General features: G+C 31.9%; 7 protein-coding genes across 12 annotated transcripts in view; 2 read left to right on the top strand and 5 right to left on the bottom strand.

The window, feature by feature from the left end:
* Nucleotides 1-5,066: 5,066 nt before the first annotated feature.
* LOC107427206 (AP2-like ethylene-responsive transcription factor AIL5) lies at nt 5,067-9,210 on the bottom strand. 4 transcript variants are annotated; one of them, XM_060814691.1, is made up of 9 exons: nt 8,580-9,207; nt 8,078-8,477; nt 7,883-7,965; nt 7,329-7,337; nt 6,875-6,963; nt 6,694-6,767; nt 6,528-6,578; nt 6,323-6,399; nt 5,067-6,192 (listed from the first exon to the last, which is right to left on the bottom strand). In XM_060814691.1, exons 1-9 carry the CDS (start codon nt 8,707-8,709, stop codon nt 5,453-5,455), a joined length of 1,653 nt encoding a protein of 550 aa, XP_060670674.1. In that variant the 5' UTR covers nt 8,710-9,207; the 3' UTR covers nt 5,067-5,452. The 4 variants fall into 4 exon arrangements, with proteins under 4 accessions (XP_060670674.1, XP_048324375.2, XP_048324403.2 ...); XM_048468418.2 differs by having other exon boundaries at nt 8,078-8,495; nt 8,580-9,204; XM_048468446.2 differs by lacking the exon at nt 7,329-7,337 and having other exon boundaries at nt 6,519-6,578; nt 8,078-8,495; nt 8,580-9,210.
* A 7,098-nt stretch (nt 9,211-16,308) lies between these two features.
* LOC107412239 (replication protein A 32 kDa subunit A) lies at nt 16,309-20,642 on the bottom strand. Of its 2 annotated transcripts, XM_016020306.4 has the most exons (10): nt 20,383-20,639; nt 19,748-19,858; nt 19,560-19,657; nt 19,413-19,454; nt 18,754-18,831; nt 17,867-17,945; nt 17,711-17,764; nt 17,556-17,635; nt 16,709-16,777; nt 16,309-16,579 (listed from the first exon to the last, which is right to left on the bottom strand). In XM_016020306.4, exons 1-10 carry the CDS (start codon nt 20,482-20,484, stop codon nt 16,495-16,497), a joined length of 798 nt encoding a protein of 265 aa, XP_015875792.2. In that variant the 5' UTR covers nt 20,485-20,639; the 3' UTR covers nt 16,309-16,494. The 2 variants fall into 2 exon arrangements, with proteins under 2 accessions (XP_015875792.2, XP_015876480.2); XM_016020994.4 differs by lacking the exon at nt 18,754-18,831 and having other exon boundaries at nt 20,383-20,642.
* A 5,600-nt stretch (nt 20,643-26,242) lies between these two features.
* On the bottom strand, nt 26,243-27,214 carry LOC125419156 (uncharacterized). Its single transcript, XM_048464528.2, has one exon. It carries the CDS (start codon nt 26,987-26,989, stop codon nt 26,387-26,389), a length of 603 nt encoding a protein of 200 aa, XP_048320485.1. The 5' UTR covers nt 26,990-27,214; the 3' UTR covers nt 26,243-26,386.
* Nucleotides 27,215-28,198: 984 nt separating this feature from the next.
* LOC107421988 (uncharacterized) lies at nt 28,199-29,386 on the bottom strand. Its single transcript, XM_016031698.4, has one exon. It carries the CDS (start codon nt 29,144-29,146, stop codon nt 28,526-28,528), a length of 621 nt encoding a protein of 206 aa, XP_015887184.3. The 5' UTR covers nt 29,147-29,386; the 3' UTR covers nt 28,199-28,525.
* Nucleotides 29,387-31,814: 2,428 nt separating this feature from the next.
* On the bottom strand, nt 31,815-37,450 carry LOC107418512 (uncharacterized). 2 transcript variants are annotated; one of them, XM_048467369.2, is made up of 16 exons: nt 37,260-37,450; nt 37,080-37,108; nt 36,784-36,895; nt 36,580-36,677; nt 36,140-36,236; nt 35,965-36,054; nt 35,771-35,833; nt 35,544-35,618; nt 35,374-35,439; nt 35,212-35,289; nt 33,748-33,858; nt 33,585-33,662; nt 33,378-33,497; nt 32,884-32,942; nt 32,758-32,785; nt 31,815-32,131 (listed from the first exon to the last, which is right to left on the bottom strand). In XM_048467369.2, exons 1-16 carry the CDS (start codon nt 37,290-37,292, stop codon nt 32,117-32,119), a joined length of 1,152 nt encoding a protein of 383 aa, XP_048323326.2. In that variant the 5' UTR covers nt 37,293-37,450; the 3' UTR covers nt 31,815-32,116. The 2 variants fall into 2 exon arrangements, with proteins under 2 accessions (XP_048323326.2, XP_048323325.2); XM_048467368.2 differs by having other exon boundaries at nt 32,758-32,815; nt 37,260-37,448.
* Nucleotides 37,451-40,907: 3,457 nt separating this feature from the next.
* On the top strand, nt 40,908-47,248 carry LOC107430792 (NADPH--cytochrome P450 reductase 2). The gene is made up of 19 exons (XM_016042659.4): nt 40,908-41,230; nt 41,333-41,619; nt 41,748-41,807; nt 41,947-42,023; nt 42,154-42,211; nt 42,327-42,410; nt 42,548-42,584; nt 43,666-43,735; nt 43,843-44,037; nt 44,132-44,224; nt 44,526-44,748; nt 44,854-44,937; nt 45,021-45,172; nt 45,412-45,508; nt 45,821-45,970; nt 46,072-46,149; nt 46,278-46,400; nt 46,507-46,620; nt 46,821-47,248. Exons 2-19 carry the CDS (start codon nt 41,350-41,352, stop codon nt 46,899-46,901), a joined length of 2,046 nt encoding a protein of 681 aa, XP_015898145.3. The 5' UTR covers nt 40,908-41,230; nt 41,333-41,349; the 3' UTR covers nt 46,902-47,248.
* Nucleotides 47,249-57,315: 10,067 nt separating this feature from the next.
* The window catches only part of LOC107422864 (NADPH--cytochrome P450 reductase 1), a 6,129-nt gene continuing 2,408 nt past the window's right edge, over nt 57,316-61,036 (top strand). Inside the window, exons 1-11 of the mRNA XM_016032707.4 lie at nt 57,316-57,934; nt 58,059-58,118; nt 58,271-58,347; nt 58,455-58,512; nt 58,643-58,726; nt 58,830-58,866; nt 59,823-59,892; nt 60,003-60,197; nt 60,293-60,385; nt 60,613-60,838; nt 60,943-61,026. Coding sequence (XP_015888193.3) covers nt 57,581-57,934; nt 58,059-58,118; nt 58,271-58,347; nt 58,455-58,512; nt 58,643-58,726; nt 58,830-58,866; nt 59,823-59,892; nt 60,003-60,197; nt 60,293-60,385; nt 60,613-60,838; nt 60,943-61,026 — 1,338 coding nt within the window. The 5' untranslated portion in view covers nt 57,316-57,580. The remainder of the gene's footprint in view (nt 57,935-58,058; nt 58,119-58,270; nt 58,348-58,454; nt 58,513-58,642; nt 58,727-58,829; nt 58,867-59,822; nt 59,893-60,002; nt 60,198-60,292; nt 60,386-60,612; nt 60,839-60,942; nt 61,027-61,036) is intronic.

Below are 61,036 nucleotides of genomic sequence, written 5' to 3'. Positions count from 1 at the left end.
GTTGGAGAAGTGGCTTGGGGTGTGGCCGACATAACTGGTTTGTACCCAAAAACAAAAGGGAAACAAGGATTGAGACTCTTCTTTAAAAGATGCATCAAAAGGGTCCCCCACAATAACCCTCCATAAGTTTAAAGAAAAAGTTATATGTATATAAAATAAAAAAAATTTAAGAAAAAAACAAAGGGATTGATGATCTTCTGCAGTGCTACCATATTTGACTAATTAATATGTTAACATTTTATAACGTAGCCTTTTCAGCAAATGCCATGTGATCTCTCACCAAAAGTAATCGTTTTAGTACTACATAAAAGCACTACTTCTACTGCTACTATAAAAGTGCTTTAAAAAATCAATTTATTCGTCTGGCCCTCTCACTTATTTTATGCAACTTAATTTTCAATATACTAGATTTGACTAAATGCCTCTTGCATTTTAAACCTATTTCTTTCTTAGAAGATATTGTTCCATCATGTGGTGGTGAACAAGTAGCTAGTTAGTTATAGGAATTATTTATTCTAGTGCTAGCTATATAGCACAATACTCTTTTTGGTGTTGGACTTATCCCTTTACATAATTCTGTTGACATCAAATAATTTAAAGCACTGTTGAAATATGTCTTTTTTATTAGTACAATCATCGCTAATTAGCAATTGGTATTTGGTTTCAATTGATAAATGGTTTCATTTAATTATGGATTAATTTTTTAACTTAAAAAAATAATTTAAAAAATTAACTATTTTGAGCAGGCGTTTTCAAAAATTGTTAAACGAGATATGAATTTTAAAACCAATAATGATCATCAATAATAATAAATAATAATTTTTAAATTAATTACAAAATATATATATATATATATATCTAATTACGTATTATTACAAGAATATTTGATAAAAGTGAGGGAGCCTCGTGTGTTGAATATACAATTTTATGGATATATGAAAATCATATCAACTGAATCAACCTCGACCTCATTTGATTCAAATTAATTACAATATTGGTTGATAATATATAAATTCTTTAAATTTGGTAAGTTGTGTTGAAGTATGATAACATTGTAAATAGGTATATATAATAACTTTTATTAGCTAAAAAAACGAGGTATATATAATAACTTTGCTACAATGGCGATCGGCCGTCTTGTATACTTTATGTTCGACCTGCCTCTGATGCCCGATTACATATATAGTCAAATAATATATCTTATAAATTACATTTAACTAGATCTCTTTTTTTTTGCTAGAAACATTTAACTAGATCTCATTCCCACCATCATGTATATAGATATGACAGGTAGATGCATGCAGTACATTTTCCAAAGCGACACTAACTGAGACTGAGGGCTTCATGCATTGGTCATTCGAATTCCAAATATTGATTTAACCTGTCATACGTATCCCTCCCCATCTTTTTTTCTCTGTCTTCTTCTATATAATTATACCTAGCCATTTCATTTTTCATAGAGGTTTTTTTTTTTTTTTCCTTTTTCTTTTACTTTATCCAGACTTTTTTTTTCTTTTTTTCCACCTTTTCTAGATAGCCTTTTGAATTTGCTGCTAAGAGCTTGGCGAGCAAAGACCAAAACTGTTCTTTCATCGCCATTTATAAATTCGGTTTTAGATTCTCTCCTGTCTTTCGTTACAACAGATAAATATATAAATAAAATGGAAGTTAAGATTTTATCAGCGTAGGTTTTTTGAAACAATGATAATTTAATATAGTATCAGAATTTTAAAATTTATCAATTTTATCCAAAAAAAACATTTAAAAATATATATAAAAACACAAATAAAAATTTAAAAAAAAAATTCAAAAAAAATATAAATATAATGGAAAACTCATTTTCTATCGACTTATATGCTTTTGGAATCCATAACAGTTGTTTATATCTTATAAAATATCATCTGAACTCATTTAATTTCTTACATTTCAATTTCACATCTTGTGGGATTTTTAAAAAAGTAAGAGTTTGTTGGTCCCCTGATAAGCTGATTAGTTTATATTAATTTATTATAAACCAAGTTAAATAAAGTAAATAAAATCCAACTATATGTAATTAATTTCATTCTTGTTTAGTTTACTTATATGTCATATATATTAATTTTTCAACCATGCAAAATATACACATGTTATTTTACCACATTTTTTAAAAATAATTTTCGATGTTACAAACCCCTAATTTTTCAATCGTAAATAATTTTTTTACCTTGTTTGGTTAACAAAATTTGGTGTTTTCTTCTTAATTGTTACTTGACAAACATTTTAAACGGTATCATACTAAAGAAAATTCTAATCAAATCAAATTTGAAAAGGCAAATCAATTAGGCCAGTACGCTTAATGAGTTTAATTAGAGGAAATAGAAGTGAAAAATCATTTAGCACAAGTACAGGGGGAAAAAAAAGAAGAAGAAGAAAAGGAAACATAGTTAATTTGAGACTGCTCTTGAATCAATTAATCATAAAATGCAATAGAACATTTTGTCCCAAGCGCAGAGATCCCAATGAAAAAGCTTACCCAATCGACGGCTTGAAAGAAGAGTTAGTGAGAGGGGTTTCACATGACAGCCATGGCTCCAAAAAAATGAAATTAGAGGAGATAAAGGAAGAAAGGGTCAAAACAGTGGTCAAAGAAGAAGGCATACATAATATAATTTATTTGTCTATAAAACTATACAGTGATGGTGGTGGGGCGAGGATCTAATAGGCGCCGAAAGGTACAAAGGACAGCCATCATCTATAAAGAGGGATATAAGAGACAAGAAAAGACAGTTTTTTTTTTTTTTTTGGGGTTATATGAAAAAAAAAAATTTGAATCTCACTTCAAAAAGCAATACATTTCGCATTTATAAGATAGATGGGTTTTGATGTTTGTCCTATTGTATATTATTGTCTTGTGTTAAAGTTTGTTATCTCACTTTTCGTTTTTCTTTGTACTTTTTTGGGTCAAGCCACGGACCCCCTCTTAATCAAGAGCTTAGAATGCCTTTTTTGCTTTGAATACGAGCCTAAACAATTTCAGCAAAACTTTTTATGCTACACCCTCAAATCAAGCTTGCATTTATACAGATGTAAATGTGGTTTTTTTCTTTTCTTTTTTTTTTTTTTTCGATGAAAAGATGTGTATGTGTTTTATGTTATATATATGTTAGATAATTAATATTAAAAGGCACATACATCATATCATCATTGAACAGATAAATTAATAACCTAATCCTACTATCGATATGGTTTTGTCACTTAATTTTCATGTTGAATAAGCATTTATTATTGTGTATATATAAATATTATTATAAATGAACACTACTATAAATCATATATTGGACTCTATTGAGCAAATTATAAATGGATGAATGTCGATGATAAAACATTAAGCACTTAATATAAATTTTACAGTGAAACCCAATAAGTAATTTATATGCACATTATATATACATAACGTCTGCCAAAATATTGATATTTGCTATGGACAAACTGAGAAGTAATTAAACCCTGCCAACTTGGTAGCTACAAGTTTCTTTTGTAATAAAAAAGGGTTTTTTTTTTTTTTTATTGTTCATACGACACCTAAAAGAAGATCACAATGAGATTTAGCATTGGCGTGGTGTTTGTCAAGTTTCTCTAACGTCTAAATCAGCAGTAACACAAGTCAAGCATTAGACTTGCTAGTCTCAAACAAATCCCAAAGTAAAAAATGTAGGATCACAAATCTAAAAGGAGAGAGAAACTTGATTTTGATTTGAAACTATAACTTTAAAAAATGTTGATTCAAAGGGCATACCATTAGAGCCACTTCACTCATCCTATTAAGCCTAACTAGCCAAGTACAAGAGAGACAACGAGCTGATGTATTTGGAGGTCTTTTGACTTTCAAATCAGCCAATTGGAGATTGTTGCATGTCCCTTAGATATTTTTCTGAGTCGGTGAGTGAGAGATGTAATCTGATTTCTAATACACGGTAGAGTTCAGGTAATGTCCCCAAACCATAAGACCACTAGGCTGCGCCACATGAGGAAGTTAGCTCACTTTCTGTCACTTCCTTCCTGTCAAAAACCCCATCACTAGGCAAGCTTCCTACAACTATATAGGTCAAATTACCTCATGGATATGTACTCACATATAACCTTGCATATTTTATTTGTACCAAATAAAATATGAACATCGATTATACTTGACTAAATGTTGGACTTAACGCTCTCCAAGATTTTCTGCTGCTTTTTCTTTAATGTATTAATTTGTGCAAAGACTTTCTAATACTTGGAAGCAAAAAAAAAAAAAATATATATATATATATATGTAATACTTTCAATTACTTTTAGAAATCAATTTCCTGAATTCCAAAATCCTCATTCAAACAAAATGAGTTTATATCTATGTGAAATATTAAAAATTAAAATTAAACAAACACATTAAGGAGTTTAATATTCTGCGGACGTTACTAATCAAACTCATTAGCACTGATGTATGATATTTGATAGATAGTACGTTCCACAGAAGCATAAAGTCAAAGTATTGCTTTCAAATTAGCAATTACAGATTCCAGCCCACCTATAATGAAGTTGTGCAAGTTTTTATTTTTTTTATTTTTCCCTCTTTAAGTCCTTAATTTTAACAGGGCATAGAAATTAAACAAACACAAAATAATTAATACATTTATTATTTTTTTAGGTTTAAATAATGGATGCCCGTACAAGACATGTAAGCCAGGAACAATATTCAAAAAGCACATAATAATTTCCCGTGGCCCACATTATTTTGATAATGTAACAATCTATAAACGCACTCTAATTTCATGAAGGTACATTTGCGATCTTCGATCCTCATGTTTTACATCTCTTAATTATCATTATTTTCAATTAAAAACAAAAACTATATAATTCTCCATTATTTTTATATTTAGAATATTCACGAAATCTAAAAGATTGACCAGTATTAGCTCATATACAAAATACAAATACATAACACAAATAATCAAAGAAAAAAAAAATACTACTAAATATTATTATTTACATATATAATATACTGAACCAATTCCAAACCCAAAAAAAAAAAAAAAAAAAGGAGAGAGAAATAAACATGGAACATTTTTTTCACATTGATAATTTGATACTAACAAGATGAAAGGATTACAAAAGGATTTCTTTCCCATTATAAATCATGTCAGTAAAAAAAGAAAAAGTGAAAAGTGAAAAAGAAAATAAAAAAAGAAAGGGAAAAAAAAAATAGAAGATAAAGATAAAGAACCATGTTCTTAACCAAAAAAAAAAAAAAAAACTTAAGTTAGTAAGGGTGTCAGCTCTCTGGTCCTGTGAATTATGATTTCTGTCAGTCTCCATTCAACAAAAAAGTTGACCCTTCCCTGCATGCAAAACCTCCAAAACAATTGTGCTTCACTTTTCTTTTCGCATTTTGCACAGATTCCCATCCTCTTTTTTCTTTGCTTTAGCTCTCTCTCTCTTATTCCATTCCAAAAATTGGTGTCTGAAACAAGTTGGGCTTAGCATGAGTTTGGAATGTATGAAGGGTTGGTCCAATCCAGCTTCCATATCCAGAAGAAGTTTCATAACCATTGTTACTATTCAAGGCAATCTGTGTTGAAAATGCTGCTACTGTACTACCACCACTACTACCACTAACGCTAACACTGCTTTGTTGTTGTTGTTGTTGATGTTGATGTTGATGTTGCTGAGTAGTAGTAGTACTAGTAGTAGTAGCATACCCAGTAGTACCACTAGTGTTGAAAAAACCATTGTTGCTTTCTGCTGAGAAATCCATGTTGAAAGGGACTGATGATGATGAGGTATTAACATTATGGAACAAGGTTGGTGCAATACTAGGGTTGCTTTTGGCACTGTTGTGGAAACCAAAGATGTTTGACCAGTAATCTGAAGGGTCTTGTTTAATTGGTATGGCAAAGCTTAAAGTTGATGACGTTGGTTGGGTAGCGAAAGTCACCGACGAGGCCGACGAGAGGCCGTCGCGGTCGTCGGTTACCGACCGGCTTCCGTCAATGCTTTTGCTATCGGAGATGGATTCCGATGAGTTCTTGGATTTTCCGGACATTCCTCCGATGGGAAGGTTGCTGCTGGCAATGCTCTTCACGTCGTAACGGCTCATGTCGAAGTTTGTCACTGCATTTAGTCCTCTGAACTTGATGGCTGCAATGTCGTAGGCCTCAGCTGCTTCTTCTTGAGTGCCTTTATTTTTTTTTTTTTAATTAACAAAAGTTATGTCCTCGTTAGCAAAACTTGAAAAAAAAAATAATAATAAAGGAAGAGAAAAAATTGTAAAAATTTTTTAGAAAAAAAAAAAAAGAAAAAAACTCACTGAAAGTGCCAAGATAGAGATCTTTGTTTCCTGCAACCCTTCCTATTCTTGCCTGCCATCGGCCATGTTGATGGTGCCTGAAATGTTAGACAAACCCACCAAAGGAAAAAATTTTCAACATAAAGTTTTGCTTTTTAATTAACTTTAATATATACCGAAGAAAAGCTTAGTTATATTAAAAAAGAAAATAATTAACCTTGCATACCTTGTGACCCCTCTGTATATTGAAGCTCCCCTAGAAAACCCACTACTTTTCCTGTATAAGATCAAGAACGAAATAAATAAATAAATGTCAATATCCACTAAGAAAATGGTTTTTTTTTTTTTTCCCTCTAAAAAAATAAAATTTTAAATACTAAAATGGTTCTTACCTTCGAAGTGACGCAACAAACTCCTGCCTAGTCATGTTCTTCATCTCTTCCAGTTCTTTCTCATAGTTGGAAACCTTCACAAGTTATTTTCATCGTCAGATCCAAAAAATATATATATTATATACATAAAAACAAAAACCCTACCACAAAACATATATTAATAATAATAAAAATATGATACCGGAAAATTTGTAGTGGTGGTCGGACCCCAGTACTTCAGAGCTGCAAGATCATAAGCTCTCGCTGCTTTCTCTTCTTTATCATACCCACCTAATAATTTGCCCAAGAAAAATATAAAAATATAAATATATATGTATATATATATATATAAATTAATTTTCCGGACTTAAGAATCTAAAAATAGAATCTTGGAAGCAGGAATGATGATGCATTCATGCGTAGAATAATATTCAGAGAGACAGTAAACAAAATCTATACAGTAATCAATCTAAAATTGATGTTGCAGTACTACAACTACTTATGATGAAAGAAGATTCTTAAACATTGCGCTACAGTCAAAGCAAATGATGATTTTTAATTAGTATGTTTCAGAGGAAATGGGTTTATGGAAGAGACAACCAAAAAACAAAATAATAATAATAATAATAAATAATTAAATAGAAATAAAAACTCACCTAAATAAACTGATGATTATGAATGAATCCCATCCATGGCGGCAAATGATTAAGATCCATGTACATGCCACATTAAAGAAAGCAATCCATCAGAATCTCTCTATTTCATTCAACATATTTTCGCATGTTTATATGGATGCGCACGTTAGCATAGTCAAATATTCCAAATCTAACGCGCGCCTACTGCTTTAAAAAACCCCTCAAATGATGATCAAATCTGAGCCCTTGGATACGTATGTATATATATATATATGTATAAAATCCATTGTTCTTAACTTATTGGGATTTGCACCCGGAAAAATACATTATTTTTAATATATATATATATATATATATATTTTTAACTCCCATTTATTCCGGTCACAGAGACTCTCACTGCCTCTTCTCACAGTGAGAGGACCATATCATTCACAGTCGTTTCAGAAATAGATCTACTGGACCCGGTTAAAGCACTATACACCAGAGGCGCACGTTAGAATCACTTCGCTTCCAAGTTATAAAAATAAAATAAAAACAAAATTTTAATGGAAATTAATTAGAAGAAAAAATCACACCTTGTCTTCCTTTCCTACTTTGACCTTCTCTTCTGCAGCTGTTATCCCACAAGTGAGCTTCGTATCTACCCGTCCATCTATGCCTACAAAATCATAAACAATAAAAAATATATATAAACCATTTGAAACCAATTTTATCTTAACTTTGAAAACGTTAATAAATAATTAAAAAATAGAGGGAATTTAGCCCTTTACCGTGTAACGCCGCGGTAAATAGAAGTGCGTTGGCCGAAGGTGTCGACGGTCTTCTTGGAGGTGGGTTCGACAGGGACAACCGGAAGCTGATTCCGGCCGGTTTCAGTGTGTTCATTGGAGGAGGAGGAGGAGTAACCGCGAAGGAAGCTAGCGGCAATCGTTTTAAGCTCCGAGTCGTAAATCTCCGATGAGTCTGGCAAAGCAGCTATGGCGGTGGTTTCAGTTGAAAATTGAGTCAGTGTCGGTGTGGCGGCGCTGGTGGTGGTGGCAGTAGTTGTAGAACCACCACCACCGCAACCGCCGAGAAAGTCTTCGAGCTTCGGACCACCGCCGCCGCCAGCAGCGGTGAATATGACCATGTCGGTTGCACCACCAGCTGATGCATCTCCTTCACGAGAACCTGTATCAACCACACTAGCTACAATACCAACACCAAATATTCAAAAAAAATATTCAAAAATAAAAAGAGAGAAAAAAGAGAGAGAATAAGAGAGAGAGAAACCTGGGTTGGAAGAAGTAAAGGCCTCGAAGAGAGAGAGATGGTGGTGTTGAGGATGAGAGTGCAAGTGGGGGTGGTTGGAAAGAGAGAAAGCCAGCCAGTTCTGAGGAGATGATGAAGAAGAAGAATCCATTTTCTTTTCTTTTTTTTTCTCTGTATTTGTGTCGTCGGTGAGCGTGAAAGAGATGTGGGTCTTTGGAAATAGCGAAACCAAGGATAATATTATTTCCGATGATTAAAAAAAAAAAAAAAGTTTAAGAACTAACTGAGTAGTAGAGAGATAAGAAGTGAACGTGAAAGAGAAATGGGTAAGGAGGTAAAATAAGGAAGAGAGTGTGGATGAAGAGGTAAGGGAGTTTTCAGAGGATGACACAGATATAGAGGTAGAGATGGGAAGAAGAGGGCAAGAGAAAAAGAGATTATATCAAACCGCCAGAGGAGAGAGGGAGAGATAGAGAGAAAGAAAGAGGGTTTGCACGATGACCGAGGTACTTTCACTGAGATAGAAATTTTGGTTATTAATTTTTTTTTATTTTATCTTTTACAAAACAAATAAAATTAATATGAATAATGGAGAGAGAGAAGAAGGAAAGCAAAGTGGAAGCTTTTTATGGGATGACCAAGCGGTGTGCTTTTGTGTATTTGTGTGTCTCTCTCTCTTATCTCATCTCTTGACCGAAGAAAGATAGAAATAATAAATCATTATTAAGAGCAAGCTGGCTAGGTGTGTGCGTGTGTATAAATTTGTAAATTGATTTCAAAAAAAAAAAAAAAAAAGAGAGAAGGAAGAGTATGATGTGTATGAAAGTGGGGAAGCAAGAAGGAGAGAGAGGAGACACGGTGACCCATAAGTAGGAGTTTCTTTTAAATGATTTCAATTGGTCCCTACGCCTGCCGCGTGTCTTCTCCTTTTGTCCCTTTTTTACTTTTTTTTTTTTTTTTTTTTCACACCCCTTCTCTCCACTACAATACAATTCCCATCTCTCCATCTTCTCCTACCCTTTCTTCGTCTATTTTTTATCCAACAAAAATAAAACAAGTATAATTGAATACAGAAATACATGCCTCTGAATTATGCAGCTTATGTACAAGCCAACTCGTACCTATGTGTTTCTGCCTTTAAACCTTCAAGACTTGGTAATTTAAGGTGAAACATAAATTGCATACACGCACATATATACTTTTTTTTTTATTTTTTATATTGCATATATAGATTACAAACTTCGTAAATAAATAATTAATTATCATCCCATTAATTCGTTCAAAGAGACAGGCATGGTTATACATGTAGTAGTCAAAGCTATTTCCTCACTTTCAACAAGCTATGGTCCCGGCAATTAACCCCATTCATATAAGTCAATTAAATCTATGGAAAACTATATTAACATATGCAACACGAATGCTATCTTTCAAATTTACGACCCTTTGGATGGAAAATTTCTAACAACATTGATATACATAGTTGATATGATAACGATTTCTAAGGAATTTATGAAATACAATTTCTATGTAGTTCATATGTGTCCACACATATAATTATTTTTTTTTTAAAAAATAAAACTTATATACTCCACACATATCACATCTAATATATGCAACCCATAAAATTTATATGGGATCTAATATTAATTATTATTATTAAAGGTTAATTCAATTGTAAGAAGTAATTGATTGAATTTTTTTTTTATGTGACAACTAATATGATATATGGTATTTACATTTATGAATAGTGGGACAACTTCAACCATAAAAGGATATAAATATAAATACGAAGTACCTAGACAAGTATTGAACCATCTTCGGTTACATCTAATAAACGTAGTCATCCCACATCAATATACATTCATTTCTTCCATAGTTTTTTTTTTTGGTAATTTTACATATTAGTTTAAATACTGTATATATATTTTATTGGAACAATCAAATGACAAAATGGTTGTTATTCAAATAATAATTTTAAATTTCAATTCTCATATTGAAGTGATCAAAAAAAAAAAAAATATATATATATATATATAAATATATTTATTTTTACAATATATATAAATTCATATATTTCTTTTGCATACCATTTTCTATGATCAAATAAAGCTGCCTTGGCCGACGTAGGTATGATTCATGATAAACTTTCGCTTTTATTTTGTAGCATAAGCAACCCGATCTGGTCTTGATCGGAGGCCAATATTATGTAAAAATCTCTCACCATGATCTATTTGATGATGACCAAATCAGTCTTGTGGTAGAGAAATAAAAAATATATATGACTATCCATTCAAAAACTATATTTCAATGTATAATAGACTGATATGATCACATTACAGTTTGGTCTAATATATGGATTGTTATGCAAAAAATCAATACTCGCACAAGTACTCAAATTTAATTAGGTATAAATCAATATTACTAAATTCATACATATTTTGACACATATGTATATATATATATATATATCTATATATGTATGTCGAGAGAGAGAGAATTGACGAGTAGAGCAAGTAGGAGCGTTGGAGGAAGTAGAAATGGAAAAGCGAGGGGTCAATGGTTAATGGCAATTGGGTATAAGACCTGAACAGCATCCAAGGCTTCGCAGAGAGACTATAGACGATAGATTTGCTAATGGCGTTCACATGCATGCATGTCACTCTCCCGACACGTGTGCTTTCTTATATTTATTACTTTTTCATATATTTGTACACGTATCAGCTCGACATGAAAGATGCCAACATCCTCTTGCATGCATGTCATACATAGGTTTGTCATTAATGTCATTATTATATATTTGTATATATTCGTGGCAGGATTGTGTACATGTATGTAGCACCCAGATTATGCCACAGCTATGAGCTATCCATAGCTCCATAGCTGCGCATGATGATATATATATTTTTTGTTCCTAGCTTTTTATGTAACTCTTATATTTCGTCTATCTGATATTTAAAAATGCATATATAAAAGCATAAATTAATCCAATTGGAAATCTCTTTGTTTGTTGGTGCAAGATTTGAAATACTTTTATTCTATGAGACAAATAACTTAACTATTACATATGATTAAAACTATAATAGAGCAATTATTTTCTTAAAACAATTATATATAATTGGAGATATATATTCATGTGAAAGAAAACTCTAACGATTGTCTCATTATTAAAATTTGAAAACAGAATAAATCCCATGTCCCACGTACGTGAACTTCAGTTTTCATTTCCAAAAATAGACACAACATATTCAATATATATTGACGCAATATAATACGAATTATATTGTGCGAGTTCCAATATCTATTCGTTTGTATATATAAAGGACATATATACAATTTCAAGTGGTTATATAAAAAGATAAATATTAAAATATTTTTAAATTATTTACCAAATTTTGTAAAATCGGGTTTATTAAAATTATTGAAAATACATTTTCATATCTTGGATTTGACTATGTTTAATGAAGTTTCTTTCTTTTTAATTTTAAATATATTCTAATCCTATATAAAAGGAAAAAGAAAAGTAAAAGTTGTTTTCAATTTTGCAAATAAATGGTAACAAAAATTTATACTCTGTCACTCTGAAGGGAAGGGCGTGTTAAGTATTTTATTTTTCTACAATTAACAATTACCACCTCATTTACAATTTCGTCAATTACTTTCATGGCCAAAAAATCATGCAAAATCTTGCATAAATCATTAGGATTTTGCACAATTAATTAGTTTGTCTTTTCGCTAAACTACCAAACCAAACCATAATTAGAACATTCTGAAACTACGTGGCAAAACCAAATTATAAGTGGTTGATTAAGACGGATAGTTACCACAAATGGATATATATACGTCTATGTCATTATTGTTCAATCATTGTTACGTATATCAATTTTATACGTAATAGCCCCACAGAATGGACATATAGTGGAATAAAAAAGGAATTTAAGATTTGCCAAAATAAGAAACAAACAACGATGGCAGACCAAGAGATTCGACTCTATATATGCCGTAGTAAATATTTATATACAACAGCTAGCGTATACAAATATCCCACCTACTTTTGGTTGAGTTTGAAAGTTGTTGATATATGCTGTACATACCTCTAACCTTATATATATATTTCTTACACAAAGGCAATATTAATGAAAATCAAAGTAAGTCTCGTATGAGTTTTTATGTATATAATACCATCTTTATAGCTTTTGGATTTGTTTAATTGGATTGTATATATATTGTTTTTTTGTTTAAATATTATAAAGAAGTTTTTATTTTAAAATTCTCATATGTTTCGGTTTCAGTATTTCTCATATAGCTTTTGGATTCATTTAATTAAATTTGCTACAATTTTTTAAACATAAATCTTTAAGGTTTTATTTAACATGGAAGTCTAAAAAAATCATGATAACAAAAGTTCTATATGATTTTTTTTTTCTTTTTCTTTTTCTTTTTGCCATTTTTACTAGGCCCATTTCAATACTTTATAAACATGTTTAATCCCACTTATTTCTAGGCTTTTCTGGCAACCCATAAATCAACCCAACCCCACATTGGCCGAAAAGGGTGAGAGAGGATTAGGTAATACAAAAGCAAAGTGGATATTTAACCTCTCCACCCAAATAGCTGCCAATTTGCGAGCTCTTCTCCGGACCCCTCGGTCATTAAGTCCCCCCAAAATGTTTAATAGAAGTTGTCTCATAGTGAGTGAGGGACAACACCAACTACCCAAACCAATCTGCAGGGCAAGCAAAGTCCACATGATATCACAAAAATTAATATATTCTAGTTTTATAATTAAAAATTATAATTTATTAACAAGGTGGGCAGACAAAATGCTAGCAAAAGGTCTCAAAACCCGGATAAGAGTAATATTTTTTTGGAGAAAAAAAAATTTGCTTTTGGACTTGGCAAACCAATTAAAGGCATACCCATAAAGCATGTATACAAAAGGGTATAAGTGAAGGTTGAGAAAACTTCAAAGCCAGCACAACAAAATTTAAAAGTAGAAAAAAAAAAAAGCAGATTGGCAGAGAGTTCGGCGGGAGTCTGTTTGCATTTGATTTTTTATTTTTCTTTTTCAAACCTCTTTTACAGTAAGAGATAATAATGAAAATTGAAAATAAAATATAGTAAGAAATTGGCTGGCTTTCATAATTGAATGCCCCAAAGATTTAGTCCACGGTCAAAACTATGTTTAAAAAGTAATATTGGAGAGTGTTTGTGTTCACTGAAACGAATCATTCCTCACGTTCGCTACCGAATTTTTATATTATTACTTCATCATCACCTCTCACATGATTTTCTTATTTTTTTAATTTATTTTATTTTCAAATTTTTTTTTTTGTTATGTAGAAAAATTTTGTATATTATTTTTTCATTCTGTGTTAATGGAAAAGGTTCTGTATCTGATATCAAATCATTTGAAACATGTGTCGCTTTGTGTTGACATGTGGGTCCGCAAAGGTTTGCTGTGATCTTCAACCATTCGATGGATAGAATTTTGGTGACAAGAAGGTACAGCCAAATCTGCCATAAGGTTTTGTTTTCTTTTCAATTTAATTAATTAACTGATTAATTAATTTTTTTATAAGTTAATAAGATGAATTAACCGATATGATTAATACAAAATTAATGTTACTATTTTGACTATTCATTGTTAAATTAACTTTGGAAGATTCATTGTTATAAAAATCAGTTAACTTGTTTTTCAAAGTTAATTTAATTTCTAACTCTTTTACCAATGTATATAAATTCAGAGAAAGAACTTTCTAAAAAAAGTTTTTTTTTTCCCTCGTATTTTATTGCATTTGAAAGTACGAATACAAAAAAAATCAATAAGACATTGACATTTATCAACAAAATATTAGCAGAGCTATGAAATTTGTTTTTAAAGAGCTACGCCTACAAACAACAATTAACATTAATTTGCTGTGATTTACTTACCAAGAACAAATTTCCAATTTCTTATTAAAATTACTTTCTTATGCATTTGTGTATTAGCCATACCTAACAAATTACCAAATATTAAATTCAGCAAAACAAATTAAAAAAAAAAGAGAATATTATTGAAGACAGATAAAATAGAAAGAGAGAAATTATAAAGATGACGCAGATATATACAATAATATATATATATATATTTGAAAATGGAAAGAAAGAAACAAAAACCGTAATCAGGGGAGGGACGGTTTGGTTGCAAAAGCCACGTGAGGAAGCAGACGGTAGATTTATAATTAGTGAGTAAAAGTGGGTGAACATAAATATAAAAAATTAAATAAATAAAAATAAAGAATAGCGGTAATTAAGCTGGTAAACACTGTACGTGGAGTCGATACCCTTATTACACGTGCCTGTGCACGTGCCATTTCCTACTTTGCATGAACAGCACGTGCACTTGTCACGAGTAGCTGCTGTACTCAAGAGGGAGGGCGGTGCGCTGATAACACGTGAAGTTGTAAATATTGCTCCATTTCACACGTGCAAGAGAAATCAACGTTTTTAATTATCGAAAAAAAGAAGAAGAGTAATTAGCATTTTTGAAGCTTTAATAATTTTGCTGTTAGATTCTCTTTATATATCTCGTGTGATAAATAAGAATCTAATTAACCAAAAAGAACTCACTAGTAAGTAGTAAAATATCATTTAGCTTAACCGAGTATTATTATTATTTTCCCTAAGATTTTAAAGAATCCAAAGTTGGTTTTCTTTTCATTGGGAGAATAATTTTAAGCCATTTCAACTATAACATAGGAACTGTCTAATTAATTCATTTTCTTAATTCATTTTATAGCTAATTTCACATCGTTCTAAACTTTTAATAACTTATGAAATATACCCAAATTATTATCCAAAATACTTACCTTTCAAGATTTTTTTAATATGCACAAACCAGCCCTTCTATAGTAGGCGACTTAACGCGCATGTTTTTTTGACATTCATTGGATATGCAGGTTAATTCATTTACATATGTATCTATTTAAAGATAAGTGTTAGAGGTTTACCAAATAATAAGCACTTTCGCTTCCCATAACATTCTTAACACATAAACCCATAGAAAGTTGTCATTTTTCAGCATAACTAATTGAGATAAATAATCTCTTTCAAGCACAAAGCTTTCTGAAATCTTACAGCCATAGCATGGTAATTCACCACTAACTAAAACTTTTCCTCAATTTCTCTTTTCCTTTTCCTTTTTCCTTTTAACTTAGAAGAGATTATAAAATGTGATTAGATTTTGCTTAACAGGAATTTGATCTCAATAAAAGCAAAGAGATTCTATTTCGATGAAGAAAAGAAAAAGAAAAGTGAAACACAAGGAGTTAGAAAGATCTTTCTTTTTAGCTGGATTGCGGCTAGGGCTTCCACGCAAAAAGATTAAAAAAAGGAAAAAAAAACACCCCCAAATTGTTAGGCAACAAGATAAGTTTGCAGAAAAGTCAGCTTGAAGTTTTCACATTGAGAGAGACTAGAGAGGTAGCGTAATGGAGTTTCCTCTGGGCTCAAAAAACAGATTGAAGGGAAGGGACTTCCCTATCACTCTGTTCCTCCCATTGAACAAAGTTTGAATTCTTCTGTCCCTCGTACTTGTAAAAGACAAATTCGGATTCTTTTTTTGTCTTTTGAGAGCTCTATTAAGACAAAATGTCACATTCCAACTGAGGCAAAATACTATTCCATGCCACGAGACAATACTCAAATTTGGTCTTTAGATCAATTGGGTTAGATAGAGATACAGGCAAAAGAACAGAAAAAAAGGAAAAAGGATAAGAAGAAATCCATCCCGATATAAAGTGCTGAAGATTACTTGAACATGAAGTTCACTCTATCTCCATTGTATAGTTGATAGTATATATACAGAGCTTTAAAGTTCAAACGCTAGAGATTGAGAAAAATACGTAGAGAGAGAACTACCTAGTTGAGGCTTTGACTTTTTCCTGATCACCAATACTCAACCATTTATTGCCGACTTGTAGTGAAAATCGTCAACTGTTGAGTAAACCACACCCTCTCTTACAAGATTTCCAATAGCTAGCCTGTCAGATATCAGTCGATGCAAAGTTTAAATATCTCAGTTTCCATAGCTAATTTGCATCATCCACATGTGGGTTTGTGTGTGTGTAAGAGAGAGAGAGAGAGAGAGAGAGAGAGAGAGAGAGAGAGACATGAGCTTATCCACTGGAATTTTCAGTTGCTGGGAAATAACATCACGGTGTGCCCCCTCTTCCCTGGCACTGAAGCATGGAACAGTTCAGGAAAAAAATAAATAAAGCCAAAATTCACTAATTCACATACAAAACATACAAATAATCCTACACCACAGTTTTGTTAAATGCATAATATTGCACACCAGAATATCACTCATGAGGTTGTACAATTTTAAGTTCTCAAAATCTTGCATGGCCAATAATAAGAAAAGGTGAAAATGAGCATTACTGTCAAATCACTGAGAGAGTTCCCTCTATTTTCTCCGATGTTTACAACACTATATTATAATAGCATCCACTACGTAAACCCTTCCCAATATAACAGGCCTCCCTTACACTGCCTAAAACAGAAATGGAAATCCACTAACCTAAGTTCGTACAGCCACCCCCAAGAAACCAGGGCCAAAATAAATGACCGGGAAAACCAAACCATCTAAAAATGAAATTTGATGAATCATCTCATCAGACCATTGTCAGGTTATACTCTAGTTTCCTATGTATCAACAGTAATGCAAGAGCACCAGTTTCCTAATGAAAATCAGCCAAATAATGAGGTATTTTGCCACTTTATAGCAGCATCATTTAAATGTTACTGGAAGACTAAATGTTGATATTTAACAAAGATGCTCTGAAAGAACCAACGAACAATTGGAAGAAAGAACCCTACAAAAATATCTATTATAAGCACAAGAAAGGACATTTACAAAAATGGAAATTGCCTTCTTTCTCAATTCTAAAACAATGCAGATGCCATGTTGTAATATATAATATAAACGCAATAATGTTCATTATAAGAGGTACTCACAGGCAAGAAGGAAGGTGCAAGAAATCTAAGATCATTTCTTCAGTGCTCTTCTGTCCATCAGAGCTATACTGGCCAGATGTCTGAAGAAGTATAAATGGCCACCAGTAAAAAATTGAATCAAAAAGCTCAACTGAATTTCAAAGTTGGTATCTTACCAGGTTAGGTGCACTCGTCGCCGGAGGCTGAGTACTGACAGCACCTTGTGGTTTCTATTAATAAAGAACATAAGAAACGAGAACATAAAAGTCCATATCCATACTATCACTTACAATGTCAAGTTCCAATCCCATTTTGAGTTGTTAGATAAATACCCGTAGCCTGCTATTGTAAAAGTGGACATATATGCACTCAATAAAGTGGCTTGCAATCTCATTGTAGTCATCCACAGGCCTGAAACCACACCAAGTGCAAGATTGAAAGCCTGACATTAACAATATGGGGGAAGCTAAAGCCAAAAGCTGACATGATTTGTGAAATCTATCATAAGACGGCAGGGACAATAACAGCATAAGGTCAACTAGCATTATTATCGTGTTCCACAATGCTCAAGTAACACTTAAACATAAAAACAGAAAAACAAAGAGAAATCAAGAAGGGCTTAAACAAATATCCATAAAAGGTGGTCCTGCTAGCCCACTCGATTTAGGACCATAATTTGGATAGAAAAATGAATCGTGGTGTGACAGTTTCTAATCCAGGTTATGGCAATAAAGTGATACATCCTCATAGCTGAACCAGCTTATTTATATCATCATTATCTAACACAGAACGACAACTTCTCCGCTTTAACTAGTAAGCAGAAAACAGAAAACAATCTTTACCACAGAAATATTGTCTAAGCAGAAAATGCATATCTTTAACCATGCTATCTATACCATAATGCAAGACCATGTAACTAAACATAGATAAGGGAAAAAAACAGCTAAGTTTAAATATACTTCATGAGTTCAAATCCTGAAATCTTTCTCACAAGTTGTTCAAGTCTTCACTTTCAAACCAATATCATCTAAGAGCACTAAAGAAAAGCAGGAACACTAAATTTCGCACATATTTGTAATCACTGCCATGTGCCAAATTTAATTACTATGATGCTATGGGCCTCTTATTGATTATTTAAGCAACATATGCTGCCTTTTAGACCGATGCCATATGAAAAGAAACAAGGAGTTTTAAACAATTGGAAGAATGCCATCCATACCTAATAGAGAAGACATTTAAGGACATTTTATTCTGAAAGCTTTTCAAGCGTCCATGAACACAAACATACATTCCATCCCTATACATGGTAGATGTAAACATTATAAAGAATCCGAACTGTAAGGCAAAAAGAACAAAAGAAAAGATGGAAGTTACAATGGAAGCAACTTGATGTAACTCTTGACTCACAAACGATCAATTAGTCCAAAAGGCATCTAAGCCACCATAAACTATGAAGAAATCAAAAGAAACGAAAAACAAAACTTAAATATAAGAACATTCTTTCACGAAAAAGAAAACTTAAATACAAGAACATTCTTTCAAAAACAATAAATCTTTCACTATGAGTTGTGTTATCATTCAGGTTGAAACTTGAACTTATTTTTTGAAGAGCACAAACAAAAATATGATTTTATAAATGAATTTCTTTACACATTAGGTACTAAGTTTAAAACACTGTAATCCTGCAGTTTATTTTTCCTTTTTGGAAAGGAACCCAAAAAAAAAAAAAAAAAAAAAAAAGAAGGAAGAAAAATAGAGTCTTATTCCTTTTGGACCATTGTTAATTTTAAAGTTTAACATACATTCAGACTAAGCTAAATATTACCAAAAGTACAAATGGGAAAAGTGCTGGATAAGTTAAGCAAAATAGAAGCATACAAGATACCCTCCATTTCATTCGTGTCTATAGGTTCGTGAGACCTACATAAAAAACAAGAATTTGTCATTCATATATGTCTTCAAAACAATATTTATGTACAGAAACATCATCAATGCAAAAGCACACTAGAACGTAGAGAAACTCACCACTTGTTACAATCAATCCGTCCAGTTCTATCATCAAGTACAAAAGTAAAATCAGTAATCCGTCCAGCTTTGTCACGAACCATACCCACTAGTTTAACCTAAAAAGACATCAAAAATCAAAGGCCCATAGGAAGAAAAAGAAGAAGAATGAAAAATCTCATGTTAAAGAGAGGTTCCAAGAAACCCACATTGCTCACGTCGACACCATCAATAACAAATTCTGATTTTTCATTTCCTGATACATATGCATCGCTTATCTGCTTCACTGTCAGTGGAAGCAAGGCCTGGATATCGCGATTCTGCAAGCAAACAACAGAAAGCTTATTGAAGTTTTTTTTTTTTTTTTTTGGCTTCTTGATAAACTGAACAAATGGAAGATACTGAAATTTTCAATTCTACAATTTAATATGTGATTGTATATATATACACACGGTTCTTCAATTCCTTTGGTTTTTTTCTCAGCAACGATAAACTCAGGGTAAATAGGACTCATTACAAAACTCCAGAAAAGATTACCGAAAACAATAACAATAAAATCAAACAGAGCCTAATTGAGCATTCCCATTTCGCAATATGAAACTAAAACCCTAAAACCTCTAAACCCCCTTTTTCTCGAGAAACAATAAAAAAAAAGTAAAAAAAATTCTTAAAACTCTGCAACCACTTTGTACCCTATAAACCAAAACCAAAACTCTCCCCGAAACGGAGACAGAAAGAGACCAAATGCGTGGTGGGCGCTGGAGGGATACAGCAAAAGCAGGAATTCAAAATTTCATTTTCTCGAGAATATGCTGCGGAAACAAACAGTGAGAGAAGAGTTTACCTTGGAGGGAGAGAAAGCAGGGTCGGGGGTCTGGGTGGCCTGAGAAGGCATGAATCCGCCGCCGGAGAAGGCGGCACTGCCGTCGAATTGGCTGCCGTACATTTTGCTTCCGAAACCCTAAGATCAGATGGCTCACTTCTAACTGCTTCAGATGGGGATTTGGACTCTCTATAAACTTCTAGTTCCCGCCACCTTCTCGTTTTCCTTCGTTTTTTCTTCTCTGCTTTTGTTTTTGTTTTTGAACAAATAAAAGTTGAGAAAATTATCCCTGAATTTATTTATTGGTATTTCAAAATTTGATTTCTAATTTTGTTTTCTTGAATAATTTTTTTTTCTTTTTGGTATTGTCTTTAATAATTATAATATTTTTTCCCATTTTATTTTGCATGATAATTATGATAACCAGTAGAAGCTAGTTAGTAAATTTGTGAATAATACACGATAATATGTATACATACATAGTTTTGAAAAACAATTTGTATTTTTTATATTGATTTTAAGTGTACAAAAATGTATATATCAAAATATCTATTAAATTTATTTATTAATTAATAAATATTAAAATATTCGATTTCAAATATATGAAAAAAGTATGTGTCAAAATCTCTATCAAATTTTAATTGTTAAATAATATGTATTAGATTATTATTACTTGAATATTTCTATAATTTAAATACATCCTAAGTAAACTTCTAAATAGGTAAAAAAAAATTTAATTAAATATTATTACATCATTTATAAATTTGATAAATAAATTTAATAAATATTTTGATAATTTTAATATTATCATAATAAATTACAGTGGAAAACAAAATACAAATAATGTGTAGTTTTTTTATTATTAAAATTAGGGTAATTTTCCCTGAAAAGAAAAAAAAAATCAGTTGTATGAATTGAAAAACATATATATACATATATATATATATATATTCATTTGATGTTCACTATAAACTGTCTATGAAGAAAAATGTTATACTTAAACTTATCATTTCCTTGCAATTGAGGGTCACGAGTGGGGTGGGAAGTATAGAATTAATTGCATGCATTTAACTTTAATTTATAGGTGTCTACTTTCATTTTTTTGGTGTTTTTATTTTTATTTTTATTTTTTTTTTTGTGTAAATTCATTGTGTTGGTCTGTGTTAGATGCATTATAAGAAGAAAGAATAAAATTGTAGATGCATGAATTTATCACATGTAGTTTTTTTTTTTTTTTCCAGAAATATATATTAGTTTATTATAAGTAATTTTTTTTTATCATTTATAATAATTTCCTTTTTTATACTTATCTCTAGAGCTTAAAAATTTCTAAATTATGAATGTGAATGGCTTAACATGAAAAGTAATTATATAAAAAGAAATAATTAGTTGAGAAGTATTAAAAGATAACATTAATCAGTGAGTCAGTCGGTCAAAACACATTTATCTGCCATGCTTTTTGTAGTGATTGATGTAATCTTACAACAATTCCAATAATTTTCATTTTTCACTAAAAAAAAAAAAAATGTAGCGACAAGTGAATGCAATTGCACTGCTTTCAACAACATATATACATAAAGAGACTTAAAAGAAGAAATATAAACATAATATACATATATAGTTATTTTCTTTCTTATCTGACAAATACTAGAAGAACTTAATCCAGGAGGCTGCAATTTATATGTAATTCAACGTTTGATAACATGTAGTCTGAGGCGTTTCGAATGCAACTCATCCACAACTTCGTGTATAAGAGAATATATATATATATATATAGTTCTATTATAAAATGTGTGCACATGTACGGTTTTACACATGTGAACATTGGATTACATGTAATTACACATGCAAACATTTGATATCATATGTGCAACTTTTATAGCAACAAAATTGGTTATAAAACAATCAAAAAGCTAGTTTAGATGTTTGATAAGGTTTTGAGAAAAATAATTCTTCATAAATCCGGATGCTTTAATCTTTGATTTTGAGAAGCAGCAAAATGCTAGCTTCTTAAATTTTGATTTTAGGTTTTTCCATTATTTTTCACAAAAAATACCAATTTTGACCCTTCTTAATAAAGCTTTTTTTTTTTTCGATTTCTGATTTTATAATAAATGAGTTTTGATACATTAAATGTTTTTTTTTTTCACTAACATAATTGTGTTTGAATAAAAAATTATTGTGTTAAATGAAAATTTAATAAAAAAAAGAAAAAATAATTTTAAAATGTGATTATAATAATACCAGTAAGGAGATAATAATAATCAATATTTTCGTTTTTAGTAATTTCATATGGTTATAGCAATTAACATTGTTATTTATTAAATACTTAAATATTAATTTTAAAACTTACAGTAAATTTCAAATATCTATTTATCAAACACTTAACCATTCTTTTTTGCAACTAATCCTTTCTTCGATATAGCTAAATCTGATTCTTTTAAAGTTACAGCAATACCAAACTAAGCTTAAGCTACTTTATTTCTCGTTCGTTTCAATCCAAATCAAAGTTCGAAGAGCGCCTTTTACCAAAAATAAATGAAGCTAGAAAAATGGAGCTCGCCTTGGTATAGCCTTGCGGGGTCTTCTTCTCTTTGGTGGGGTTGTACTACAGCTATCACCAATGGCCTCCTCAACTATATTATGACGAACATCAATGGCTTGTCTTAATTCTCTGAAACTGGATTCTTCTTCACCATCTTCACCTTCTTCTTCTTCTTCTTCTTCTTGATCATCTTCTTCTTCAGCATTTTTATTCTCTAAATCATTCAATAGCTTAACACGCTTCATGATCTCCTTCTGATCATCATGATCATCATTAGTCTCTTTCCCATTTTTTTTTGGCCTTCCTCTCTTTCTCTGTTGATGATTATTATTCTTCAACTTCGAATCATGTTCTTTCACACTGTTTACACTCTCTTCATTTTCCACCTCCATTACCCCAAGTTTTCAATCTTCTCATAAACAGAAATATTGCCCACTGATTTCAAGCTGTATAGCATTTTATATTAGTAGCACTTTTTTTATTATAAAAAATCATTATTAGTAGTCTATAAGAGCAGCTCTAAATGAGAGAAACCACTTATGAAAATCCCAAAAATGGAAAAAAACAACTTATAGCAGTTGAGGGAGGGAGGGGATTCTCATTAATATTAATTTTCATAGTCAATTTCTACTTAGTACTCGTCACTTGTAGTATATAGGAAATTACATGGAAACTTATATAAACCTGCACTTTAAATTGATAGATGGATAGAGACATATAGCTTTGGCCTCTGGGTGTGATTTCAGAATTAGTTCTGCAGAATCGCTAGCTGCTTAGACCCCAAAAATTTACTACCCCTGTATACTAGTACATATTCCTCAGTATTTCTTTATTTCTTACTTTATATATAATATACATGTACACATTAATATCTTTTTTACTTTGATATTGGTAGTGTTTTGATTAATATATATATATATATATATATATATTGGTAGTGTTTGAACTCTAGAGACCTGTTACTAGTAGTGTATAGAGATTCAATAATTATAGCACTTGAAATGAACCACTGATTGGTGTATAGCTAATTTTGTCGGTTTCCATATCAAAGGGGAAGGAGGCAATAACTCAAACCCACCACTTAAATGGGACGAAGGACGTATTATTGACCAACCTCACTAATTTTCATAAACATTGTATATAGGCCTAGAGAAATTTGCAAATTGATTTTTTTTTTTTTCCCTTTCGTTTTTACATGTAAACCAAGAAAAAAACGGAGAATAAAAATTATATATAAAAAAAAAAAAGAAAGAAAAGAAAAGAAAGTGACCATCTAAATCACTATATAGCGACCCCTACATGTAGGAAAATTGAAAGGGGGCATTTGGATGATGGGGATTCCATATTTGCTCTCGCTAAGCCTAATTAAAGCTAATCTCAAGAATTCCATGAGAATGAGAAATTTGAGAAATTCCATTATTAAATATTTAATTACCAACTAGTGCCTAATTAATCAATATAAAATCTCTAACGACAGCAAATATTAACCTATAAGTATCATAAAATAGAAAAATAAATTTGTTCCCATCTTAACTTGTATATTTGTTCCCCAAAAAAAAAAAAAAAAAAAATTCTAGTCTTAAGATGACTTTTCATATGGTATGGCATGCCTAAGTAAATGGCTAGCTACCTATTAATTGAAAGACTCCGTTTTGGGCAATCCAAAAACCTATTTTGTTAAGTGGTAAGGTCTTGATAGATACTAATGGAAGTAAATTGAAAATTACACTCCAATTAAAATATATGAATAGGAAAATTCTGCCCCTATGCATGTGATGAGCAATTCAGAGTTCAGAAACCAGTACTAGGAATAGAGATATAGGGTCCCCTTAATTTCCATTTACTATTAAGTACTAGGAATAGAGATATAGGGTCCACTTAATTTCCATTTACTATTATATTTATGTATTTTATGCATATGGGTGATGGATATACCATTTACCAAGAGACTATTTGAGATTGTGAAAACGCATGCATGAGCTCATTACCTACTTTCTAGTTGCTACTGTATATATATGACAAAATTAAAACTGATCGTTTTGGTACAGATGAAAAAGATCATTTTGGCTTCTTCATGAACTAATTAAGGGCTTGCACACAAGCCAAGATTTTTCAACAAGTTAATTTTGTGGTCTCATTTCATTTGGTTGAGGTTTTCCCCCGATATTCCATGCCATAGGGTTACATTTTCCAAGTTATCACAAAAGAATTATAATATATAAATATATATTACCATAGTATGCAATAAGTAATTGCTTAAAAAAACTCAATAGTTCTTAAAAGAAAATGTGAAAAAAAAAAGAAAAGAAAAAGATCTCAATAGTTTGCCGTTATTTTATATATATATATATATATATATTCCACATTTCAAATTAAGGGAAATAATTTGCCATGTGGCAGCAGATAAAATTTCCGTCTGACCTTGGTTCAGAAAAGGATAAACTTATATTATATATTATTTAAAAGATTTACAAACAAGAGAAAAAAAAAAAAAAAGTGGATGATAATTCGATGGACTTCGTTTTTAAAATGTGAAACGTTTGATCGGCTACATATTTTTAGATATAAGTTAATTAAGTTTTTGTTTTTATTCATTTCATGCAGCAACAAATTGTAACCAAAAAAAAAAAAAAAAAAAAAAAAACAAACTTCCTTTTTATTTTTGGCCAAGAGCGGAGAGACACATAAGATATATTGATTCACATTTTCAACCCTATAATTTATTAATATTTTAGAATTATATAAGTGGAAATTAAAAAAAAAAAAAAAAAAGGAAAAAGAAACCAACTTTACTCACATTAATATCAATGAATTTCGAAATAAGGGTTTGACAAATATACATAATGTTTTTGGTACAAGTAAAGGAAACTAATGTGTACAAGTAAAGGAAACTAATGTGTAATTTCAACGTACAGGGTTTGCATAGAATGTAAGTCTTATCAACTAAAATTTTAAATACAACATTCAAATTATTATCAACGAAAAAAATTTGATTACTCTCTCATTTTACAAAATATGCACTAGAGTTTGTGAAATACAACATTCAATTTATTATCAACGAAAAGAATTTGATTACTCTCTCATTTTACAAAATTTGCACTAGAGTTTGTCAGAAGCAACCCACATGCGTAAACTATGATGATGATTACCAATTACAATTCTTATTTATTTAATAAGAGCTTAATTAACTATGCCACAATTTCTTCCAAATTTCAACTTAAATTAAAGCTCGTATACAAGCATTTTCTCACATCGTTAACTCGAAGGTTTCCACCAAAAGATTAATTCTAAAGTTTCAATTGAACAAATTAATTAAAGCAAAGCCAGAAAGACATATATTGAAATCATGAAATCATTTGATAATTAATAATTAGCCAAATTTCCAAACTCATGCGTACTTAATTACACTTTCTTTTTTTTTTTTTTTAGTGTATATTTAAACAAAAACTAATGAGAAATAAAGAAATGCTAGCATTAATGCTAAAATGGCCATCTCAATAATCCCTTGGCAAGAGAATGGAATTTTGAGTGATGCACTATATGAGCATAAGATGATGATGAAGAAGAAGCTGTTGATGATGTTGAAGAAGTAGAAGTAGTAGAATCACATGAAGATGACAAAAATTCTTGATCATCAGCAGGAGCCTTATAATTAGCCAACCCAAATTTCTCATCAAACCCATTATTATCTTCAATATTAATATTCTCAGAAATCCTAAAAGACCCAATTTTTTTAACCTTCTTATTGTTTTTCTTGGATCTTTTCCAGAACAAGAGCCTAGTTTTTTTGGCTGGAGGAGAAGCTGGAACATCATGATGATGATGATGAGGCCTAGAAAGAGCCTGGCTAAGGATGGCTGGCGGAGGTCCGATGACCGGAATATACTCTTTGGCCGGAGGATCTTTAGGCTTGCCCGGGCGCAATTCCCACTTGAAAGGAACCACACCTGGCCTTCTACAATGGTATCGTGAAGATTGTTGACCCACAGAAGAGTTTCTTGAGAGTATTTTCTTCACGAAAAACTCGTTTGCTTGGAAGACGGATATTATTTTCTCCGAACTTCTAAGCCGCTCTCTCTCCATGGTTTTTTTTTTTTTTTCTTTTGTTGGTTCTTTTTGGGTTGTATTCTTTTTGTGTATGAGTTTTCAAGGGCAACGGGTTATTTTCATTTGGGTTTTTGTTGGTTTTTATTTTTTTTATTATATATATAAGGTGGAGAGAGCTTGGCATAGTTGGAAAGGAAAATCACCCAAATCAGCTTAGATTGAGGAAAATTTGCCTTCAAAATCCCTACATAATCTCTAATTACTAGTCATTTCCCAAATCTGAAAAATTTTAGATTAGATATTTCAGTTTTGAATTTTCATCCATTATCCTTTTGTTTGTATTATTATTTTGCTACATAGTATATGCCTTTCAAAAGGGTTTTATTTTTTTTAAATTCAAAAGGGGTTAGCAATAGAGTATACATATTATTCCCTTTCAAGGAAGGACTCCTTTTCGAAATTTCTTTCATCCTTATTATGTGTATTTTCTCTTGAAATTAATTTTCTGTTTATGGGATTGGATTTTTGAAGTTTGACAATTTCCAATTAACTTTGCAAGTATTAATGCAATGATAAGAAAATAATAATTATAAAACTCTTTGAAAAATATTTAATAATTTAATTTCCGTCTAAAAATTTCTTTTATTTGTTTTTGGACATATGTATGTACATGAGTGAGTATGAGTCACCAAAATACCAATATATATATATAAAGAAGAAATTAAGTCAATCCCCTCATCGTGCCAAACATAATGCAGATTGCATTCAAATCTTTGGAAATTTTCCCGAAATTGAATTCTAACTAACTAGGAAAGTGAGATAATGAATTTAATTTAGACTCCTGTATCTCCTTTTATATATATATATATATAAAGATTTAATTTAGATTGTTGATTCTTGCTGAATTAATATATTCTCATTTTACTTAACTTCGAGCTTTGACCTTTGATTTAGTGACTATCCATAAAGTCCACTTTTTTTGGTTAGCCATAAAAGTCCACTTTGAACATTCAATGAGAAGTTACAAAGTCGTTGGATACATAGTTAAAAATTATTAAAATGAAAAATTTTGTACCTTTAAAATTAACAAGCAGCAGTTTTAAAAAAATCATACCACACCAGGTCTAAGTAGATTTCTAATTAATTTTCGATCCGTGTAGAAAATAAATAAGATTTACAGTTTTTCCATATCTCATAAATTATAATTTGCATCCGGTCGGACTAACTCAATTACAGTTTTCCATATTTTTACAAACAATGCAATTTTCATTTTCACCAGTGCATCAACTATTCAAAATATTAATTACAATAAACTTGATTTCAGATTAATCACTTGGAGAAAACAAGGTTCAATTTGCTATATAAACCATAAAGCTAGCTTCTTCTTCTTCTTTTTTTTTTTTTTTTTTGTTTCTCCCAAAGCAATCAGATTGATATAATTAAGGAAGAGGAAGCACATTTATATATGTTTCTTTTATGATATACATATATTACAAACACAAAACAAAATCTCATATCCAACAACACCTAACACAAATACATATAAAAGAAAATTAAATTTTCAAATTAAAATCAAACACGCTTTGCATTGCTAACCATAATTGCGCTAAAATTCCATGGACTGCAACTCAATGGCCTCCGGAAAGAATCCCTAGCTGGACTTCGCATTCTTGACGAAGACTCCATATCAAAACCATTCGAAAACGACATCGGTGACGAAGAAGAAGAAGTGCTAGAATGACGCTGCGAAGCCATGAACTCGTGGTCGGAGCCACAAAACTCCTCCTTCTCATAATATTTATTATCAGACTGAAGATCACCACCTACATTATTTTCGAACTTACTCGAAATCTTATGTTTATTTTTCTTACATTTTTTCCAAAACCTAATTAGCCATATTGACCTTGATGGAGTCTTTGGCTCTAGGTTGAGAATGCATGGTTTTGGTAGACCTAAGCTGATCACCGCCGGTGGAGGACTGAGAGGTGGAAGAGCTTCTTCTTTCGGCGGATCTTTAGGCGTCCCCGGTTGCATTTCCCATTCAAATGGAATACCTTCCGAGCTTCGGTAGTAATAAACACGAGAAGAACAACCCACTGTTGAATTCCTTGAAATAATTCTATTCAAGAAAAGCTGATCACCTTGAAGCACCGACGGTCTTTTCTGCATTCCCTTTCGAATCTCGTAAGCCATTTTCGTCCCCAAGAAATCGAAAACTACCAAGATTTTTTCTTTGTGACAAGAGGCTTTTCTGGGTTCTTGAGGAATTAATAGTGAATGAATGTTGTTAGAAGATGAGAGTAGAAGAGATTATGAAAGCAAGCTGGTATATATAGAGAGGTATTTTGAGAGGCCGGTTTTGGAGGCATGTGATGGCGTCTAGGGGCGCATGATCCTGTTGTTTTGATTATTGAGAAGCTAAGCTCGATTATTATAAGGTTTTGTTGTGTTTGATTTGGATGTCTTATTACTCCTTATATTACCTTTCTTGTGAGATACATTTATTAATATGTGTATAATAATTATATACATATATAATTGAAAATTTTTACTCATAACCTTTTGAATAAATTAAATTATTATTTTTTTGAAAACTTAAAATAATGAAAGATAAATTATCATTTGTTTTTTTTCTTCATATTTTTCTCCCACAATGGAAACCTATATATTTACTAATTTATAATGAGCTATAATGTAAACAAGTCATGTAAGTAACATCTCAATTATTCAACAAAATTAAATTCTCTGTTAGAATGTAAAAATCCCTTAATACTTTTCATATCACCGTGTATTTTAGCATAAATTATATCTGTTTATATATATTTATTATTTATTGTTACGAATTAATAAAGCCAGAGTAGAAAAGCTAAGATCTTTGTAAGTAAGCTTACGTTAAACATTTTGGTTTTGTTGGGCGGCTTAGGTTTCATGTGCAATTACCAAATCCTTTGGACAAGGCTCGCTTTGCTTCTCTTTCTTTCTTTTTCTTTTTTTTATTTAAAAAAAAAAAAAGAGAAGTGTTACCATTAACTCCATGATTATCCGCAATCGGCAAGGGAATGAAACACATAAAGTATAAACGGCTGTTTTGTCCAATGAGAAAGTCCCACATAAGCAATATAGAAAGCTACAATGTCAGAATAACCCCTATACCTTATTAGATAAAATGACAAGAATGCCACTTGCTAGCTACTGCTGTTTTTCATATATTTTCTGGTTACTGCTGGTTGAAGGAATGAGGGCTTTTTCATTTGGAAGTAAGAAGGTTTCAAATGTGAATGGAGGGGACTCATACATTGAACTAAATGGTTATACTAAAGTTGATTTTGGAGGGGGTTTTTTGTTTTTAAATAATTTTCTAAGGATTGTGTGTGATTAGATAAAAAGTATGAATTTTATTATATTAATTAAGGCTAGAAGAAAGAGGAAGTAGATAACCAAACCATTGAAAAACTTGTCCTAGCTTAAATGTCACCCTAATAATAAATAAACAAAAACTGAATTTTCCTCCCATTGTTTTTATATTGCAATCGGAAATTGGGACAGCAAATTTCTTTTTCTAGGGTTAATTTTATATTATTATTCTCCTTAGACTCACGAAAACCCTATGATTGGTTAGTTGACTGGATAGAAAGTTTTATTAAAAATTCAAGGCTAACTTTTTTAAAGTTTTATTAATTATTCAAGGCTAACTTTTATTGGTTTTGTTTTGTTTTTTTGTTTTTTGTTTTTTGGCAGCCTCAAGGCTAACTAGTAGCGTGGACTAAAGAGGAATAAAGAAAAACAATTATTTGGAAAGTATAAATTGACCATGTCTTAGCTTGAATAGAAGTTAGAAAATTTAGCTATAATCATATGGGGGTGAAAATACAGATTTTTTTTTTTTTTGAGTGGTTAAAAGTAGTACAGTTAAAAAGAGTAACACTACAAATTTTAATATATCAAATAATGTGGTGTGGTAACAATTGCTTCAAAATATATATATATATATATATATATATATGTATATATGTGGTAACGTGTTATTTTTTGACAAATTGACAAGGTTTACATATATAAACACGTATTTTGGCATTGTAAAATGTTTCAAACCACTTGATTTGGGCAAAGCTTTAGTAACAAATGGAAATAAATATCTTTTCAATGTGTGATATTTATAGGTTACCTATGTTTCTCATGTCTACTTAATAGACTTAACAAAGAAGCAATAGCGAAGTAATCATACCATTTCATGTGTACAAAACTGAGTACTCAAAATTTAGCCCCAAAAAAAAGAAAAACAGAGCTTTCTAAAAATATTTCTTTCGTTTCAATTAGAATTTTCTCTCATGATCTTGATCTTCAAACACATTCTCATGTACCAATTTTCCTTTTTGCTTGAATGACATTCTCACGTAAGGTTAATGTGCCATCGATGCAACAAGGTAACCACTGAGATTAAAAGTCAAAATTGTTGAATGCTATGCTAAATGGTCGAAATCACAATTTTGTTAAAAAATTGTAGATACATGACAAAAAATGATTTTCAATGAAATATTTCGGGTTCAATTCACGCAAAATTAAGATCCTGAAAATTTGAATATTAATGTTAGTTGGTTGACCAAATTTGAACTTGGAACTCTTAAGCTAGTCAGTTGACCAAATCTGAACTTGAACTCTTAAGCATCTTCAAAATTGTTCTAATTATTCCAAAATTTAAACATGTATCAATATCATCAAGGCCATTTTACCATATATGAAACAAGAGACCTACAAGAAAAGTAAATTTTCTGAGAAACTGGTCAATCTCTCGTCAACCTCAGATCCACACCACATTACCTCGATATTACTCGTTATAACTTATAAGCAAACCCACATAGCCTGAAGAATAATTATATAGTTTGATTTAACTCGGGAGTCTTAATAAAGGACTTCAAATTAGGAATATAAAAAAAATTTGACAAGGAGCACTTGAAGCTTACTCACTAATGAAAGCTAGTAATAATTACATGGACAATACAGGTTAAATGTCCTCTAACTTTTACATACTGGTCGGATCATTCCCAAAGCTCTGTTAGGGAAAGAACACAGAAGCTTTAAAAGCTTGCTTCCATCCATCTCATCATACACCCAACTTCAGTGGATCTGAAGGCTGGCCAAAAGTTTTGGACATAGTCAAGCTTGTCAATTGCATATCCCCTGAAACATTAGTATGTTTGTTAGACCCATGCTGCAAACAAAACGATCAGTTGTGGTTGACAGCAGAAAATTAACTTATCATACTGGTTAACTTCCATGGAGTTCGTCTTTTCGCACTTAAAGAACATCAAATTACTCAACATTTGCAAGATGCAACTTTTGGTAACAAGGTTTTAGTCTAAGCATGTTAGAATCCATAGAGAAAAGGCACCTATTCCCCAACCAGCGCCCAGTCACAAATGGAGGATGGGCTAAGTCTAAGTCAGCTTTATCTCTTTGAATTCTCAAAGCTAATCAAGATCTACACTAAGCACTTAGTTTTTTGAGAAAGGTTTTAAATTCTGTAATAACATAATAAACCATTGCGCATGACAGTAACAAACTAAATGTTACCAGAAACCAAATACTAATTAAAACTTCTTTAGGAGAAGAAAAGAAAAAAAAAATCACTATAATTAGCGCACAAGGAGGAATCAATCAATGCGCTTGATAATGCAGGAAATAACCATGTGATTTCAAAGCTATCCTTGTTCAACATTATTTTTCTCAAGATCAAATGTCTATTATTAAAGCTCATCTTATAAGGACATTACAACAAACACAAATAAGCAAAATATATAAGATACCTCAGCTGGTGATGAGACAATAGATTCCCTGCCAGAATTAAAATGCCCATTCAGAGTCCTGCATAAATCCATATAAGTATTTGTATATCTGCATACTAAAAAAATATTAGGGACAATAAATAATACCTTGGCCTCTCAGACTTTGCACTCTCAGACTTTGCAAGATGTTTAGACATGATTGATGCCTGCAAAGGAAACCATTTATTAGATAATTTTTTGAGACATTGTATCACAAGGGCACATTTACAGTGAAAAATAATTGAAACATGAGGATTAAAAAAACATGGCTCTATCAAATTTGGAAGGCAAAAAGAAAGAACACTTTTAAGGAATTAACTCCATAGGTGCACCATTATGCAACAAACTCCATGACATCAATCTTCCAATATGTATATTTGCATCATTAAATGCCAAAACTCAAGAAGAGCCAATGCAAAGCCACTATCCCTTTTTTTATAGCATTCAATTTTAATTAGGAATTTCTCCTGTAGAACATGAAATATTAATTATAAAACTGTCCTAGGAGTGCACAGTTAGATCAATAGAACGATGAAAAAAGAAGGGTGTAAGCTATGCTTGCACCAGATAAGACCAGTTTCGGATTTCCATTACAGAAATACCTGCTCCTGAATTATGCTTCTTGCTTCAACAAGCTGAGCTTCAAGCTCAAGCTCCCTTTCAGTTGCTTCAGAAGTAACTTCTGCTCCTTTTTGTGCATCTTGCAATTGAACCATTCGCTCCTTTAAAAAAAAAAAAAAAAAGATATCATGAACACATCATCCACAAGATTCATAAGATGATCATGTAGATAATAAAAACAAATTTACCTTTATAGATGCCATCTTCGTTCGGAGACTTTCTTCTATTTGATCTCTAGCCATATGAAATGGTAGGTCAAAGACATCCTGCAAAGCTAAAAGTCCTTATGTAATGAAAAGCACTTGAAACATAGTGAAGAACAACTGTGAATGGTTTAAAAAGTTTTCATACCGTCCTCCCACCAAATGGAGATCGTGAGGGATCAGTTTCGGTTCCTTTGCTAACAGCAAGAGGCTGCTTGGACAACCCATTTGGAGCATTTAAGAAGTCACGCATATCCACCTGAAAGCCAATCTTTCATTAGACTTAGAATCCCATGACCTTGGATACAAGTAATTATAAATCTGCATTCTTGGTAACAAAGTTTATTTAGAAGCACAAAATACAAAGTAAAATTAATTGGTAAGGATCTAGAAAGAGGTTTGAAGGTGGGAGAGCAAAGCCTAGCATTCTAAAATGCCAACCACATTTGAAAACTGTGCAAATATAACCGCAAAAAAACTACTATCCAAAAAGAGAAAACATTACAATGACCATATCGTTGTCCAGTAGTAACAAAGAACAGTATATCCACATGGGAAAGTAATAGAAGGCCAATAACTCAGGAAATCCAAGTTTCCAAGATTAAGCTCCATCAGTCATTTAGCATCACTGGAGTCGCAGGACACCACCTAAGGAGAGTTGTACATTTGTATATAAATCAAAAGGCCAGCAACATATGGTTCTTGTAAAAGATGATATTATACCACCACACACAAAAGCCCCCAAATAACTTGTTTAACATGTAAGCAAAAAGTGAACATGGAAGCAGGAATATGCAGTGAACAAAACAGCAAGATTGCAAGGCTGAAAGATAAGCATCCAAAGATGGAACAAATTATACACAAAAAGGAATTAAGCAATTCCATAGAGGCTAGTATCGGGCCAAGACGAGATGTGACTTGAGAGAAAAGATGTGGAACTTTAAGGAATCAAAGGATTAACATAATATATTAACGCAAGAAGGAAAGCTGACTAAGAGGACAATATAAGGCTAAGTTAGAGAGAGAGAGCGAGAGAGAGAGAGAGGCTCTAAGAAAATAAGCTGAAAATTCTGCAACAAAAACTAGTAGCAGCATATGAAATTATGCAACAAACAAACAGTAAATATTTCTAATACTCAAAAACAGACTAGAATAGGACCACATCAAGAACCAATCATCAAATGCATCTGCATATCCAGAAATCGGCAAATTAATATGACATTTCCAAGGCCTTGTGTGACACTGACATACAAAGTCAAGTTCTCCTGCAAAACTAACTTAGATACTAGGCCATTTACAGTTCCAATAATTGTCTAAATTATTTTCACCCTCAGGGATGGGAAACATTAAAGAAAATCGATCATGCTGTTCTCAGTACTAGAAGGCAAGAATTCATATCTTCACTAATAGTTTCCTACTCAAACTATATAAGACATTACACCACAAGTTTGTAAATCTGTCATAAATACAATCCACAACAATCACTAAACATGATTCAAAACAATTACATAAACCTATTTTGTGTGCTACTTCTAGTGAAACAACCACCTCAGGGATCCTCAAAATTAGTAGATATCATAAATAAAACAAACAGTTGAAGAATCAATACTACCTGCATTGACCGTAGTAATGCCTTTAAATCAGCATTCTCTGCCATCAATTCTTGATTTTTTGCCTCATAAGCATCCACCTGCCATTAGTGTAGTCATGCACATATTTCGATTACAAGCAACTAAAAGGTGACGAACATTGATAAGTACATCAAGAAGCATACAATCTTTTTATAAAAGTCATTATCAGCCTTCTTCCCATTCCATGTTCCACGTTGCCGTCCTTCTTTCTGTTCACACATAATAACAAAACAAAGGTAAGATGGATGAATTTCAAATACTTTCAGCTGCAATAATAAATATGAAATAATTCCAGCACTTGGCCAGTAAATACCTGAAGCAAATTCATTATCTCCATGCCTGATCTAGACTCCTTCTTTTTCTCCATTAATACTTGGTTTAGCCTCTCCTACAATTAAGACATCATTAATTTTCACTTCCATATCTATTCTCTTATATAGTTAAAGTAAAAATCACAATTACAAAAATTCTCCTCTGTTAACATATGTAACCAGCAAGACTCTCCATATAGAATTAGAATACATGTATAAATTACACTACCTGCAACTTTATGTACTCCTTTTCTTTTTTCTTCATCTCATGTATTTGTTGAGTCCTCACTTGCTGTGGCAAAAAACACGTAGGAATTCATACAAATCAGGATTTCCTCCATTTTCATATGGTAAATGTAAGCAGCATAAAGAAACTCCAATAAAACCAAATGTAGAAACTCCAATAAAACCAAATGTACTCACCTGGTTTCCAATGACCATTCTTTGAAACTCATCACGCTCCTGCTGTAGCTTTTCAATTTGGGCCTTAAAAGCTGCTGTAGCTTTCGCTTCCTGATACAGAAGTTCCAAAAAGAAAATTTCAAGAAGAATATCCAATAAAAAATAATTTCCATAGGTGAAACTCTAAGTTTCTGACCGTTCGGGTAATTGTAGCAATCTCCCTATCTTTTGCTTGTAACTGCCCCTCAAGCCTCTCAACTTTAGCTTCTAATCTTGAAATGTCTGATAGAAGCCTATTACATGAAAAAAAATAAAATAAAAATAAATAAATATAAAAACCAACAGATTTAACGAAAGGAGGCTTGTGATGCATATTCTGGATAAAGGCAAAAATAACTAATATACCATTAATGATTCAGTTACCAAAACTATACAAAACGAATTAACGGCTAGTTGACAACAATAGAACATTAACTTCAAATGCATATTTCTAAAACAAATTACCTAAAATATAAATACCTTCAAACAGAACTCCATTGACAACAATTGTATGAAGCATAGACCTTAAATACCCCAAGCCAAAAACAGGAGGAAAAAAAAAAAAAAAAAGGACATAAATTGAACGGAGAATCATACCGTTGTCTCTGCTCATTAGCGAACTCACGGAATTCAACATCACGCTGTCTCTGCTGAATCAAAGCATATATACAATTGCAAGTCCGCGCGACCGAAACCTACAAAGCACAGCAGATAAATATTTCTTATGGTAAATATAACCCTTAACGAAAAAATTGCACTTTGCAAGCAAAACAGGAAACATCAAGATCAAGCAGAACGCACCGGATCACTCGCCAATAGATCAAGGGAAGCGGGGAAACCAAAGGTAACCAGTGTTTGGTTCAAATACTTGATACAATGCTCCAAGTTCCCCACATCGGCAAATGCGTATTCACTGAAGCACATGAAATCAAAAAAATCCTAAACATGAAACACACCTCATACACACATATATACACACAAACAAACCCTAGCGATCAAAAACCACATTTCCATGTCCACAGAGATAAATAAATACAGTCTTTTGACGCATATAACAGTAGAAACCCTAAATGCGGTATGAAAGAGAAGAAACCAACCCGACTGTGAAGGCAGACGGAGGAGACGGCTGTGAAGAAGAAGCATAGACATCGAAAACAAAGCGAAAGAGTTAGAGAAAGAGAGAGAGAGATAGAGAGAGAAAGAGAGAGAGAGAGAGCGAAAGACAGAGAGAGACAGAGAGAATTGAAGTGAAATGGTAGGGTTCAGAGGAAGCGTACTCTAAGATCGAAGTCTGTGTCAGTCGCCGGCATTGTTGAGAGCTTCCTTCGAGTTCGAACTTCGAACACAGAGAGAGAGAGAGAGAGAGAGAGAGAGAGAGTAGAGAGAGATAGTTTCGTTGTTTAGGTGTCTCTCTCAGATAGATCTGAGCGGTGGCCAATTTAAAAAAAAAAGAAAAAGATGGAACTTTTTCAATTTTTCGAAACCAAATATCTAAAACGGACTTATTTGAATAATCTGGTTGTTAGAAGTTGCCGTGGCTTTTCCATCACGTGTGGTCAAATCTACTTGCTTTTTTCTACATTATCCAATGCTATCGCTGATTTTCCGTTGTCTCTAGGAGTAAAAGTTCAGGTTCGCTTATGTGGCACTTTTTGATTGGTCCTGTAGTTATTAAAACTTTTTCTTTGAACCTAGAGGATATGAACTTGAGAATACTTGATGGGGTTTGGAATGTGTATAAATGGCGCCAGATGCCAAAAGAACGCATTAGCACGCAAAAATTAAGGCATTGTTTGGTTGATTAAAAAGTGATTATGTGAGCGATAAGCCAGAAAGAGCCAACGTTGATTATGATAGCGAGCCTAGCACTATCTCTTTGTTGTTCCTACAATTATGGTGTGTGTGTACTTATTATAATCTCTTGGACATAATTCTTGTATTTCTTACAATTTCAGATATTATCGTGGGCCAAGCTATCATATTCATGGTAATAACAAATATGATAATCACTATATGGATGATTAACAAGTTTAAGCAGGTTTAGATTGGATGAGCTAATTAGTTTTAATCAATTAAAAATTTTAACTTAATCTGTTTTGATTAAGATTGCAGATAAAAACCAAAAAAAAAAAAAAAAAGAATAGCAAATTTCATACTTATTAATTAGTTAGCCGTTTTATATAGACTCATGAGCTATAATTCCTCTTTCTAATAATTTAAGAAATTTATTGATGCTTTCTTTAAGGTTAATGTGGCAATACGTACATTTAAATTTACGTTCAATTTTTACTTACAAAAAGGGAAATTACATTCTATTTCCAACTAACAATGTGTTTTGAATCAATTTCTACTATTATTGAAGATGAATACCCCGACAAGCATTGCACTAACACCAATAATTTAAAGGCAATTTTATCTTATTTGTTTCATTTTGATGAGGGAGGCATTCGAATTTTCAACCCTTGTTATAAAATAGTGATTATGCTATTAGTAAACTAGTCCGTCAATAGTGGGGTAATTATCACATGAGTAGGCCATATGTAAGAATGGGAATTATGTGACCGTGAGGCAATAAGAAAAGTGTAGGGGGGGGGGGGGGGGGAAGTAGTGATTGTAAATTTGTAATAGCTAAGGGAATCCATTTGTCATAATGATTGAATTCAAGAGATTAGGAAATTATCTGATTAATTTTATTATGCATATAAACAACTCTTATGAATTTAAATTGTGTTACACCAAAGGGACTAATGGTACATTGCAAATTTTAAATAGGTAAAACTATAAAAATAAAGCTGTTAATTATATTCAATTTAACATATTACAAAATTAATATATTAGTTCAACAATCACATGCTTGTTTTTCTAGTTGTATATTAGAAAATGGCTTTACAACCTTCTCTATGAGTTTCTTGAACATGCTTTGTCTTTCCATTTTTGCAACGGACAAAAAAGAAAGAAAAAATTAAGTTGTTGAGGGGGGAGGAAAAAAAAAAAAAAGCCTCATTGTGAAGTTTACATTGAATTCAATTAACTCCTTCCACATGCTTCTTCCTTTCTTTTTTGGTGGTCACATGGTTCGGTTGAAATTAATTTTGCACATTGAATGAATGAAAACCTGGAGATAGAGCAATCAAATACCAGGCTTCAGTCTCTATCTCAATAATAAGCCTAACACAAACATATTATTCATTGTACTTTCACCTAATTAATTATTGAGCCTTTAAGGCTATCAATTTCTTCACTTAATAACTTCGTCAACTTCTTAATCTTTCCCCTATATTATGATAAAGATTTTTTTTTTTTTTTTGGCTCTTTAGTATTATAAGTTTAATACCAACTTTAGTGAAAATCACATAAGAAAACCATATGAGTTTATATTCACATCAACTCATTATCTAATTTTTATGGGAGAAAAAAAAGAAAAAGAAAAGAAGAACTCATTATCAAATTTCTTGTTTACCCAAATAATAAAATAGCACATGCACGTAGACCCTTAATTTTTATACATTTTTGTCAATAATTATTCATGAGCTATTGCCTGTTCTCATATAGCATTACATTTAACATGAACTGCCCTATTAAGTTATTTTTATATTTAATATTGCCATCTGTAAGTAGTATTCTTTTCAACTTAATTTATTATATCTCTTTTTTTTTTCTTTTTTTTGTGGTACAATTATACTTTTCAAAATTTGTTTATACATGGTCAGCACGACTTTAATAAGTCTCCAAATAACAATATTATATTTCTTTACTTTTCTTTGATATAATAAAATTGGAAACAAATATATACAATAGTATGCCCAAGATTCTTCCCACCCTAGGGAAACAATCCATTTATGTCCACCATTTATAAAATCATGCTACTCTGTTTTTGAAGTGTGCGAATTCATGCGTATTTGGCCCTTTTCCTTAATTTCCAGAAGTGAAACCTTGTCTTCTGCTGAGTCATAACAAAACAAACTTCAAATTCTTCGTTGTTAATTGGGAAGTCTCTCAGCATCATTCATGTATGAAACTATACCTATTCTACTAGCGTCTCTTTCAACGCACAACTTGTTATGCAAATAACTGGAAACTAATTTCCAAACTACTACAATATTCGAGTACAATTTCCAACAAACTCATCATATGTCCTGGGACTATATGATCAAATGTTCTTGCAAAAAATCCACACGTCCAATTATGAACATCCCTTTTTGTCAGTTGTTTTATGCCATACAAGAGAGAGTGACTAGTGTACTAGCATTGCCTAATGATATTTAAACCTTTTTTTTTTTTTTTTTTAAAAGTTGGTACAATGGTATTGGACTACCTAACTAATACGGTGGCAATTGGCTAACACACTCTATCTATAACTTTTCATGTCAGCTCTCACTATTATTGGCATAGGAGGGGGATTTTAACTAACCAAGCCCATTTTCTGACTATATATGTTTGTATTGATTTGTCATCTATTTGTTTGTGAAGTAGCTGTATTGAGATGGCGACCTGAAATTTTGGTTTGTAACCATTTGGCATAAAAGCCTGGCACATACTGCTGAAACTTCAAATGACTGTTGTGCATATGTTTGTTCTGGAAAAAGGGCAAGAACATATACATACATATATATATATATATATGTATGTATGTATTCTCGGAGATTGCCAGCAAAACTATTGCAAGTAACTGATGACGGGCTTATAGCAACAGAATTTGTGCTTCAATGACAAGGAGGCGTATATAAGCGAGTAAATAATGCTGTTGTTTTTCACAAATCATTTTGGTTCAAAATTAGCTTTTGGAACAAAAACTGTTGCGGTCAAAATCTTTTATATCATTGGAATGGGCCAGAACACTAGGCCCAGTTATGGATGGGCGACCATACGGACCACAATTGGAAATAAAAAAATCCACGTGGTATGACATGGTCTAAGAACATGAGCAAATTTGACCATTAATCATCGGCGGAGGTATATTCTAGGGCACCAAGAAAGAGAGGAAATGCAACATCTTCCCAAACAAGCTCCCTAACATTTTTTTTGGGGAAAAGATTTGACTTTGATTGTCGGAGGGGCCTTATCCGCCACCCCTCCGGTGTCTCCGTCGCGGTCAAAAGGCTCTACAGGAAGAACAGTGGCGGCGATCAATCGGAAATAACACTATACACCCCCACACTTGTTCTTCTTCTTTGCTGCCTCGCTTCAGACTCTTCGTTCAGATCCTCATTACCCTGTTGGAGTCCTGCTCGCTCTTTTCTCCGATTCCGTACTGGTTACTGAACTTTTTGATTGACGTGGAGGTGTTCGAAGTTTGCTATCTTATTTTATTTTATTTTATTTTTTTCAATTTTTGGATATCGGTGCAAAGAGAATTCGTCGAGCTCAATGGAGGTGTCGTCGGAATCGGCAGGCGGTTTGCCTTCGAGTATACTGGAGAACCGTGATTTGGTGATGATTATAACGACGTCTATAGCAGTTTTGATCGGGTGTGTGGTTTTGCTGTTGTGGCGGCGATCCAGTGGTCAGAAGCCAAAAGTAGTGCAGCCTCCCAAGCCGTTGATCGTAAAAGAGACTGAGGTTGAAGTCGATGACGGAAAGAAGAAGGTCACCATCTTCTTCGGTACGCAGACCGGCACAGCTGAAGGTTTTGCCAAGGTTTGGACTTTTTTTTTTGGCCATGACTGTTGGAAAATAGAAAATAGCTAGATGTATACATCAATTTAAAAATCTGTCTTTGTTTGGCTTATGGCTTTCTTGACTGGATGTTGCAATGGAAAACATAGGCATTGGCTGAGGAGGCAAAAGCTCGGTATGATAAGGCCACGTTTAAAGTTGTTGATTTGGTATGGTTGACTTTCTGTGCCTGAGCTTTTGGTTTTGACAAAATTAAATTTTCTTTTTGTTTCTCTGTTTTGTATTTTTATTTTGCTCGATCCTCTGAAGTTCTGATCTTTAAATTTTTTGGGGTTGGGTCCCATATAGGATGATTATGCTGCTGATGACGATGAATACGAGGAGAAATTGAAGAAAGAGAGTTTCGCAATCTTCTTTTTGGCCACGTGAGTTTCAAATTTTAATGCAATTCATTTGCATGTTCGATTGGGGCTTTTCTTATACTGATTTTTCTTTTCATTTTTTGAGTTCTTCGGTTATTTGGGTTTAATTCGTGACTTCTTTGATTGGATGCAGATATGGTGATGGGGAGCCAACAGACAACGCCTCAAGGTTTTACAAATGGTTCACAGAGGTTAAAATTTTTTACTGCAATTATTGACCTGTTCTCTTTGAAAGAATAGTGAATCGAGGTTCTGGGTTATCATTATTGACCTATCTCGTCTTTGTATCTGTGCGTGATGGTTTAGGGCAAAGAGAGAGCAGAATGGCTTCAGAATCTGCAGTATGCAGTGTTTGGTCTCGGCAATCGGCAGTATGAGCATTTCAACAAGGTTTGGGATAATATTTTAATTTTTTTTCCTCTATTGATGTGTTTTTGGCTTTTCTATTGCTTGAGTTATCATCTTTTTTTTTTTTCTTATTTTAATTAATTTAATTTATTTTATTTTTGTGTGTACTTGTGTAACAGGTCGCCAACGTAGTGGATGACCTCCTTGTTGAGCAGGGTATGCTTTTCTAGCCCATTTTCTGGAATAACTTACGTAAATTATTGATTTTATGATGATAAACTTGTCTTTGTGGGAATAGTGTTAGGGACTTAGTTTCTGGAAACACAAAGTTACTCTTTCAGTTGCATTTGCTCTCGTAAATGCATACTTAGTTCTAGAAGTAATATTTGCATTTGCTTATGGTCTGTGTTTACCAGTATATTTTTAAATATGTTGATTACTCCTCATTAGCGTTGTTATCCATTAGTAGCAAGCGGTGGAGCTTGTAGTAAGCGTATTCACCAGAATATTGTTAATATACTCTCAAACTAGAGCTTTTGAATGGAAGCCATGGTTAAAGAAAATTATAACTAATATCTTCTACCCTTTCCTTTGGGTGCTGAGTTGTCATCTACTAGTGGAATTTATGTTTCCTAGTCATTGACTGTTGGACCATGTTTTTCAAAAGAAAAGTTGAGAGTTAAGCGTTTTCTGTTTCGTTGCTTAGTGCAAAACCATGTCTGCTCTATGGTGGTGGCAATTAATTGCAGATCTTGTCTGTCCATGATTTGAACAAATTGCAGCAAATCTGGTTATGGTCTCTCTTTCCTTTATCCCATAATTAAAAATTATTATTTCAAAACTAATGCTTGCAAATATTTGATTATCATGTAGGCTTAAATTCCTTGGTAGATTAGCCTAGAATGCTTGTTGAGCATCATACTGGAAATCAGGCTGCTAATATGTTGTTATTGCTTTCCTTGGTTTGGATGTATTTCCAATCAACACCATGGTGATTTGAGTTGCTTCATCGAGTAAATCCAAGAATTGGAATATGATTTGTTTGAAAAGTTACCTAGAAATCCTGGCATGATGGTTGAAACTGATGGACTGCTGTCCTACTTGTAGTTCCTGTAGTAGTTAAGTAAATATTTAAACCTCAAAATGATTTAGATATCAATAACTTTATAAAGGCTTGGAGATATCAGGGCAGCATTCCCCATTCAATGATGCCTTTGGTATTAAAATTGACCTACAGATATGTTTTTAATTTTAATCCTTATTAAATTATAGCATGGGTTGAACACTTGCATTGCAGGTGCTAAGAGACTTGTTCCAGTAGGTCTTGGTGATGATGATCAATGCATTGAGGATGACTTCACTGCATGGTACTGAGAGCTCTAAATTCCTTCTTTAGACAACAGTATATATTTCCTTCTATCCTGTTAATCTATTATAAAATAACATTATTTCTGTATTGCTGATGCTGTTCTAGGCGAGAATTGTTATGGCCAGAGTTGGATCAGTTGCTCCGAGATGAGGATGATACTACAACCGTTTCTACCCCTTACACTGCTGCTGTACCAGAATATCGAGTTGTGTTTCATGATTCTGTAGATGCATTACAAGATAATAATAGCTGGAGTAATGCAAATGGTCATGCTGTCTATGATGCTCAGCATCCTTGCAGGTATTGTGGGCATAATAATGTTTTTATACTCAGTTTTTAACTTGTAGTATACACTTAAGTATTATAATCTGACATATCTGTTTTCTTCATAAAGGTCTAATGTGGCTGTGACAAAGGAGCTTCACACTCCTGCATCTGATCGTTCTTGCATCCATCTGGAATTTGATATTTCGGGCACTGGACTTTCGTAAGCTGCTTTGCCTGATCACTTACTTGTCCCCTTTGGTCTTTTTATGTTTCTCGTTTTGCTTTTGTTTTTTTGTTTTTTTTCACATTTCTGAGTGCCTTGCTGAATTGGGTATGAATATGTGTATACTAATAAGTTTGTGACATAGGTTGTATATTACTAGTCTTTTTTTTTTTTTTTTTTTTGGGTTTCTCTTAAAGAGCTCTTAGCAGGTGCGATGGGCAAAGTGCAAAGTCAAATACTCTTGTATTGATAATGCATAAGCATGTCTTTACATCCTTTTGTCTGTTTTCATTCTCAGATATGAGACAGGGGATCATGTTGGTGTTCATTGTGAGAATCTTACAGAAACTGTGGAAGAGGCACTGAATTTATTGGGTTTGTCACCTGATACATACTTCTCCATCCATACTGATAAAGAGGATGGGACACCACTTGGAAGTTCTTTGCCACCACCTTTCCCACCCTGCACTTTAAGAACTGCACTGTTTCGATATGCAGATCTTTTGAATTCTCCCAAAAAGGTTTTTTGTTGTTTTTTAATTTCTGGTTCACAATTTTTTAATAATTGGTTTAAGTGCAAATTTATATGGCCATGGATGATTAATTATTGTGCATTTATTTTCCAGTCCGCCTTGCATGCTTTAGCAGCTCATGCTTCTGATCCAGCTGAAGCTGATCGGTTACGACATCTTGCATCACCTGCTGGGAAGGTTGTGAATTTTATCCATCTTTGTGTTTTCTTGCTCATACTCTGTCTTGGACATCTGTAAATTTATATTGCAAATTCATGTAGGATGAATATGCTCAATGGATAATAGCTAGTCAGAGAAGCCTCCTTGAGGTCATGGCTGAATTTCGTTCAGCCAAGCCCCCACTTGGTGTATTCTTTGCAGCAGTTGCGCCACGCTTGCAGCCTAGATACTACTCAATCTCATCATCGCCAAGGTAGAGATTCTTATTCCTCTTGAATTTCTCTTTCCACGAGTTTGGTAGCTTAGAGTATTGGATCAAGATTAAACTCTTTTTGCCACCATAATAAGTTCTAGGTTAAGACAGTTTTTGTTATCAGGAAAATTTCTGTTGTGCCTGTTGCTCTCCTTCTAAGTTTCTGTAAATGCTTGCATTTATTCTTATTCCAGATTTACATTATTTGTGTTCTTACCCTCAAATATGTTCCTTTACAGGATGGCTCCCTCAAGGATTCATGTTACTTGTGCATTAGTTTATGAGAAGACACCAGCTGGCAGAATTCACAAAGGAGTATGTTCTACATGGATGAAGGTAATTTTGTTTCTTGCATCTTTGGCTTGTTAAGAAGGGAGATTGATAAGCAAAACAAATGCTGATGGGACGAATATGAGTAGATAAGTACTCGAGTATATTTAAGTGGATGAAGTATTTCAAAATTCTTTTCTTGCATCCATATATCTTATATATATAGAAAAGCTTTTAAGTAACTATTTTTCTGTGTCACATTTTTTCAGAGATGTAAATTCTGTTGTGACTTGTAGTCTTGCAGCATTAGTTGTGATATGTTGGATTTACACTTAAAAACTCTTTTTCTATTTCCCTTTCTTATTTGGGCCCTTTCAGAACGCTGTGCCTTTGGAGAAGAGTGTTGAATGTAGTTGGGCACCTATTTTCGTTAGGCAATCAAACTTCAAACTTCCAACTGATACTAAAGTACCCATAATCATGATTGGCCCTGGCACTGGATTGGCTCCTTTCAGGGGCTTCCTGCAGGTATCGAATGGCACACTTGATCTTATTGGCTTTTCTCATCCCGTGTATGATGTCAAATGAATTCGAGTACATGCTAAGTATTTATGGATTTACGTGTCCAGGAAAGATTAGCTCTTAAAGAATCTGGAGCTGAACTGGGACCCTCAATTCTATTCTTTGGGTGCAGAAATCGTAGAATGGTAAGTCATTTCTTCATCATATATATATATTAGCTCCATTGCTGGATTTGGCGAACATTTCCTGATTGGTGCTCGAGTGTCTTGGGAATTCGATTGCAAAGTTTGATTTTTTACCTAATATTTTGCAGGATTACATTTATGAAGATGAGCTGAAAAACTTTGTTGAGACTGGTGCAATTTCTGAGCTGGTTGTTGCATTTTCGCGTGAAGGTCCCACCAAGGAGTATGTGCAACATAAAATGATAGAGAAGGTATTGCCAACTGGTTCAACTTCCACAATATTTTAGGGATTTGGTGGACTTAAATTCTTGGTTATGCATATTACTTGGAAATATAACATGTTTGATCCCTATTCAGGCATTGCAAATCTGGGACATGATCTCTCAGGGAGGTTATATTTATGTTTGTGGTGATGCAAAGGGCATGGCTAAGGATGTCCACCGGACTCTTCATACCATCGTGCAGGAGCAGGTATGTCTATAAGTGAAATTAGAGGTAAAATGGGTGGTTGGATATCATTTGGTGTGTGCGCCACCTACTTATTAGGAAGGTGGCATCGTTAAGATGCTTTTCGAAGCAGTCCATTTTCTTGGTTGCTCTGGCATGAAGTTTTTCGTTTCTCATAGTTTTGCCCAACTTTTCTAATCAAGACTTTTGCCTTTTTATTTCAGGGATCATTGGATAGCTCGAAAACTGAGAGCCTGGTGAAAAATCTGCAAATGAACGGCAGGTATCTGCGTGATGTATGGTGATAGTTATTCTGTAACTAACGGGAAGAACAAATGTAATATAAAAATATTACACAGGCCCAACTTGCTGGGATAAAAGAAAAATTTGCAAGAGGGTGCCATTTATGATGCCCTTTCGTTTCAATCTTAAAAAGTATTGTCATTTATAGTAGTATGTTATTCTTTGACTTCCAACGGGAAGGATTTTTTCGTTCTTGTAATTTGTATATACATATAAGGAATAATTATCACTAGGCGTAGTTTATGGAGGTCTGATATTCGTTGTTAGAAACAACAAGATGGTTCAAAATTGCAGAATGGGTGATCGTGTTTTACCTATGTAATTATGTTACATGGGCATATTATGTCAACTTTGGGGTATTAAACTCCTGTTACATGGTCGTTGAACTTTTGGTTCTAAATTTTAATATTTCAACATTATGAGGGAGAAAATATTGCTGTCCTAGTGAATATGGTAAGGTTATGTACGATAATTAAGACAGAAAAATGTATGTGGGCAGGTATTTGTTGCCGACACGGTGTCGTAAAAATTAATAAAAGAGAGTTGGGTGGAGGCAAATGAATGGGACCGCTATTCTTGTTCTGAATTTAGCACGAGGGTAATGAGATTAAGAATTCAAGTCTGATGTCTGGTGGAGGATCAAAAAGATAATCAGTCTTTTTTATGTGTTCGTCTTGGTCCCATATAATATTTGACGAAATCATTGAAGGAAAATTTAATGAGATTAAAAGGCATGGTTTCATCCTTTGGCCGTCCTTTCTCGGCTGTTCAAAGATTAAAATGCTTTTAGTTTTTTTACTCAAAATTGACGATGCTTGGCCGAAATTTTGGAGGAAATTTGAACCAATTTTTTTGGTAAAAATTTGTGGGAGTTTTGAACTGATTCATATATTTTTACGGTGTCTCAAAGAGAAAAGGCTTTAAAAGTTGAAAAAATGTCAGCTTGCGAAGATTCTAAAAGCTTTTAGCAAAGTCTCAAAGTTATAATTTGCATTCCCATCAGCAATCCAATGGATGTAATTTACCAAAAAGTTTGAAACTCCACCTCATATCTACTTTTTTTTATTAAAACAGAATATGATTAAATATGAAATACCTCAAAATTAATTAAAGCTCCTTTATTTTCCGAAAATAGAGATAATTTATAGGGTGTATAAACTTGGAAATATTTGTTTATTTTTTATTTGGTCTTTTTGGCCAAAAGCAACATCGAGCACCTGATGGGGACACAGAGTCGGCTTCTGTTGTAATTGTAAGGTGGACTTGAGAAAACTCGGCAAGACAAACAGGTTTTTTGGATTTTCTTTCTTTGCTTTTAATATTTGTGCAATAAGGATAAAAATGTTAATGCGAAATGTACAAGATAAGGGAGGCATGCATTGCGGATAGCTGATTTATCTTTTTGTTTTTAAGCCTGTATGGCCAATTTAGGCCTAAACACCTTACCACCCCCTACAACCAATTGCATAAATTACATGTGAAATTCTGAATAGCACCGCAGCTAGCAAATCTGTCACGACGCCTAAAGAAGCTCACAGCTAGCAAATCTGAAACTCCGAATAGCACCACCACCATAAAAATATTGTAATAAATAATTTATATATTTTTTATGTTTTAGTTTTTATTTTAAAAGATTTATGCCTGGAGTTTACAATTTAACAAATTGCAGTTTACGTTATTTATTTTAAAAAAAATAAAAACTATGAGTAATACAAAAATGGATTTTCAGATACCAAACTCCCGTGCACATGTTTTCTAAAATATAAATAAATTCTTTGTTAAACTAAATAACGAAAGCTAAATATTTTTATATTTCTTTCACTTGCAAATTTTGTACTTATAGACACTTTTTAGCTACTAATAAATTTTTTTTATTTTTTTATTTTTTATTTTGTGTGTGTGTGTGTGTGAAATGATTTATGGATTCTTAAAAGAAGCAAAATTGTCATATATATGATATTGCAACTATATATATTTATAATATTATTGAGAAAGCATTGATCATCGTACAAGTGGGGCACCAAGCTTGATGAGAAGTTCATGAACGTTTAGGTATAAGATCTTGGTTTTCCTTTTATTGCTCCTATTAAGTAGTTTTTTATCTTTTATTTTCCGCTTTTGTTCATTGTAATTAAATTATGGTACAAAAGTATGCAGAGTTTCTGTGGGTAGCTATTATATATATATATATATATATATAAATTTATATATTTCAATCATACATTATCATGGATTCCGGAAATTACAAGCTTTCCATTTGTCAATAAAAAGTTGCTGGTCGTTGGGAAAGTAAAGAAGAGAAAGAAAGACAGCATAATTCCTTTATGATTTCCATCTGCAATATCATCGAAAAGAAAGAAAAAAAAGTTCCAAAATATTTGAACAAAGTCAAAGAATTAAAGTGACCTACAGAGCCTCCATCAATATAGGGTTGCACAGTTGTACATACCATCTAATTGGGAGACTATTGGAACCAGCTCCTTTTTTCAGCCACCTTGTCGGATACACGCTAAAAATAATACTTGCACTCAATTCACAATCTTGTGAAAGGCGATTTATAACAACTTATTGGTAATTTTATATTCAACAATTATTTTATACAATCACATTCTTTATAGATCATACGGTGCATAAAATGTACAAGCTCTAACAATAAATTGTTTGTGTAACTGTTTCGAGGTTTTGATACTCGATCACCTCTAACTTCAAGTTTTTTTTTTTTTTTTTAATATGGAAAAAAAAAAGAAGAAAAAGAAGAAGAAGTTGTTTCTATCTGTGTGTAATTAAATGTATAATATGTTTTTTTTTTCAGAAAATAGAACAAAAATTTACAATCAGAAACACGTAAATATATATATATATATAGTTGGTCTCATATCATACCTGCTGAACCTGATATTTTTTCCTCAACTTGCTCAATTGGATCTCATTTTTTGAAAGCAAATGTAAAATAGACGACTATTATCGCAATTGTTGTATTTAGTTAAATATAAGCTAAATAAAATTAGCGTCTTGTCTTCCAACTTGATCAAGAAAACTAAACATTTATGTAGAGTTATCAAACTGGCCCAACCACCAAGTATATGTGTTTTGCTTGAACCATAATCTAGTTGTTAACTTGTCCCTCATGCAACCTTGTAAAGTTTGAATGGAATTCATGAGCATATGTATAAGTATATGAACTTTAAATAAATTATAATTATATGCTTCATTATGGTATATATTTATAATTACTTAAAACCCTCTAAATATTGCACAATACATAAAATTTGGCAAAATGTTGTTTTTCCATTTAATATGTGTTTTCAATTAATTCTTTCGTTTTGTGTTATCTATAATCAATAATTATCAAATTCAAATTACTTAAAGTTTGAACTTCTTCCTCTCTTTATTTTATATTTTCAATTATATATATTATCAGTTTTTCATTATCTTAATCCATTTTTCATCAAAATTTCATTATTAGATTGTAAATTTTTTCAATGATTATGATTTAAAAGATATATTTGAATTTTTATACAAAATTAATAAAATACTAAAATTCTAACAAGGCAAAATAAATCCTATTTGTACTCAGATAAATTCTAATATATTTTTAAATCTCAATTTTTAATGATTGATAAATAAAATTCTAATAAATTTTATAAAAAAAGATAACTTTTTATTTTGTTATCATTATTTTTCTTTTCTCTACAGATACTGATGACAAATATCGTTTCACTTGAGCGCTAAATATTAAGAGAGGTTGTAAGTTGTAACTTCAATTTTTATGGATTTACATAACACGTTTCTATCTATACTAAATGGGTAAATTAATTTGTATTTTCGGTCCACTTGCTTTTGATTTGTAACTCTTTTCCTTTGACAAGGGGGATCTTTTTAATAATCCAGACATATAATATGAGTTTTGTTTCAATTGGGATTACCAGCATTTAATCGACTTATGAGAATATGGATCATAAATTGAGCTTTTATAAAAAAATAAAAAAAAAATAAAAAAAGACAAGAAAATGGTACATTTTTTTGGTAGCAAAAAAAAATGGTACTTTTATATGATATGAAAGTTGCACATAATTATAATTATTACTTCCTTGAAATGTTATTAAACAAACCCTTTAACAAGTTGAATCTTGTTGCAGAGACTAAAACCATGACAGAGCAGTTTACTCAATTTTTAAAATAAAAATAAACATAAAATGAAAAGCCAAGTCAAGGGCACAAAATTTGACTTAAATCAGATTTGAAATTGGATCCGAAGGATCCACAATACAATATATATTTAATTATGTTGTTGGAAAAATCTGAGAGATCCATATATAATATAATATTTACAAGATCCAGAACATGTATTAAACTCAGTTTTGACCCGGTTGTGGGTGAACTCCTTCAGAACCAAAGCCTGCCCTTATTTATTTGTTGATAAAGTAGCCGTACCTTCCACCTTCCATGAAGCTGGCCTTTTTCCCATACCAAAAATTAAAAGCAAAAAACAAAAAAATAAACAAAATAGTTGCTGGCCATTTATGACCGATCCAAAGGTAAAAAGAGCAAAAGGAGAGGAGGAAAAGAGAAATAATAATAATAATAATGATAAGAAGAAGAAGAATTGTGATATTAATAATAATAATAAAAAGGCCCCAGAAACGTACAAACGAAAATGGAATGCCCATGTTGACCTAAAATATTTCTTGTCCTATTTTGAGTCTGAAATTTGGCATTTGGGTCACAGCAATAGAAGATGGTGTGAAGCTGGTCAATTCCAAATAGATGGTCGAAATGGAAATTGACCTTATTAGACATAAATTGCTTTTGATTTTTTGTTTTCTTTTCTCTGCAGTTTCAAAGTTCGGACGCTATAAATCATAAAAGTTAAAGTCCCAGCATCAATTTTGTAAGAAGCTTGTAATATTTTCAACCCAAAAAAAAATGGTCTTGTTTCTCGTATGACTTTTGTGCTTTTAACCAAAGATGGTTAGAGTCACTCCCAAATTGGTTTCAAGACTTTTATATCATGTAACCAATTATTAATAATTTATTGTACTACGACCGAGTCTTATAGAATAAAAATTGTAATTATTTATATCCCCAAATCAAATAATACAAATGCATGACCATACACTCAATGAAACATATGCTTATTCACCCCCCCAAAAAATAAATAAATAAATAAATAATTGAAACGTATGCTTGGTATTGAGTTTTTATATATTTACTTTTTATTTTTTTCAAAAGAAAGGTGTTTTTGTTGAATTTTGTGTAATATCCCAGCTAAGGATTCTGGAATCTTGCTCCATTTTGGTTGAGGATGCTTTTAATTTGCGTTGGTATTCTTTATGGCCATTTCATGGTAATTTTTCTTTCATTGCCAAAAGAAAAAAAAAATAATAATAATAATTAAATAAAAATACCGCTTGGAAGTTGGGATTAGTGACAATTAAAAAGCATATATGTAGGTTGCTGTCTTAGGCTGCAGCCATATATCTTTGACAGTCCCGGCCACTCGCACTTTGACACTAAATGATCAAAAATTTGGTACGTTTTCTTTGCTAAGCAATTGAAAATACGACACTCTTAAGGTAATTATTTTAAGCACATGGCAGAGAAATTAGGTCAAGTAATGCTATTCAAATTGTATCCCTATATTGATATAAGTGTATACAATGTGAACATTATAATAATTAATCAAGTAATATTTTGAAAAAAAAAAGAAAAAATTTAGTAGCGTTCCTTCTTTGGTGTTTGGGGGATGTTTGAAATCAGCCACCTTCTCTACTGTTTTGACTCTCCGGGAGCTTATTATTACATTATTATATATATAGTTTGTAAATAATGGCAAGCTTCTATTTTTAAATTAATAAAAAAAAGATAGATTTTGTTGATGTACCTTCTTATACATTTTCTTTTTTTTATTTTGGGTCTTTACGTACTTCTACATTATAAAATAGATAATATAACTTAATAAGCTTAAATATTAAAAAAGTACTAACGTCATAGTACACATCTTTGGATATCAAAACCATTAATTTTCTTATAAAATAATATTTTAAATTTGAATATTTTCATTTTAAAGTATATATTAATTATTTTAGGGAAAAAAAAGTGGAAATACATATATATATATATTATTTTTTTTGCTTGAAATATATATATATATATATGAATTATATTTTTACTGTAAGATACATATTTTACAATGTTGATAAGAGATCTAAATTCTTCTTTACATTGTCATGCATATAAAATTCATGATTGGCTTTTCTTGGCCGCCAAAAAAATATCTTTAGCTGCCTTACTGTTTAACCAATATGATTTAAGTTATTTAAGTTATTTTTTATTCCATCTAATTTTAATCAAATTAAATATATTTTTATTTAATTGCTTTAATTTAATTTCTTCAAAAAATCTAAATGTAACCAAATAAAATAATCAATTGATTAATTAGTTAAGTAAGTTATTGTGTTTATATATATATATTTATATAAATTGACAAATGTAAAAAGCAATGAAATATCTCAATTCATCCCCCCACCCACCCAAAAAAAAATGTATACATGTAAGTGCTATTCTTTATTATTTATGTAAAAAGGACAAACATAACAACCGCCTTTTTTTTTTCTTTTTTTTTTTTAACAACAACTCTTAAACGACGGAGAAATTTATACATATAATCTAAAACGGTCAAAACTTCTTAGTTACACTTGGAGTTAAATGTGATATATTTTTGCTCTTTTCTCCAATAAATGAGAACTAATTAATTTAAACTTCTCTTTTTTAAAAAAAAATAAATTATTGTCCTCTCTTTCCCAGTCTATATATAAATGCATATATATAATTTAAAATGGAGTTTAAAAACTGAACTTATTGCGTGAGAAAACAATAATTTTGTTGGTTGTCCCAATTCAGAGATTTTTGTCACTATGCTTAATACATAAACTCTATCATTACATGATATTTTTATGTAAAATTATTTAATGCTTAATTTATATTCAATATAGCATTAAGTTAAATCCTGAATTTTCATAAAAATGTTATAATAAATGCCAATGAGAAAAATCTTTTGGACAATAAAATACAACCATTTTAGTCTACCTACAACTATACCTTGTCCACACCTTAATAAATAAATTGTCATGAAGAAAGGAGTGGTCCTTTGTACCTTCAATTTTCCACGTTGCAAATTGAATATCAATGCAATGTTGTTGTCCTAAAGATAGCCCAATGACTAGTGGCATGCTCTTGATCGTCCAAGTTAAGGTTTTTTTGAGTAATAAAAATAATTGGGAAAATTTCATTTAAACTTTATAAGTTTTGTTATAATTATATTTTTTATTTTTTATTTTAAAAATTAATTGAAAAAAAATTGACAAATAATTTTGAATATGATTTTTTATAAGTATATGTCTAACTATAATCAAGATAAAAATAAAAAAAAAGTTTAAATGAAATTTTTTCAAATAACATTGACACTTTTTGGAATAACTTTGTTGTACTCTTTTTTTTTTTTTTGCTTTCCGAAACAGTTCTACTAAAAAAGTCATTTTTTTTTTATTTTTAATTTTAATCAGAAGCTGTTTTGAAAGTGCAAACACTTTCAAGAAAAAAAAAAAAAAATTCAAACAGCTTTAGTAGTAACTTTTGATCTTAAAAAGTTAAAAACTGCTTTTCAAAAACTATAACAAACATGGCCACAATGTTGTAGCAGATCTTAAATTTTATATTAAAGAATGTATTTGTATATATATATATATATAAGTAAAAGAAATAATTTTTTGATATGGAGATGGAAAATAGAAGATAATGTCAGAGAAAAATAGTAGTTTATGATTTATTATTATTATTAGAGGGTATGAGTTTAAGGGACTTACCATTGAACCAATATTTTGACCTCTTATGCCCAAAAAAAAAAAAAAAAAAACATGGTTTAAAATTCATCACTGGATTGTTTAATTATTTTTCACGATAAGTAGGATCATTCATTCCTATTGATACCCTATCGTAAAATTAAGAGATTTTTTGTTAAATTACTGTACATAATAATAATAATAATAATAAGCTAGCTTTTTCTTTTTCTTAATCCCTTTACCTAAAAACGAGTAATTATTCATACCAAATATTTTTTTTTTATACTTCTTATACTTGTGAGTATTGAATAATTTGATTACATATTTCTAATATTACATATGTTTTATCCTTTTGTATTGTTTTGTTTTTAATATTTATTTCATATTTTCTTGATTGTGGTAATCTCACACATACAAATTATATACTTTATCATTTAACTTGAAAGTGAAAATAACAAAAACTTTTCCTTTTTCAAAAACTATATTTTCTAATATAAAAGGTAAGGTATATCAATAATAAATGTAAAATGCACATAAGCAATATTATATTGGACCTGCACCAACTAAATATCAACTAACAAGCTCATTACGTAACACAAATCTGCTAAGAATGCCTTCTTTAATAAATGTGAAAATGTTTAACGAAAGGCATTCTTGTGACTCAACCTCCGCCACGTATATCCCCAAAGTGGGCTTACAGTTGAGCACTTATTGTCCTTTTCACTGAAAAAACGACCAATTACTTGGTATTTCTAATGCCACAAACTACCTAATATTTCTGAGAAAATAAACAAAAAGAAATTCCCAAGCCACAAACACATACGGGAATCTCCACCATTACTTTCTTATAAAAAAGCCTTTTCAATTTATTCAATAAAAAACATAACAATTATTTGATGCTCATAGTCTTATCATATGATCAAATGGACAACGACAACCTCCATATGAGTATGGAAGCAATCCTACTTATTTTCTTAGATGTAATTTTGTTACCGTGTTATCAATTTTATTTCATTAGGGAAAGTATTAGATTACATTATCGTGAAGAATTTAAATTTATCAATGATGACTAAAAAGAACATACCTAGTTAAACAATAAATTACTCTATTTGTTTTTCTACGAGGAAATGAACATCGAATTTATTAAAACAACTTAACAAAATTGTCAATATCTTCAATCAAAAAAACAATTAAAACCTAAAAATATTTGAATCTTGAAGATTGAAAATTGCCAATTGTGAATATTTCACAATTTTATAATATCGTGTATATATATGAGGTAAGACGAATAAGAAAAAGATTCATACTATTCATTAACAAACACGGGATTTGAATGTATCATTGATTAGTATGTCTTCTAATTTCGAATTATTATTATTATTATTTTTTTGGCAATGTGATAAAACTTGAACTCGTTAAATTTTCAAAGTTGAAGAAAGGAACTCCATGAAACTGACATAGAGAAAAAAGAAAAAATGCTAGACCAATGTAAAGATTGTCAAAATGTCATAGATTATTAAATAATAGTTAAATTGTTTTTAAAAAATATATAATTAAATAATTATTAAAAAGCAATATTAATTATTAATTGTGGTTTGAATAAATTTATGAAGCACTAATAAAGTGACATATGAAAAAGTAAATAGGAGCAAGCATTGTCCTAATAAAATTCAATATAATTATTACAAATTCTTTGAAGAGGTTGTTCGTGCAACTTGTCAAAGCTTCACTTCAGTCTTTATAGGTCAGTTCATCTATCATTCCTTACTTGAGTTGCTACGAATTAGCTCTCTTTTGAGATTTTTAAACCCCAGTTTTAAAGATTCTAATCCATAACCATTTACTTGAAAATACAGTAAACTTTTTTTTTTTTTTTTTACCATTAATCTATCTCCAATTAAAAAAATTCATATTTATTCACCACATTGTAAAATTTAAAAAAAAAAAAAAAACATTTCAAATAAGTTATTGGATTCAGAATTTCATATAGATTCTCTTTTTTATTTTCAATATTTCAATTATAATAATCTCAAAATTCTCCTCCTCCGCACATGTGTCAGTGCTCTCTATTCTCGATTTTAAAATATATATATATATATATATTAATAAAAATACAATTAAGCCATCGAAGTCATAAAGAAATGAAAAAATAATAAAAAATCAACCACGAGGGAGGAAGGTAAGCACAAGGTTGAACCAGAACTACAACTAAAAACTTGAAAAAAGTGGAGAGAAGAAAAATATGGTATTTGGATATTTTTTTTTTAATGAGGTTATTCCGTGTACAGAAGATGACAGAGAAGGGCATTACTGGCACATGGAGGAAAAATTAACCAACAATTAAATAAATGAAAAACATGAGGGGGAGAGAGAGAGAGAGAGAAGTTAACCATGGTTAAGGGAGCAATAAGCAGAGAAGGGGGGGAGGTAGGTGGGTTTGACTAGTCTGGTTTGGTAGGCGTTGGTTCGGTCACACATGGTCACGCGCGCAAACACGCACCCAAAAAAAAAATAATAATAAAAAATAAAAATAAAAACTCTCATATTCAGTCTGCTTCCCCCACCCTCACATTTTTCTCTGCGTATATAAACCCCTTCTCCTTCCTCGTCTACCCTTCAGTCTCTCTTTCTTTCTCTCTCTCCAACCACCACACCCGCTTTTTGGCCCCGAGAGACACCCACAACACAAACTTCCTCCCCTACCCTTCGCCGGATTCCGAACTCATTGCCGGTTTTCCGATCTTGTTGCCGACTTGGAAAGCACTAGAATTTTTGCAAAAGTTGTGGTTAATTTATTTATTTATTTATTCATATTTATATATTTTTGGTAAGGAACCACCATGCAATCCGAGTCGTCGAGCACAATGAAGGTTTCGCCTCTGGATCTGTTAGCGGCGATTATAAGGGGAAAAGTCGACCCGTCGAACGTCTCGTCGGAATCGGCCGGCGCTGAGGTCGCGTCGATTATATTGGAGAACCGTGAGTTCGTTACGATCTTGACGACTTCTATTGCGGTTTTGATCGGGTGTGTGGTTGCGTTGCTGTGGCGGCGATCGAGTAGTCAGAAGCCTAAGGTAGCTGAGCCTCCTAAGCCGTTGATCGTACAGGTACCTGAGGTTGAGGTCGATGATGGAAAAAAGAAGGTCACCGTTTTCTTCGGTACGCAGACTGGTACAGCTGAAGGTTTCGCTAAGGTACGGTCATTAGCTATATATGCTTTTTTTTTTTTTTTGGGTAATAATTTTAAAATTTCGTCTTCTTTTGTGTCTTTTATTCGCGGTTTTGACTCGTTAGTGGTGATTTTATTGGAAAATATAGGCGTTCGCTGAGGAAGCTAAAGCTCGGTATGAGAAAGCCACGTTTAAAGTTATTGATTTGGTATGGTTGACTTTCTGAGAAAGCTTTATTGGTTTTGACAAAAAAAATAAAAACAAAAAAAAACAAAAAAAAGAACTTTGAATTTTTTTTTTTTTTCTCTGTTACTAGTATTTATGCAATTGATTTTTTTAAGTTCTGATCTTTAACTTAAGGATGATTATGCTGGCGATGACGAAGAATACGAGGAGAAATTTAAGAAAGAGAGTTTGGCAATCTTTTTCTTGGCCACGTGAGTTTCGGTTCTCAACGCAATTGCATGATCGTTTGGAGGTCTTTTTTAAACTTTGATGGTTTATTTTTGGGTTTGATTTGTGACTTCTTTGATTGGATACACAGATATGGTGATGGTGAGCCAACAGACAATGCCGCAAGGTTTTACAAATGGTTCGCAGAGGTAACCGAATTTTACTGCTATATATATATATATATATATATTACGTGTTTCTGCTTGAAAGAAAAGTGAATCCAGATTCTGGGTTGTTATTTTTGGCCATCCTCGTTTAATGTATGTATATTTGGTATAGGGTAAAGAGAGAGGGGAATGGCTTCAGAATCTGCAGTACGCAGTGTTTGGTCTTGGAAACAGGCAGTATGAGCATTTCAACAAGGTTTGGGATAATATTTTAATTGGGTATTTTTATTCTATTGGTGCGTTTTTGCCTATTATATTCCTCAATATATAATTTCTTTTTTTGTCGATTTGCTCAACAGGTTGCCAAGGTAGTGGATGACATCCTTACTGAGCAGGGTATGCTTTTTTGCCCAATTTTCACGAATAGCTATAATAGATTATGGATTTTGTGATGTTTTAGTTTATGGAAAATCTTTCATTGTCGTTGTAATGCTATGGTACTTAGCTTCATAAAATACAAAGCTAACCTTTAAGTTGCATTTTCTCTTTCCTTTATCCTCATCTGCAAGTGGAATTTATGTTCCATGTGCTTACTTTTTGGACCCTTTTTTTCTAAAAGAAAAGGTCGAGTGCTTTTTAGAGTAGCTTAGAGTGCTTGTTCTTTTCCTTTTAAGTTGCTTACCTTTTTCTTTTCCTTTAACTTAGCTTCATAAAATACAAAGTTAATCTTTAAGTTGCATTTTCTTTTCCTTTTGTCCTTATCTGCAAATGGAATCTATGTTCTATTGTCATTTATAATGGAAAATCATACCAGCTATATGGTTATCGCAATGGTAATTGCAGAACCATTATAATCAGGATTTATTCAAATTCTTTCTTAGTAGCCTTAATATTGTTGCCCTTGATTTGGATATATTTCCAATCAATACCTGTCATCATTTGATTTGACTTGTTTTGTCATTTAGTGTCAAGTAGGTCCAAGAATTGGAAAATGATCTTTTGTTCATAGATTAACTAGTAATCATGAATTTTGAAATGCTGTTGCAAATTTTCTTGTAACCAGGGGGAATCTAATTCACCTGATGGTTGAAAATGATCAATTATTGTCCTGTGTGCAGTTTCTAGTAGTAGCGATTGGATGAGTTATTTAATTCAAAGTTAGTAAATATCTAAAGCTCAAAATGATTATTATGTATTGATACTTTTTAAATGTTTTCAAGTAGCTTTTACCGTCCCGGCAGCAGCTTGATGCATTTAGGGGTTTGGTATTATAATTGCATTGCAGATGTATTGTTAATCTGTTATTTATTAGGATTACAATCAAATAACTTGAGTTGTTTCTTGCATTTCAGGTGCTAAGCGTCTTGTTCCAGTGGGTCTTGGTGATGATGATCAATGCATAGAGGATGACTTCACCGCATGGTATTGAGAACTTTAAAATTCCTTCTTTAAACAACTGTGTATATTTCCTTTGTACTCTGTTAAGAAATTACAATAAAGCATTATTTTCTGAATTTCTGATGCTATTGTAGGCGAGAATTGGTATGGCCTGAGTTCGATCAGTTGCTTCGAGATGAGGATGGTACTACAACTGTTTCTACCCCTTACACTGCTGCTGTATTAGAATATAGGGTTGTGTTCCACGATCCTATTGATGCATCACAAGAGAATAAGAGCTGGAGTAATGCAAATGGTCATGCTGTCTATGATGCTCAGCATCCATGCCGGTATGGCAGGAATTAAACTGTTTTTATACTCTGTTTTTAACTTATCCTTTATACTTACCTTTTATAGTCTGACATATCTGTTTCACTTCATGAAGGGCTAACGTAGCTGTTAGAAAGGAGCTTCACACTCCTGCATCTGATCGTTCTTGTACCCATCTTGAATTCGACATTTCGGGCACTGGTCTTTCGTAAGTTGCTTTGCCTACTTACTGGACTTTTCTAAGTTGCTTTCCAGAGTTTGGGTATAATTTATACTAATGAATTGATGACATAGGTTTTGTCCATTTCTATTTTTCTTTGTTACTTAACATGAGGAGCTATTTGCGGGTATAATAGGAAAGGTGCAAAGTGGATAGGCATGCATTGATAATGCATAAGCATGTGTTTATATTCTTTTCCTTGTTTTCACTTTCAGATATGAGACAGGGGATCATGTTGGTGTTTACTGTGAGAATCTTAGTGAAACTGTGGAAGAGGCACTGAATTTATTGGGTTTGTCACCTGACACATTCTTTTCCATCCATACTGATAACGAGGATGGCACACCACTTGGTGGTAGTTCTTTGCCGCCACCTTTTGCGCCCTGCACTTTAAGAACTGCTCTGTTTCGATATGCAGATCTCTTAAATTCTCCCAAAAAGGTTGGTTTCCTTTGATTTAGGCTCACATTTTATTTATTTTCAGATTTAAATGCAAATTTTTATCTCCCTGAATGATTAATAATTATTATGCATTTATTTTCCAGTCCGCCTTAGTTGCTTTAGCAGCTCATGCTTCTGATCCAACTGAAGCTGATCGCTTAAGATATCTTGCATCACCTGCTGGGAAGGTTGTAAATC

This window comes from Ziziphus jujuba, chromosome 1 (genome assembly GCF_031755915.1).
Source record: "Ziziphus jujuba cultivar Dongzao chromosome 1, ASM3175591v1".
In the NCBI taxonomy this organism is placed as follows: Eukaryota; Viridiplantae; Streptophyta; class Magnoliopsida; order Rosales; family Rhamnaceae; genus Ziziphus; species Ziziphus jujuba.
The sequence above is the reverse complement of the archived record's forward strand: the minus strand, read 5'-3'. Positions and strand labels throughout refer to the sequence as shown.

Bases quoted from the DNA above. Each gene is read 5' to 3' on its own strand.
- LOC125419156 (XM_048464528.2), bottom strand. From the start codon at position 26,989: ATGGAGAGAGAGCGGCTTAGAAGTTCGGAGAAAATAATATCCGTCTTC.
- LOC107418512 (XM_048467368.2), bottom strand. From the start codon at position 37,292: ATGCCGGCGACTGACACAGACTTCGATCTTAGA. The intron at 36,237-36,579 runs GTATGATTCTCC...TTCATGTAATAG, and splicing joins GCTAATGAGCAGAGACAACG to GCTTCTATCAGACATTTCAA. The intron at 35,834-35,964 runs GTGAGTACATTT...TTTTTGCCACAG, and splicing joins GAATGGTCATTGGAAACCAG to CAAGTGAGGACTCAACAAAT.
- LOC107427206 (XM_048468446.2), bottom strand. From the start codon at position 8,709: ATGGATTCTTCTTCTTCATCATCTCCTCAGAACTGGCTGGCTTTCTCT. The intron at 7,966-8,077 runs GTAAAGGGCTAA...ATGATTTTGTAG, and splicing joins ATTTACCGCGGCGTTACACG to GCATAGATGGACGGGTAGAT. The intron at 6,193-6,322 runs GTGAGTTTTTTT...AAAAAAATAAAG, and splicing joins TCTCTATCTTGGCACTTTCA to GCACTCAAGAAGAAGCAGCT.
- LOC107421988 (XM_016031698.4), bottom strand. From the start codon at position 29,146: ATGGCTTACGAGATTCGAAAGGGAATGCAGAAAAGACCGTCGGTGCTT.
- LOC107430792 (XM_016042659.4), top strand. From the start codon at position 41,350: ATGGAGGTGTCGTCGGAATCGGCAGGCGGTTTGCCTTCGAGTATACTG. The intron at 44,225-44,525 runs GTAAGCTGCTTT...TTTCATTCTCAG, and splicing joins ATTTCGGGCACTGGACTTTC to ATATGAGACAGGGGATCATG. The intron at 46,150-46,277 runs GTAAGTCATTTC...AATATTTTGCAG, and splicing joins GGTGCAGAAATCGTAGAATG to GATTACATTTATGAAGATGA.
- LOC107412239 (XM_016020306.4), bottom strand. From the start codon at position 20,484: ATGTACGGCAGCCAATTCGACGGCAGTGCCGCCTTCTCCGGCGGCGGA. The intron at 19,658-19,747 runs GTGGGTTTCTTG...ATGTCTTTTTAG, and splicing joins ATGGTGTCGACGTGAGCAAT to GTTAAACTAGTGGGTATGGT. The intron at 19,455-19,559 runs GTGAGTTTCTCT...TTTTTTATGTAG, and splicing joins CGGATTGATTGTAACAAGTG to GTCTCACGAACCTATAGACA.